This window comes from Muntiacus reevesi, chromosome 15, assembly GCF_963930625.1.
Source record: "Muntiacus reevesi chromosome 15, mMunRee1.1, whole genome shotgun sequence".
NCBI classification, from domain to species: domain Eukaryota; kingdom Metazoa; phylum Chordata; class Mammalia; order Artiodactyla; family Cervidae; genus Muntiacus; species Muntiacus reevesi.
Genome location: NC_089263.1, coordinates 47,231,108 through 47,303,196, shown reverse-complemented (window position 1 = coordinate 47,303,196; position 72,089 = coordinate 47,231,108).

Genomic DNA, 72,089 nt, shown 5'->3' with positions numbered 1-72,089 from the left:
CTTAGTTTTCTGAATGTTGAGTTTTAAGCCAACTATTCAATCTCCTCTCTTGCTTTCATCAAAAGGATCTTTAGTTCTTCTTCACTTTCTGCGTAAGAGCAGTGTCATCTGCATATATGAGGTTATTGATATTTCTCCTGGAAATCTTGGTTCCAGCTTGTGTTTCATCTATCCCAGAGTTTCTCATGATGTACTCTGCATATAAGTTAAATAGGCAAGGTGACAATATATAGCCTTGATGTACTCCTTTCCCAATTTGAAACCAGTCTGTTGTTCCATGTCCAGTTCTAACTGTTGCTTCCTGACCTGCATACAGATTTCTGAGTGAACATACAGCATGTTCTGAGTGAACATGCTGCACTCAATATGCCATCACATTTAGAAAACTCAGCAGTAGCCACAGGACTGGAAAAAGCCAGTTTTCATTCCAATCCCATAGAAAGGCAATGCCAAAGAATGCGCAAACTACCGCACAGTTGCACTCATCTCATATGCTAGTAAAGTAATGCTCAAAATTCTCCAAGCCAGGCTTCAGCAGTATGTGAACCGTGAACTTCCAGATGTTCAAGCTGGTTTTAGAAAAGGCAGAGGAACCAGAGATCAAATTGCCAACATCCACTGGATCATCAAAAAAGCAAGAGAGTTCCAGAAAAACATCTATTTCTGCTTTATTGACTATGCCAAAGCTTTTAACTGTGTGGATCACAACAAACTGTGGAAAATTCTTAGAGATGGGGATACCAGACTGACCACCTGACCTACCTCCTGTGAAAGACAGTAATGGCATTTAATAATTTCATGATTTTCTGGCTGTTGATCCACACAATTCTTCAATCCCCAATAACACATTTCTCCACTATACATCATAGCCAGCAAATGATTGTCACTAAATATCTCTTCACTCAGTTAATTAGCTGTGTCTAGGTCTTGGAAAGAAACACCTTTATTTAACTGGATGGGACACTGAAAACTCAACAATTGATTCCATCAACAAGGTACTTTTTAAGCAAGTTGGATTTTCTTCTGAGCCATTCTCTCCTTTTGTTCAGAGAATGACAGTACCTGTAGAGTAGAGCTCCGCATCTCCAAGGGATACATTCCAGGAGTTCATCCCCAAGGAAATCACAATGTTTCAGATGCACATTATTTTCTTTAACTAAAATTTCTGGTTCTGAAAGAAAATTGATCAACTTTTTTTGTGCAGTACCTTCGAGAAAATCTTCATCTACTTGCTTGTTCTCCACAAAATATGTCATGTCCAAATAGCCTGTCTGTAAGGTTGTTGAAGATTTGATGGATTTGAACATTTTTTGTCTTCTTAGCACAAAAGTTTCAATTTTTCTAGATGTGCAGAAGCCAGAATTAAAAAGTGATCATCTTTGCCAGAGGCTTTGCTAAGTTGTTGTATGTGGGCCTGAGCCAGGTCTCCACGCTCCTCCACTCGCCTTACCACACTCGAGCCTGCAGCTGCCTTGACCGCAACAGGCAGACACACACATTTTGTTCTTCTTGATGTGATGGTAAATGGGATTGTTTCTTTAATTTCTCTTCCTGGTGACTTAGTTGGTAAAGAGTCTACCTGCAATGCTGGAGACCTGGGTTCAATCCCTGAGTCGGGAAGATCCCCTGGAGGAGGAAATGGCAACCCACTCCAGTGTTCTTGCCTGGAGAATTCCATGTATAGAGGAGTCTGGTGGGCTACAATCCATGGGGTCACAAAGAGTCATACATGACTGAGTGACTAACACACACTATCTATTATTAGTGTATCTTTTTTTACCTTTTCTTGGCCCATATTATTTTGATTTTTAAAAATTTTTATTGAAGTATAGTTGTTTTACTTTGTGTTTACTCACAAAGAGTCATACATGATTGAGTGACTAATAGCACTATCTGTTGTTAGTGTATTTTTTTTTTTACCTTTTCTTGGCCCATATTATTTTGATTTTTAAAAATTTTTATTGAAGTATAGTTGTTTTACAATGTTGTTACTCTCAGATGTACAGCCAAGTGAATCAGTTATATACGTCCACTTTTTTGTTTTAGATTCTTTACCCATATAGGCCATTACAGAGTACTAAGTAGACGTTCCTGTTCTACACAGTAAGTCCTTATTAATTAACTATTTTATATATAGTAGTCTGTATGTGTCAATTCCAATCTCCCAGTTTATCCCTTCTACCTCTTATTTGCTGGTAATTATAAATTTGTTTTCTATATCTGTAACTCTCTTTCTGTTTAGATAAGCCCATTTTTACCATTTTTTAAGAGATACCATATGATATTTGTCTTTCTGTCTGACATATTTCACTCAGTATGACCATCTCTGGGTTCATTCATGTTGCTGCAAATAGTATTATTTCTTTCTCTTTTATGATTGAGTAATATTCTGTTGTATACATGTACCACACCTCTTTTTCCATTTTTCTATTGATGGACATTTAGGTTGCTTCCATGTCCTAACTAAATGTAAATAGTGCTGCAGCGAACATTGGAGTGCATGTGTCTTTCTGAATTATAGTTCCCTCTGGATATATGTGCAGGCGTGGGATTACTGGTTCATATGGTAGTTCTATATTTATTGTTTTAAGGAATCTCCAAGCTCTTTTCCATAGTGGCTTTACCAATTTATTTCCCACCAGCAGTATAGGATGGTTCCCTTTTCTTCACATCTTCTCCAGCATTTATCATTTGTAGATTTTTTTGATGATGGCCTTTCTGATGGATGTGAGGAGATACTTTGTTGTTTTGATTTGCATCTCTCTGATAATTAATGATGCTGAGCATCTTTTCATGTACTCTTTGGCCACCTGTAGGGCATCTTTGGAGAAATATCTCTTTGGACCTTTTGCTCATTTTTTGATATTTTTCTATAGTGGGCTGCATGAGCTGTTTGTATATTTTTATATTAATCCCTTGTCAGTTGCTTCATTTGAAAATATTTTCCCCTATTATAAGGGCCTAGTTGTTTATTTCTGTTTGTATTTTCATCACTTCAGGGGTTGGATTTAACAAGATCTTGCTTCATTTTATGTCAAAGTGTATTCTCTGCTTTCCTATAAGAGTTTTATTGTCTGACCTTGGATTAGATCTTCAATCCATTTTGAGTTTAGTTTCATGTATAGTGTTAAGGAGTATTCTAATTTAATTTTTTACATGTAGCTCTCCAGTTCCCCAGAAACACTTATTGAAGAGATGGTCTTTTCTCCATTGTATATTTTTACCTCCTTTGTCACACATTATGTGATCCTAGGTGCAGGAGTTTATCTCTGGACTTTCTATCTTGTTCCACTGATCCATAATTCTGTTTTTGTGTGAGCACCATACTCTCTTGATGAATGTAGCTTTGTAAGATAGTCTGAAGTCAAGAAGACCAGTTCCTCCAGCTCCAATTTTTTTCCCCAAGATTGCTTTACTTTTCAGGGTCTTTTGTGTTTCCACACAAATTGTAACGTCTTTTAATTCTACTTCTGTGAAAAATGCATTTAGTAATTTCATAGGGATTGCATTCATTCTGTAGATTTCTTTGAATAGTATAGTCATTTTAACAATATTTATTCTTCCAATCCAAGAATATGGTATATCTTTCCATTTGCTTGTGTCATTTTTTATTTCTTTTATCAGTATGTTATGGTTTTCTGACTATAGGTCTTTTGCTTCCTTAGGTAGGTTTACTCCTAGGTAATTTGTTCTTTTTGATGTGATGATAAATGGGATTGTTTCCTTAATTTCTCTTTATGATCTTTCATTGTTAGTGTGTAGGAATGCAAGAGATTTCTGTGTGTTAATGTTGTGTTATGCAACTCTACCTAATTAATTGATGAACTCTAGTAGTTTTCTGATAGCATCTTTAGGATTTTCTATGTGAAGTAACATGTTATCTGCAGACAGTGACAGTTTTACTTCTTCTTGTCCAATTTGGAGTTATTTTCTTTTTCTTCTATGACTTATGACTGGGGAATGGACATTTTGTTGTATCCCTTGAAAGAAATGTTTTCAGCTTTCTCCCATTGAGTATGATGTTAGTTGTAGTTTTGTCTTAATATGAGTTTTACTATGTTGAGGTAAAGGGCTTCCCTGATAGCTCAGTTGGTAAAGAATCTACATGCAATGCAGGAGACCCTGGTTTGATTCCTAGGTCAGGAAGATCTGCTGGAAAAAGGATAGGATACCCACTCCAGTATTCTTGGGCTTTTCTTATGGCTCTGGTAAAAAATCTACCTGCAATGTGGGAGACCTGGGTTCGTTCCCTGGGGTTGGGAAGATCACCTGGAGATGGGAAATGCTACCCACTCCAGTATTTCGTCCTGGAGAATTTGATGGACTATATAGTCCATGGGGTCACAAAGAGTTGGACATGACTGAGCAGTTTTCACTTTCACTTTCATGTTGAGGTGTGTTACCTTTCTGGAGAGTTTTTATCATAAATGGGTGCTGGATTTTGTCAAAAGATTTTTCTGCATCTATGGAGATGATCATATAGTTTTTATTCTTCAATTTGTTGTGCTGTATCACACTGATTGATTTGCAGATATTGAAAAATATCAGAGATATTGGGTTAAGTTTCACTTGGTCATGGTATATAATCCTTTAAGTGTATTGTTAAATTTGATTTGCTAGTATTTTGTTGAGGATTTTGTGTCTGTGTTCATCAGGGATATTATTAACCTGGTATTTCCTTTTTCTGTGGTATCTTTGTCTGGTTTTGGTGTTAAGGTGATGGTGGCCTCATAGAATGAGTATGTGAGTGTTCCTTCCTCTACAATTTTTGGAATAGTTTCAGAAGGATAGGTACTAACTCTTCTCTAAATATTTGATAGAATTTGCCTGTGAAGCCATCTGGTCCTGGATGTTGGCAATGTTATACCTGATTCCTCTGCTTTTTCTAAACCCAGCTTGAACATCTGGAAGTTCTTGGTTCACGTACTGCTTAAGCCTAGCTTAAAGGATTTTGAGAATTACTTCATTAGCATGTGAAACAAGCACAATTGTGAGGTCATTTGAACATTCTTTGGCATTGCCCTTCTTTAGGATTGGAATGAAAACTGATTTTTTCCAGTCCTATGGCCACTGCTGACTTTTCCAGATATGCTAGCATATTGAATGTAGCACTTTAACAGCATCATCCTTTAGGATTTGAAATAGCTCAACTGGAATTCCATCACCTCCACTAGCTTTGTTTGTAGTAATGCTTCCTAAGGTCCACTTGAATTCATACTCCAGGAATACTGACTCTAGGTGAGTGATCACACCATTGTGGTTATCTGCATCATGAAGACCTGTTTTGTACAGTTCTGTGTATTCTTGCCACCTCTTCTTAATATCTTCTAACTCTGTTAGGTCCATACCATTTCTGTCCTTTATTGTGCCTATCTTTGCATGAAATATTCCCTTGGTATCTCTAATTTTCCTGAGGAGATCTCTAGTCTTTCCCATTCTATTGGTTTCTTCGATTTCTTTGCATTGTTCACTTAAGGCTTTCTTATCTGTCCTTGCTATTGTTTGGAACTCTGTATTCAGATGGATATATCTTTCCTTCTCTCCTTTGCCTTTCACTTCTCACTTTTCTCAACTATTTGTAAGGCCTCCTCAGACAACCATTGTTCCTTGTTGAATTTCTTTTTCTTGGGGAAGGATTTGGTCACTGCCTTACGAACCTGCATCCACAGTTCTTCAGGCTCTCTGTCTACCAGATCTAACCCCTTGAATCTATTTGTCACTTCCACTGTATGATCATAATGGATTTGATTAGGTCATACCTGAATGACCTAGTGGTTTTTCCTACTTCCAGTTTGTGGCTAAAGGATTTGGTATATGAAGACTTGTCTTTGGGTATAGGATATTTTTTTTTTTATAGACTTAACATTTTTTGCCAATGGTTTTTTAGCAGTTAGTTGTGGTTTTGTGTCTTCATAAGAAGAGGTGAATTCATGACTTTCTACTCCACCATCTTCTCTCTGTCCCTCTAATCTTCTATCAGGGAAGCACATTTCACCTTTCCTGGCACAGAAATATCTCAGTCCCCCAAGTCTACCTGTGTAAGTCCTTGGGAAATACCTTAGGAATCAGCAGGCAGGCTGTCTGAGGTCACCAATAGGTGTATTCCCTGCTCTGGTTTGTCATCTGTTGAATCTCACCTTGTTCTAAGAAAATACTGGCTCTCATTTTATCTAGTAAGTCTCTTCCTTTTGAGGCGGGGGACAGTCATTCTGACATAAACAAAAATGAATGGGCAATAATTATAGGTAAAAGGAAATATTGATCACCTTAGCTTTGTCTGTCCATTAATTCTCATCACAGTACAGCCATAGTTGGAGACGTGGCCAGCCAGCCAAGTCAGAACAGAGCAGGCAGTTCCAGTGTCCGTAAGGAATTCCATTCTCCTTCCTGCCACATCAAGAGTGACCTGAGGCTCTGTTGGAGTGATGAGGCTGGATTGAGTAAGGTTAGGTAGGCACTTCAGGCCCATTCATTCATGTGTAGGAATCTGACAAATTTGGGAGGAATTGAAGCCAGTTAGGATTGTCCTTCTGGCATCTCACAGGAGGGCACTTGGGACATTCCCTCTTCCTAGTGCCTCTCCTTTTGACAGAAGTTACACTGATTTTGGCCCAGGAGGCTTCTCCACTGTTTTTTTGGTCTTCTTGGCCTCTAGGGTCCCCTCAAGGTGATGGGTGAATCAGAGCAACCAAAAGCTTCATTTTCTTTACAAATGTCCTATCCTGTTCTTATTGGCTTCCTCTGTTAAATCTCAGTTATTATAGACCTTGAGGATCTCTTCTACCAAGGTTTACATGAGGTTTGGGGCCCAGACTAATGCTTTTTAAATTTTCTCCTGATGTCAGGAGCAGACTGGGTGATAAAATGCATAGCCAGTGTCAGCCTCCCTTCTGCAGAATCAGGGTCTGTCCCAGTGTACTTCCTGAATGCCCCTGTCTCCTGGCTCATGAAGATTGCCTGGTTTTCATCTCTTTCCTGTGTAATTTACCAGACCTTATCATAGTTTACAGGGTTCACCATACAAGTTTCATTCTTTCTGATACACAAGTAATAAAATGTCTCATACTAGCCTTGCGCACATGGTCTTCATAGTCCTATTGTGGGTCATGATCTGGGATTGCGCCACCCCTGTTTGATAAATCTGGTGGTGCAGATTTGTTGCCATTAGGCTATCTGCATGTTCTCTGGCCTTGCTTGTATCCGTTCTTATCACCTGAGGTGCAACAGTGGGGCCAGAATAATTGTGATGTCCTGCCAGGTCAGAAAGAACCTTAATCCCAATCTGATAAACCCATCCCTAAATTTGTTGGGGTTCTCCCAAGAACCTGCCAAACCTATCCTTATAGATTACTTGTTCACCCGTTGAGAAGGGGACATGCACTCTAGTACTTGCCCCATTTCTGTCAGCTATTTCTGGATTAGATAAAGGGTCTGTGAAGCAAAAGTGGGAACTAATTTTAAACCTGATTGGAGACAGCACTGGGAGCTCTGATTTGGGAATTTCTGACTTGAAAGGGTAAGGAAGGGGTAGGTCTAGAGGCTGAAAGCCATGTTAAAGGGGAGTAAACAGGCTTCTGAGGAAGAGACTTACTGAGCTGATGGCTAGTTAGCCATTGGAAGCGGAGATCTGTGAGAAGTTCTGCCTCCCAGTCTTTTGGAAAAATGGAAAGAGAGGCTACACATTCACAGAGTAGGAGTTTCTTAGCCTGGAGGTCTTGTTATTGTTGTTTCATAGCTAAAAGTCGCATCTGACTCTTTTGCGACCCCATGATCTGTAGCCTGCCAGGCTCCTCTGTCCAAGGGATTTCTCAGGCAAGAATATTGGAGTGGGTTGCTTAGGCATTTCCCATGTTTACATAGAAATCTGAGGGCTGACAACTGGAGATCCTGGGGGTGGTTGAGGGAGCCCTCAAGACTAGGGTAACAAAGCCAAAGGGGAGATAGCAAAGGAGATCACAGAATTCCCTTCCTCAGAGTTGGTGACACAGAACAGAACAATGTTAGGGGTCATGAAGAGGGTGACCCAGGATGGAGTGTCCAAGATGCAAGGGGCAGGAGTGTAGGTTTGAAGACCAGGGGAGAGTTAGAGGGAGAGTCAGAGAGAGAGAGAGAATTAGATTACCATTTAAACCACCCCTCTGTGGGTACCTATGCCCTCACTTCCAATTTCCTGAAAGGCCAGGAACCAATCATTTCCCACAGAAAGTCTTAACTGCTTCAGCCTGTTCCTGATAGAACTTCTCTTGGTGACAGGGGGGCGGAAAAAGAGAATTTTGTGATGATTGGACTTCTAGCCATGACTTGATATGAGCGTCGAATCTCGATCACTCTTAAATCTCCCAGCAGGAGAGGCCACGAGGCCAAGATCTGCAAGGTATGAGGCGAGCCTCTCTCACCTCTGCTTGTCACCTGTCATTCTGAGCTGTTGTCAGTCACGGAAGCCTAGTGTCATAAGCTGATAGGAGTCAGGCTGTAGCTGCCCCACATCCACTTTCTCGGAAGGGGAGGACAGAAAAAGACGTAGAGATGAAGAGAGGGAAAAGGACCAAGGGGAAGGGATAAGTGGTACCTGAATGAGAGTTCTGGGGCCTGACGCAGGCTCACCAAATGCAGTGAAACTGAGGCAAAAGGTTTAGGTGGCCACTTGGTCAGCTGAGAAGAAGCTGCATTTGGCGGCCCTCAAATGCCTAGGTCCTCCCAGTGTGGTCAAGATAAACAGAAGCTCCATGGGTATCCCTTAGTGGTCACTAAACATGTTACTGACCTAGGTTCTTGAACTTTTTAATAAATAGACGTTGGTAAGAGGCCGACACGGATTTCAGGCAGGGTATTATTAGACCCATGATGCAGCATGGGAAAACAAAAACAAGAAGCTTTGTTCTTGCTCACTCCCCAAGAGGAGGCTAGCTAGTTCCTTAAAGAGAGTAATGCCAGGAGTGGATCAGTGGATTGGGCGGGAGGTATAGCTTGGGTGGTCTCTCCACCCCTTTGGTGGTTCTGTGTTCAGGGATCATGCACAGAAGCCTGCCTTTGCTCCACACATCAAAATAGGATGGTTAGCATGTGGCCTTTTTTTTTTTTTTTTTTTTTAAGTTCAGAATTGCCCCAGCTGCACTTGTGTGCAGTTATATTTAGTCCTTTATAGTTCATTTGTATTCCGTTGCTCGAGGAGAGGTTTATCCAGTTTGACCCTCCTGGAGAGAGTCCAGGTCCCAGACCATCTCACAGTCTTGATAATTTTGTATAGTTTCCTATATTTCTTGTAGATAAAATACTTTGTCATCATCCTGTACATTTTCTATTCCAGATTTGACTCAGACAATTCTCAAAGAAATAGTGGCCCTTTTTTTTTTCTTCATGTTTAAAGATCACAATCTGGGTTCAAGTGCCTACTTTTTCTTAGGTCTTTTACTGACAGAGCATTGCTTTATTTTTAAGAGATAATAGTGAGTTCATAAAAGCTTTAAATCTGTTAATACACACTAGTAAACAATTACAATATGAAAATTGAAGCTAACATCCCCCAGTGTGGACTCAGTCTTGATTTTCCATCATGATAACAAATTGAGAATTGACCCTTGATATTCTATAGGAAATTCTGACTTCATTTTTCTAACCCCTTCCAACTTCAACTAATTTGACTACAAAGAGTGAAATATGGGAGGAAAATAAAGATGTATTGAACACATACACAAAGTATGCAACTTCACTAAAATATCCTACCTTTTTCAAGCTCAGAAATATTTTTCTAATTCCAAAAAACCTCTGCCAGTAGGAAATAAATTTATTTAACATTCATTGACTCAAGAAAAAAATTATTTTCATACTAGAAGAGATCATCTTACTGTGTGAATTTTATAGATAAGGAAACTTGCAAAAATGGATTTATTGATTTTTCTCAGTGAAAACGATAGAGCTCACAGTTAAAGAGAGTGTCATATTACTTGCTCCTTTTGTTTCCACATACTACACAGACTCATATTATTTCTTTAACTTCTGTTCAAGTGTAGTTGACTTAACAATATTATGTTAGCTACACTTATAAAGCAAAGTGATTCAGCTATACATATATGTATATATATCTACACACACACACATACATATAATACACATATATACACAGTTTCTCAGATTCTTTTTTATTATAGGTTATTACAAGATCTTGAGTATATTTCAATGTGCCATGCAGTAAATTCCTTTTGTTTGCCTGTTTTATATATATATATAGTGGTCTGTATTTCCTAATCCCATGCTCCTAATTTATCCCAGCATTCCTTTCCTCTTTAGAAACTATGTTTGTTTTCTCTCTGAGTCTGTTTTGCTTTGATATAGATTCATTGTATTGCTTTTTAGATTCCACATATAACTGATATCATCTAATATTTGCATGGTAATCTCTGCATCCATCCATGTTGTTGCAAATGGCAGTATTTCGTACATTTTTAAGGCTGACTAAAACTCCATTGTACACATGTCACTTCTTTATGCGTTCATCTGTCAGTGGGCACTTGTGTTGCTTCCATGTCTTGGCTATTGTAAATAGTGCTGCAGTGAACATTGGGGTGTATGTATCTTTTCAAATTAGAATTTTCATCTTTTCCAGGTATATCCCAGGAGTGGGGATGCTGTATCATATATTAGCTTTATTTTTAGTGTTTTAAGGAACCTCCATACTGTTCTCCATAGTGGCTATATGAGTTTACATTCCCACCCACAGTTTAGGAGGGTTCCCTTTTCTCCACACCATCTCCAGCATTTATTATTTGTAGACTTTTGATGATAGCTATTATAACCAGTTTCAGGTGATACCTCCATCATAGTTTTAAATTTGCACATCTCTAATTAGTAGCAATGTTGAGCATCTTTTCATGTGTCTCTTGGCTATTTGTACATCTTCTTTGAAAAAGTGTCCAAGTCTTTGGCCCTTTTTTTTTTTTTTTTTGATTGGGTTGTTTGTTTGCTTGTTTAATATTGAGCTATATGAGCTGTTTGTATACTTTGGAAATTAACCCCTTGTAGTCATACTGTTTGCAAATATTTTCTTCCAGAGTGTAGATTGTCTTTTTGTTTATGGTTTCCTTTGCTGTGCAAAAGCTTATAAGTTTGATTAGATCCCATTTGTTTACTTTTGCTTTTATTTATTTTGCCTTGGGAAACTGATCAAAGAAAAAAATTACTATAATTTTGTCCAAGAATGTTTTGCCTCTGTTCTCTTTTAGGAGTTTGTGCCTTTTATTTAGACTTTTAAAATATTTTTAATTTATTTTTGTATATGGTGTGAAAGTAATGTGAAAGTGAAGGTCATTCAGTCATGTCTGAGTCTTTGCAACCCCATAGACTATACAGTCCATGGAATTCTCTAGGTCAGAATACTGGAGTGAGTAGCCTATCCCTTCTCCAGGGGATCTTCCCGACCTAGGAATTGAACCTGGGTCTCCTGCATTTCAGGCAGATTGTTTACCAACTGAGCTATGAGGGAATCCTGGTATATGGTGTGAGGGGTACTCTAATTTCATTGATTTTCATGAGACAGTCCAGTTTTCCCAACACCACTTGCTGAAAGACTGTCTTTTCTCCATTGTTTATTCTTGTGTTCTTTGTGAAGATTAATTGATCATAAGTGTGGGGTTTATTTCTGGTCTCTATTCTACTCCATTTGTATGTCTATTTTTGTGCCAATAAAACATTGTTTTGATTACTGCAGCTTTGTCCTATTGTCTGAAGTGTAAGAGGGTTATGTCTCCAGCTTTTTCTGAAGGAAACTGGAGGGTTATATCTACGGTTCTTTTTTCTTAAGATTACTTTGATATTTCTGGTCTTTTGTGGTTCTGTTTAAATTTTATGATTATTTGCTCAAATTCTGTGGAAAATGTTTTAGGTAATTTGAAGGAATCACATTAAATCTATAGACTACGTTGCGTAGTATAACCATTTTAACAGTATTATTCTAATCTAAGAGCATGGGATATCTTTCCATTTCTTTGCATCTTCTTCAATTTTCTTTACCAGTGTTTTATAGTCCTCAGTTTATAGGTCTTTTACATCCTTGGTTAGGCTATTCATAGGTATTTTTTTTATGCAGTTTTAAATGGAATTGTTTTTTACTTTCTGATATTTCATTGTTAGTGTAATGAAATGCAACAAATTTCTGTATATTAATATTGAATTAGTCTACCTTGCTGAATTCATTTCTCACTTCTAATAGTTTTAGGGTGGGGAATTTAGGATTTTCTATATAGAGTATCATGTCATCTACATATAATGACAATTTTACCTCTTCCATTCTAACTTGATTACCTTTTATTTCTTATCTGATTGCTTGGCTAGGACTTCCAACACTATGTTGAACAGATATGGTGAGAGTCAGCTTCCGTGTCTTGTTCCAGAATTTAGTGGAAAGGCTTTCAACTTTTCACCATTGAGTATTATATTGACTCTGGGTTTATCATAAATGGCTTTTATTATGTTGAGATGTGTTCACTCTATACCCAATTTGATGAGGGTTTTTTAGACACAGTCTTGCATTTTCTTTATCTATTGACAAAATTTTATGGGTTTTTTCCCTCCGCTTGATGTGGTGTATGACATTAATTTACATGTGAGGAACCATCCTTTCAACCTGGAATGAATTCGACTTGACTATAGTGCATTATGATCCTTTTTGTGTTGTCAGTTTCAGTTTGCTAATATTTTATTGAAGACTTGCATCTATATTCATCAGAGTTTGGTTTTGATATCAGGGTGATGGTAGCTTCATAGCATGACTTTGGGAGTGTTCCCTACTCTTCAGTCTTTTCGAAGAGTTTGAGAAGGATCAGTGTTAGGTCTTCTTTGTTTGTTTGGTAGAATTCCCCAGTGAAGCCATCTGGTCCTGAACTTTTGTATAAAAGGAGTTGAGGGGGTGGGTGGTTGGTTTGGTTGTTTTTTTAACAGATCAAGTTTTACTTCTAGTGATTGATCTATTCAAATTATCTGTTTATTGACTCAATTTGAAAGACTGTATGTTTTGAGAAACATGTCCACTTCTTCTAGGTTCTTCAATTCACTGGCCTATAATTCTTCACAGTATTTTCTAATTTATTTTTATTTCTGCAGTATTTACTATGTCTCATCATTCATTTCCTATGTGTTTGGATCCCATCTCTTTTCTTCTTTTCTCTGTTTTCTCTCTTAGCCTGGCTAAGTGTTTGTCAATTTGTCTTTTCAAAAACTAGCTCTTGGTTTTATTGATCTTTCCTATTGTTCTTTTAATCTTTGTTTTATTCATTTCCTCTCTGATCTTTATTTTCTTCCTTCTGCTGAATCTGGTTTTTGTTCATTTTCTAATTCTTATAGGTGGTAGGATATGGTTGTGTGTGTTGTGTGTTTTAATTTATTGGGAAAGGCCTGTATCACTATGAATGTTCTTCTTAGAACTGTTTTTTAATGCATAAATTTTTGTAAAGTTTTGTTTTCATTTTTTTTTTGTCTCTGGGTATTTTATGATTTCTTGATTTCATCAATGACCCATTGGCTTTTTAGTATCATGTTTTTTAGTCTCCATACAATCAGATTTCTTTCCTTATTTCTCTTTCTATGGTTGGTTTGTAATTTCATACGATTGTGATCAGAAAAGATGATTGAAATAATTTCTGTTCTCTTAAATTTGTTGAGGCTTGCTTTGTATACTAGTGTGTAGTCTATGCTAGAGAATATTCAATGAGCACTGGAGAAGCATGTGTATTCTGTTGTCTTTGGATATAGTGTCCAGTAGATATCAAGTAAGTCAAACTGTTCTATAGTTATTTATTATCCCCATTGCCTTATTGACATTCCATCTGGAACATCTGTTCACTGATGTCAGTGAGGTGATAAAGGCTCCATCATTACTGTGTTCCTGTCAGTTTCTTACTCTCTGTTGCTTAGGATTGTTTTATATCTTTAGGTGCTTCTAAATTATGTGCCTATGTTTTAACAAGCATAGTATCTTCTTCTTGTATTGATCTTTTTACCATTACAGAGCAGTCTCCTTTGTCTGTTTTTGGACTTTGATTTAAGTCAGTTTTGTCTATTTGACTATTGCTACTCACACTTTGGTGTCATTTCAATATGCAAGAAATAGCTTTTTCCATCATCTCACTTTCAATGTGTGTCTTTCACCAGAAATCAAGTCTACTGTAGGCAACATATTATAGGTACTTGTTTGCTATTCAGTCTTGCACTCTCTGTCTTTTGATGGGGCATTGTGTCCGTTATATGCTTAACTTCCTTTCTTTTTGATGTTTGTGATTCTATTTATGCTTTTGATTTGTGGTGGTGGTTGTTCAGTCACCCAGTCGTGTCAGCTCTTTTCAGCACCATGGACTGCAGCACTCCAGGCTTCCCTGTCCCTCACCATCTCCTGGAGCTTGCCTAAGTCTGTGTCCATTGTATTGGTGATGCCATCCAGCCATCTCACCTTCTGACGCCTTCTTCTCCTCCTGCCCTCAATCTTTCCCAGCATTAGGGACTTTTCTAATGAGTTTTCTCTTCACAGCAGGTGACCAAAATACTGGAGCTTCAGCTTTAGCATCAGTCCTTCCAATGAGTATTCAGGGTTGGTTTCCTTAAAGATTGACTATTTTGATCTCCTTGCTGTCCAAGGGGCTCTCACTAGTCTTCTCCAGCACCACAATTCAAAGGCATCAATTCTTGCACTCTGTCTTCTTAATGGTCCAGCTCTCAAAACCATATGTAACCACTGGGAAGACCACAGCCTTGATTATACACTCTTGTCGGCAGAGTGATGTCTCTGCTTTTCAACACCATGTCTTGATTTGCCATAGCTTTCCTGCCAAGAAGCAATCATCTTCTGATTTCATGGCTGCAGTCACCATCCACAGTGATTTTGGGGCCTCAAAAGAGAAAATCTGTCACTGCATCCATCTTTTCCCCTTCTAATTTGCCGTGAAGTAATGAGGCCTGATGCCATGATCTTAGTTTTTTTAATATTTAGTTTCAGGAGGAGGAGCCAAGATGGCGGAGGAGTAGGACGGGGAGACCACTTTCTCCCCTAGAAATTCATCAAAAGAATAACTGAACACAGAGCAAACTTCACAAAACAGCTTCTGATCGCTGGCTGAGATCACCAGGTGCTCAGAAAAGCAGCCCATTGTCTTCGAAAGGAGGTAGGACAAAATATAAAAGATAAAAAGTGAGACAAAAGAGCTAAGGACGGAGATCCGTCCCGGGAAGGGTCTTAATAGAGGACGTTCCCAGACACCGGGAAACCCTCGCTTGGGCGGGCCTGGGGGGAGTGTTTGAATTTCAGAGGGCAACCTGACTGGGAGGGAAGCAATAAATAAAACCCACAGATTACGAGCATAAAAGCAACTCCCAGCAGAAAAGTACCCCAGACACCCACATCTGCCACCAGCAAGTGGGGGCGGAACGGAGAGGAGCGGGCGGCATTATTTGGAGTAGGGTCTGGACCTGAGTGCCCTGAGGACAATCGGAGGGAGCTTTTGTGAGTTCCCAGCTTGAACTGTGGGAGAGCAAAAGAGAGAGAAAATTAACCGGCCCGAACACACTGCCGGCTGTTCGCAGAACAAAGGGACCGGGATTCTGGATGGTCGACATCCGCCGGGAGGGTCGCTGCGAGACACAGGGCGCAGGCACCCGACCGGCGCCGGCGGGGACTGGGGCTGGGGATGCGGAGGGCAGAAGGCACACGCACCGGACTGGCGCCGTCGGAATCTGAGGCTGGGACCACGGAAGGGAGTGGGCGCGCGCACCCGGGGAGAGTGCGCCCATCAAGCGTCAAGCCCCTGGCTGCCTGGACCGCTCTGATGGGGAAGGCACAAAGAGCAGGCGCAGCTTTCTGTTCCGACCTTTGGCGGAACACCAGAGGGCTGGAACCGCGCGCAGCACGCGGCGTGCTCCATATAGAGCAGCCAGGAGCCTGAGCAGCGCTGGCCCGCCCCACAGCGCCAGCCCCGCCCTGCAGCTCCAGCCCCTCCCTGTAGAGCGACGGAGCTGGCTACCTGAGTGGGAGTCCACCTCCGCCCGCCTATGTCAGGGCGGAGATGAGGCCCTGAGGAGACCGGCAAGCAGAAGCCAAATAAACCAAGGGAACCGCTTCAGAAGGAACTGGTGCAACAGATTAAAATCCCTGTAGGAAACACTGACCACACCGCAAGGGGCCTGTAGATATTGAGAAGTGTAAGCTGGAACGAGGAGCTATCTGAAATTGAGCCGAACCCACACTGACCGCAACAGCTCCAGAGAAATTCCTAAATATATTTTTACTTTTTTTTTTAAGTAAGAAAAAAAATTTTTTTTTACTGTATTTTTTTTTCTCTTTTATTTTCCTTTAAAATTCTGTATTACTCCCCCATTACTCCTTAACTTTCATTTTCATAAATTCATATGATTTTTTTTAGTTAGGGAAATTTTTTTTTCCCTCTTTTTTTTCTCTTCTTTTTTTTCTTTTTCTTTTTTCCCCCTTCTTCTCTTCTATTATCTATTTTTCTTTTTCTCTTATTTCTTTTAAAGACTTCTAGTACTCCTCTACTACTCCTTAATTATTCATTTTCAATACACTATAACCTTACAAAGAAGAAAGGAAAAAAAAGAAGAGAAGCCCTATTTTTAAACCGAACCTCATATATATTTCTAAAATTTTTTGGGGGGTGTTTTTGTTTTTGTTTTTAATATAGTACTTTTAAGAGTCTAACCTCTACTCTAGATTTTTAATTTTTGTTCTTCAGTATATGATATAAACTGTGAACATATAAGAATCCAATATTCAGTTTCCACTTTTATTCAGGAGTGTGTTGATTATTCTCTCCCAATCTTGACTCTCTGTTTTCTACCTCAGAACACCTCTATTTCCTCCTTTCCCCTTCTCTTCCCAATCCAATTCTGTGAATCTTTGTGGGTGTCTGGGCTACGGAGAACACTCTAGGAAAAGACGACTGCGTATATCTGTCTCTCTCCTCTTGAGTCCCCCTTTTTCTACTCCTGCTCATCTCTATTTCCCTCCTCCCTGTCCTCTTCTTCATGTAACTCTGTGAACCTCTCTGGGAGTCCCTAACGGGGGAGAATCTTTTCGCCATTAACCTAGAAGTTTTATTATCAGTGCTGTATAGTTGGAGAAGTCCTGAGACTACAGGAAGAATAAAACTGAAATCCAGAGGCAGGAGATGTAAGCCCAAAACCTGAGAACACCAGAAAACTCCTGACTACATGGAACTTTAAGTAATAAGAGACCGTCCAAAAGCCTCCATACCTACACTGAAACCAACCACCACCCAAGAGCCAACAAGTTTTAGAGCAAGACATACCAGGCAAATTCCCCAGCAACGCAGGAACATAGCCCTGAAAGTCAACATACAGACTGCCCAAAGTCACACCTAACACATAGACCCATCTCAAAACTCATTACTGGGCACTCCATTGTTCTTCAAAGAGAAGAAATCAAGTTCCACGCTCCAGAACACTGACACAAGCTTCCCTAACCAGGAAACCTTGACAAGCCAACCGTTCAACCCCACCCACCGGGTAAAAACTCCACAATAAAAAGGAACCACAGACCTCCAGAATACAGAAAGCCCATTCCAGACACAGCAATCTAAACAAGATGAAAAGGCAGAGAAATACCCAACAGGTAAAGGAACATGACAAATGCCCACCAAGTCAAACAAAAGAGGAGGAGATAGGGAATCTATCTGAAAAAGAATTTAGAATAATGATAATAAAAATGATCCAAAATCTTGAAAACAAAATGGAGTTACAGATAAATAGCCTGGAGACAAAGATTGACAAGATGCAAGAAATGTTTAATAAAGACCTAGAAGAAATAAAAGAGAGTCAATTAAAAATGAATAATGCAATGAATGAGATCAAAAACACTTTGGAGGGAACCAAGAGTAGAATAACGGAGACAGAAGATAGGATAAGTGAGGTAGAAGATAGAATGGTGGAAATAAATGAAGCAGAGAGGAAAAAAGTAAAAAGGATCAAAAGAAATGAGGACAACCTCAGGGACCTCTGGGACAATGTGAAACGCCCCAACATTCGAATCATAGGAGTCCCAGAAGAAGAAGACAAAAAGAAAGGCCATGAGAAAATACTTGAGGAGATAATAGCTGAAAACTTCCCTAAAATGGGGAAGGAAATAGCCACCCAAGTCCAAGAAACCCAGAGAGTCCCAAACAGGATAAACCCAAGGCGAAACACTCCAAGACACATATTAATCAAATTAACAAAGATCAAACACAAAGAACAAATACTAAAAGCAGCAAGGGAGAAACAACAAATAACACACAAAGGGATTCCCATAAGGATAACAGCTGGTCTATCAATAGAAACCCTCCAGGTCAGAAGGGAATGGCAGGACATAATGAAAGTAATGAAAGAGAATAATCTACAACCTAGATTACTGTACCCAGCAAGGATCTCATTCAGATATGAAGGAGAATTCAAAAGCTTTACAGACAAGCAAAAGCTGAGAGAATTCAGCACCACCAAACCAGCTCTTCAACAAATGCTAAAGGATCTTCTCTAGACAGGAAATGCAGAAAGGTTGTATAAATGTGAACCCAAAACAACAAAGTAAATGGCAACGGGACCACACCTATCAATAATTACCTTAAATGTAAATGGGTTGAATGCCCCAACCAAAAGACAAAGATTGGCTGAATGGATACAAAAACAAGACCCCTATATATGCTTTCTACAAGAGACCCACCTCAAAACCAGAGCCACATACAGACTAAAAGTGAAGGGCTGGAAAAAAAATATATCATGCAAATGGAGACCAAAAGAAAGCAGGAGTCGCAATACTCATATCAGATAAAATAGACTTCCAAATAAAGGATGTGAAAAGAGACAAAGAAGGACACTACATAATGATCAAAGGATCAATCCAAGAAGAAGATATAACAATTATAAATATATATGCACCCAACATAGGAGCACCACAATATGTATGGCAAACGCTAATGAGTATGAAAGAGGAAATTAATAGTAACACAATAATAGTGGGAGACTTTAATACCCCACTCACAACTATGGATAGATCAACTAAACAGAAAATCAACAAGGAAACACAAACCTTAAATGATACAATGTACTAGCTAGACCTAATTGATATCTATAGGACATTTCACCCCAAAACAATCAATTTCACCTTTTTCTCAAGTGCACACAGAACCTTCTCCAGAATAGATCACATCCTGGGCCGTAAATCTGGTCTTGGAAAATTCAGAAAAATTGAAATCATTCCAGTTATCTTTTCTGACCACAGTGCAGTAAGATTAGATTTCAATTACAGGAAAAAAAACTGTTAAAAATTCAAACATATGGAGGCTAAATAACACGCTTCTGAATAACCAACAAATCATAGAAGAAATCAAAAAAGAAATCAAAATATGTATAGAAATGAATGAAAATTAAAACACAACAACCCAAAACCTATGGGACACTGTAAAAGCAGTGCTAAGGGGAAGGTTCATAGCATTACAGGCTTACATCAAGAAACAAGAAAAAAGCCAAATAAATAACCTAACTCTACACCTAAAGCAATTAGAGAAGGAAGAAATGAAGAACCCCAGGGTTAGCAGAAGAAAAGAAATCTTAAAAATCAGGGCAGAAATAAATGCAAAAGAAACTAAAGAGACCATAGCAAAAATCAACAAAGCTAAAAGCTGGTTTTTTGAAAAATAAACAAAATTGACAAACCATTAGCAAGACTCATTAAGAAACAAAGAGAGAAGAACCAAATTAACAAAATAAGAAATGAAAAGGGTGAGATCACAACAGACAACACTGAAATCCAAAGGATCATAAGAGACTACTACCAGCAGCTCTATGCCAATAAAATGGACAACTTGGATGAAATGGACAAATTCTTAGAAAAGTATAACTTTCCAAAACTGAACCAGGAAGAAATAGAAGATCTTAACAGAACCATCACAAGCAAGGAAATCGAAACTGTAATCAAAAATCTTCCAGGAAACAAAAGCCCAGGACCAGATGGCTTCACAGCTGAATTCTACCAAAAATTTAGAGAAGAGCTAACATGTATCTTACTCAAACTCTTCCAGAAAATTGCAGAAGAAGGTAAACTCCCAAACTCATTCTATGAGGCCACCATCACCCTAATTCCAAAACCAGACAAAGATGCCACAAAAAAAGAAAACTACAGGCCAATATCACTGATGAACATAGATGCAAAAATCCTTAACAAAATTTTAGCAAACAGAATCCAACAACATATTAAAAAGATCATACACCATGACCAAGTGGGCTTTATCCCAGGAATGCAAGGATTCTTTAATATCCGCAAGTCAATCAATGTAATACACCACATTAACAAACTGGAAGATAAAAACCATATGATTATCTGAACAGATGCAGAGAAAGCCTTTGACAAAATTCAACACTCATTTATGATTAAAACTCTCCAGAAAGCAGGAATAGAAGGAACATACCTCAACATAATAAAAGCTATATATGACAAACCCACAGCAAGCATCACCCTCAATGGTGAAAAATTGAAAGCATTTCCCCTGAAATCAGGAACAAGACAAGGGTGCCCACTCTCACCACTACTATTCAACATAGTCTTGGAAGTTTTGGCCACAGCAATCAGAGCAGAAAAAGAAGTAAAAGGAATCCAGATAGGAAAAGAAGAAGTGAAACTCTCGCTGTTTGCAGATGACATGATCCTCTACATAGACCCTAAAGACTCTACCAGAAAATTACTAGAGCTAATCAATGAATATAGTAAAGTTGCAGGATATAAAATTAACACAAAGAAATCCCTTGCATTTCTATACACTAACAATGAGAAAACAGAAAGAGAAATTAAGGAAACAATACCATTCACCATTGCAACAAAAAGAATAAAATACTTAGGAGTATATCTACCTAAAGAAACAAAAGACCTGTACATAGAAAACTATAAAACACTGATGAAAGAAATCAAAGAGGACACAAACAGATGGAGAAAACATACCGTGTTCATGGATTGGAAGAATCAATATTGTCAAAATGGCTATTCTACCCAAAGCAATCTATAGATTCAATGCAATCCCTATCAAGCTACCAACGTTATTTTTCACAGAACTAGAACAAATAATTTCACAATTTGTATGGAAATACAGAAAACCACGAATAGCCAAAGTAATCTTGAGAAAGAAGAATGGAACTGGAGGAATCAACCTGCCTGACTTCAGACTCTACTACAAAGCCACAGTCATCAAGACAGTATGGTACTGGCACAAAGACAGAAATATAGATCAATGGAACAGAATAGAAAGCCCAGAGATAAATCCACGAACCAATGGACACCTTATCTTTGACAAAGGAGGCAAGGATATACAATGGAAAAAAGACAACCTTTTTAACAAGTGGTGCTGGGAAAACTGGTCAACCACTTGTAAAAGAATGAAACTAGAACACTTTCTAACACCATACACAAAAATAAACTCAAAATGGATTAAAGATCTAAATGTAAGACCAGAAACTATAAAACTCCTAGAGGAGAACATAGGCAAAACACTCTCCGACATAAATCTCAGCAGGGTCGTCTATGACCCACCTCCCAGAATATTGGAAATAAAAGCAAAACTAAACAAATGGGACCTAATGAAACTTAAAAGCTTCTGCACTACAAGGGAAACTATAAGTAAGGTGAAAAGACAGCCCTCAGATTGGGAGAAAATAATAGCAAATGAAGAAACAGGCAAAGGATTAATCTCAAAAATATATAAGCAACTCCTGAAGCTCAATTCCAGAAAAATAAATGACCCAATCAAAAAATGGGCCAAAGAACTGAACAGACATTTCTCCAAAGAAGACATACAGATGAAACACAAACACATGAAAAGATGCTCAACATCACTCATTATTAGAGAAATGCAAATCAAAACCACAATGAGGTACCATTACACGCCAGTCAGGATGGCTGCTATCCAAAAGTCTACAAGCAATAAATGCTGCAGAGGGTGTGGAGTAAAGGGAACCCTCTTACACTGTTGGTGGGAATGCAAACAATTACAGCTGCTATGGAAAACAGTGTGGAGATTTCTTAAAAAACTGGAAATAGAACTGCCATATGACCCAGCAATACCACTTCTGGGCATACACACCGAGGAAACCAGATCTGAAAGAGACACGTGCACCCCAATGTTCATCGCAGCACTGTTTATAATAGCCAGGACATGGAAGCAACCTAGATGCCCATCAGCAGATGAATGGATAAGGAAGCTGTGGTACATATACACCATGGAATATTACTCAGCTGTTAAAAAGAATTCATTTGAATCAGTTCTAATGAGATGGACGAAACTGGAGCCCATTATACAGAGTGAAGTAAGCCAGAAAGATAAAGAACATTACAGCATACTAACACATATATATGGAATTTAGAATGATGGTAATGATAACCCTAAATGCAAAACAGAAAAAGAGACACAGAAGTACAGAACAGACTTTTGAACTCTGTGGGAGAAGGTGAGGGTGGGATGTTTCAAAAGAACAGCATGTATATTATCTATGGTGAAACAAATCACTAGCCCAGGTGAGATGCATGAGACAAGTGCTCGGGCCTGGTGCACTGGGAGGACCCAGAGGAGTCGGGTGGAGAGGGAGGTGGGAGGGGGGATCGGGATGGGGAATACGTGTAACTCTATGGCTGATTCATGACAATGTATGACAAAACCCACTGAAATATTGTGAAGTAATTGGCCTCGAACTAATAAAATAAAATTAAAAAATATATATTTAGTTTCAAGCCAGCTCTTTCACTCTTCTCCTTCACTCTCATCAAGAGGTTCTTTAGTTCCTTTAGTTCCTTTCTGCCTTTAGAGTGGTATCATTTACATATCTGAGGTTGTTGCTGTTTCTCCCATCTATCTTGATTCCAGCTTGTAACTCATTCAGTCTGGCATTTCTCATGATTTGCTCAGCATAGGTTAAACTAACAGGGTGACAGCAGACCGCCCTGTCATACTCCTCAGTCTTAAGCCAGTCAGTTCTTCCATACAGAGTTCTAACTTTTGGATTTGTGGTTACCCATAGCTTTATCTACCAACTTTAGAATGACAGTCGTATAAGTTCAAATACATTCTATAATATCTACAGTTTTTACTTTTCTCTCCCAATTTTTTTTATTTTGATCTCCTGTTTAACATCCTTTTGCCATTAATTGTACTTGTCTCTTTTACACAATTCTGACTGTTTTATTAATCTGTGTACTGATTTAAGTGATCTTCAGTCCTTTTATATATTTGCCTTTCATATTATGTTTTACTTTTTCATATAGATTCTTCTCTATTTAGGGAAGATCTTTAGGTATTGTTTTTGAAATTGGATTAAGCATCATATTTTAGTTTTTTCTTGTCTGAGAAATTCTTAGTTTCTGCTTCTATTCTAAATGATAATCTTACTGAATAGAGTATCCTAGATTTCAGGTTTTCCACTTTCATGACTTTGAATATATCTTTCTTTTCTGTGAAGTTTCTACAGAGAAATCAACTGATAGTCTAATGGAAGTTTCCTTGTAACTGACTCTTTATTTCTCTTTCTGCCTTTATAATCCTCTAATTATCTTTAACTTTGCCATTTTAATTATGATATGTCTTGGTGTGAGTCTTCTTCATCTTTGGGACCCTCTGTGCTTCCTGTTCCTGGATATATGTTTCCTTCTTTAGGTTTGGGACGTTTTCAGTCATAAGTTCTTCAAATATATTTATGATCCCCTTTTCATTTTCTTTTCCTTTTAGAATACCTATTTGAGTACATTACCATGCATTATATTATTAAATATCTCATGGAATCTCATGTGTTGCTTTCATTTTTTATCTATCTAATTGGATGATTTCCATTATTCTGTTTTCCAGATGATTATTCATTCTTCTTCATTATTTAGTGTACTATTTGTTGCCTTTAGCTTGTTTTTTAGTTTGGCAATTGAGTTGTCTAATTTTAATTGGCTCCTCCTTATAGTTTCTAGTTCCTTGTTACAGTGATCTGCATTTCTTTTTATAATCATTCTTAATTACTTTAGCATCTTTATTACCTCCTGTTTGAATTCAGGGTCTGGTAGACCTGTGTGGTCTGTTTCATTGTTTGTTCCTTCATGGGATTTCTCTTGTTCTTTTAATTGGTAGTAGTTCCTCTGCTTTTTCACTTTATTTAAATTCTCTGACTCTGAATTTAGAGGAAACAGTTATCTACTGTGGTCTTTAAGGGCTGTTTTTATGTGAGAGCTTCTCTATGTAGACTTTGTGATAAGTCCAATATTTTTGGTGCAGATGCTCTTTTTGTTATAGATGCCTGCCATGTCTTTCATCAGAATGTCCTGGCCATTATCGCCTTGATAGAGGAGGTATTTGGTGTTGCAGTGATGAGAGCCTACCTTGGATGTTGGTGGTGCCTCCACTTTGCTCTCTGGCTGTTGACAGCCCTGCTGATGCAGGGTCTGTTTCCTGACTGTTGGAGTAGAGGCCCCTCGATCCAGTTCTAAACTGTGGTGTGAGGAGGTAGAACTGAATCAGTACTTTTGTAAAAATAGGCATTGCCTTTTCCTTCTCAGGAGCTGTCACCAGGATGCTGCCTGCCCCCCATTGTGTGCACCCATTCCATTGCTGCTGGCTCCACAGCTTTCCCTGTGGGCTGGGCCATCAGTCCTACTCCTGGCAAGTCTAGGCTCTCCATTTCTGCAGCCACTGGGGCTGTCCCTCATTGTGAGGCTGTTGACAAAAGGGCTCCTATGGCAGATGCATCCCCCACCCTCTGCGTGATAATAATGGGGCTCCTGTGGTAGGCCCTCACTCCATCCCATGCAAGTCAATGATAGCTGCCTGTACACGCTAGGCCCTCCAGGCTGTCTGCATGTAGCCATACCAAGTCCTCTCCCCAGTTCTGTGCACTGAAGCCTGAGTCTAAGCACTCAGGTACCACATGCACCAGCAGGCTGCAGGTGAAGGAGTTTCCCAGGGCAAGGGACCCTTCCCTTTCACGGCTCACTCCCAAGGGTACAGGGCCCATTTGATTCCATTTTTTCCCTTTTGTTCTACCCAGTTACATGGGGATCTTTCCTGTAGCTTTGGTTATATAAGAAATCTTTTGTAGCTTTCAGTTGGCTTTCTGTGAAAGTTGTTCCACATGTAGATATATTTTTGATAATGTTTCTCGGGGGCAGTGAGCTCCATATCCATCTATTCTACCCCTTTGATCTTCTCCACTATTTTTTTTTCCCTTGCTTTTAAATTTTGACTCTCATGATATCCTTTATGCTATATGACTGTAAAACAAAACAGGAAAACATATTTTTTCAGAGGGTATAATTAATAATAGAGGGAAACTGTATTTGGCAATTATTTGTGGATTAAGTATTTGAAATAAGTGTGTTTGAGTCAATTAATTTCCAAATGTTTAACCTTCAGATTGTTCAAATAAAACTTTAAATGATCCCTCAGACTTTAAAAACAACTCTAAAAGACATTTTTGTAACTATTAACCTTTGGAGATTATCCGGACAGAATTTCCTTCTCCAGTCATGTTAAAACCACTATAAAATTTTTCAGTATTATGACAACTCCTAAATGGAGAAGCTCAACACTTTCTATTTTTTGTTTCTGAAACTTTAATTATAGTTAGCCTCCTATCCGAACAGAAGGGATACTTTCTGTCCATTAGTTTTAACTTTTTCAATGGCAGAAAATTGCTTCAAGGCGTGTCAATTCATATTGATGTGCCTACTCATTTTCTCCTGTCACCAGAAGATACCACTTGATCACCTGTTAGCACTTTAACCTCCTTTCCATTCAACATATAATAAGCTAGGAGATGGGTCAGAACAATATAGATGCATGAAATTCTACAACACATGCATTTGAACTGATTTTTGAGAGAATATTTTTTTCTGCATAGTAAATCAGACCTATAAAGCAGTCTCTGTTCCATAATTAACATAATATGCTGATACCACTGTGTATCAGAAAATAAAAGGGCAAATACTTTCTGTCAATAATTAGACCTTTTACCAAGTTTACTTAAGTCCTTAACAACAGTACCCATGTAAGGGCAAGGTGCTGAGCCTCTGGGGAAGAGTACCATTATAGATAATGCGAAGTACTGAAAAGAATACATTAAAATAGAGGTAATTTATTACATTTTGAAATTCAGCCCTTTTTCTACATTTGCAGTTTTTTCCATTTTAAAAAGAGAGTCTTTTTACATATTTATAATACATATCTTTTCTCTAACTTCTAACATGTAAAGGATAACATGTAACAGGTTGTCATAAAAAATGCTATCAGTGTTTGAAATGGATTAATTAAATGCCACTGCCCTAATTGTATTTTTAAAATATTTTTATGTACAGCAATTGAAATTGTGAATGTTTGATTTATTCTGTACTACTTTTTATCATTTTTGAAATATATTGTTATATGGTATCAGAACATGTAATCTTTTTTATATTAAAGCATATTTTGTATTTTCCTATTTTTATTGCAGATGTGAATTAATAGAACTCACTAATAGGATAAAGTCAAACTGGTCAAAATCACAAAATATATTTTTTTTATATCCTGATTAATTTAACTTATATAGCTTTTGAACAGATTTTCACTGAAAGAACTTTTTTTTTTTTTTTCAAAATAGCTACACAAAAATTGATAATTATATCATGGACAATTTAAGTGTCTACATCATTCTGAAGTTGAATCTACAAGGCACTGAAATAATTAGCTCAAAGAGCAAGGCAACTTTAAATAAATAAATAATAGACTGGAAAACATTCCTGAAAAAATATACTATTTGTGAAAGTTAATTCACAAAAACAATCAGTCAACTTGCCCAATATGAGACAAAGCTTGAAGTGGATCTGTACTGACACATAAAAGTTTAAGAAAACAATGAGTTTGGTGGTCAATTTCCAAAGTCTGTTCTTCGTAGTCAGTAAAACTCATCTAGGGAAAATATCTTCTTTCAACTATTATTAATATATCAGCAATCTTGGACAAAACACTTTCAGCAAAGGTATTTGTATGTTCTTCCTTTGGAGAAATAATATTGTTCTGTTTTACTCAGAGTCTATTAATCTAAAGATCAGTTTTACTATATTAAACATTTTACTGGGGTCTTCATGGTAGCTGTGACAGTCCTTTTATTTTCCTTTGCTTTTCTGAAAGATATGTACTCTATCTGGTCTTTCAGTAAATTTTATAGAAATGCCTTCTAAATTTTATCAAACTCTAAATCAAAGTTAATGTTTATCCTTCTGCTGAGCAGTTTAGCTTCTATAATCCCCTTCCTGATTTAAATGCTGTTTTTTTGTGTATTTGAGTTCCATCATAACCCACAGAAAAATTATCACTGCTTTTTAGTAGATATTTGTGTAGATTTATAACTATATTTGACACTTTCTTTGCTCATCAGATCTCTTTATATATCTCAGGCCTTCCAGTAAGATCACTTTTCCTCTGGTTAAATAATGAGATTCCTCTGGCTAAACAGTGAGATTCTCTTGGTAGCAAATTCTGTTCTGTTGTTGTTTTGTTTGGAAAAATGACACTGGTTATTCAGTTCTAGGTGGATAGTTGTCTTTTCTTAGATTATTTTAGTTCTTGCTGCCAGCTTTCCATTGTCACTTTTGAAAAGTTCAGCTCAGTTTAGTCGCTCAGTCGTGTCCAACTCTTTGCGATCCCATGGACTACAGCACGCCAGGCCTCCCTATCCATCACCAACTCTCCCAGAGTTTATTCACACTCATGTTCATTGAGTCGGTGATGCCATCCAACCATCTCATCCTCTGTCGTCCCCTTCTCCTCCCACCTTCAATCTTTGTCAGCATCAGGGTCTTTTCAAATGAATCAGTTCTTTGCATCAGTGTCCAAAGTATTGGAGTTTCAGCTTCAACATCAGTCCTTCCAGTGAATATTCAGGACTAAATATTGAAAAGTTTGAAAAGTTAATTTGAAAAGTTAACTAACTGACTACTGCCTTTCTTTGGAAGTAAACTGTCTTTTAGGCTCCTTCTGAGATTCCTCTTTGCCTTTGGTGTTTTGCAGTTTAATTTTCATATATATATATATGTACACACACACACACTCACATGCATATGAGAATTTCATTAAATTCTTCCATCCTGAAAGTTAGTGGACTTTCTGAGAGGCATTGACTTTGTTGGTAAGCAGTTCTACATGGGTGTCCTACATTCCTGTACATCTCATGAAGAGATATTGGGAGCTTTGTTCCAACTTATCTTTTTAAGGGTGTCTGCATAGAAAACAGCCTTGGAATATACAGTTTTCCTCCAGATCAAAAGAAAAATTTGTTTCCTGATCAGAATAATAAAACAGTGTGTCCCTCTAGGTAAATTGGGCAGCATCGCTAAAATCACTTTTCTTTTTTTTTTGCGATATCACACCGCATGTGGGATCCTGGTTCTGCAACTAGGGATCAAACCTGTGCCCCCTGCATTGGATGCAGAGTCTTAGCCACTGGACCACCACTTTAAAATTTTGTGTTCCCTAAACTCAGAATTCCCCAGCTGTCACACAATCTACTATGAACATTATCCTCCTAGACCCTCCTCTACATCTCCCTTATCAGATTTGGAGATCAGGAACTACTTAAACATAAAGCATAGTATCCCTACTTGTCCATGAGTAATAGAGTCCTTTCTCTGAGCAAGGCATCTTTTGTCTTCTGCCAGCTTCTGTAAAACTGGCCAGTTAATTTGCAAGTAGTATAAAATCTACTTGAGTGATGTTTATTAGTTTTGCATAATTCTTGAAGCCATTATTTATTTGTATATTCCTCTTGTCACACTCTTTTTCTCCTCTCTTTCTGGTACTCTACTGCAGTATTGTTAGTACCTTTTACTCTATTCCTCTTCCATGATATTCCTCTCATGTATTTCATCCTTATTCTTTGCCACATTCCAATTAATGTCTTCAGATATACCTTCAGGTTCACTAAAAGTATAATCTACTGTATTGATCTGCTAGGGCTGCCATAATAGAATACCACAAGCTGTGTGGCTTAAACAATGGAAATTTATTATTCTCGCAGTTCTGAAAACTGGAAATTCAAGACCAAGCATCAGGTTTGGTTTTTGGTAAGACCTCTCTCCTTGGCTTACAGATTGTCACTTTCTCACATGTCTTCACGTGACCTTTTCTCTGCGCACATGCATCCCTGATGTCTGCCTCTTCTCACAAGGACAGCAGTCCTATTGGATTAGGACTCTATCTGGTAACCCCACTTAACCTTAATTACTATCTCCTTAAAGACGCTATCTCCGAATACAATTAGAATTTCAGTGTATGAATTTGGCGGTAGAAGTGACATAGTTTAGTTAGTAGCATCTACTAATGGCCATTTTTCATTTGGGGAGGATATAAGGCAAAATATTTTATTTTCCAGAAGAATGCAAAAGAAACCCTTACATATAGCAGACACTATTGGGGAGAACAAGAGATCAGGAGAGGAGGAGGGACGCTTTTGCTTTTCACTTTATTTTATGCATTTCGTGTTATATATTTCTGTATGGCTTTAATTTTTACCACGTGGCAGACTGACTCTCAGGTGAGGTAAACCCCTGATGCCTGAGTCCTGCTGCTTACACCCTGTGCTTGCGTCATCCCTTCCCCTTGAGTGCTAATGAGGTCTGTGAGCAGCTTCTAACCAGTCGAATAGGGCAAAGGCGATGATGTGTCCTAGACTCACTTAGAGTCTCTCTCTCTCTCGACCGGCTTGATAAAGTGACTATACCGGGAGGACATGTGCCATGGAGTTGAGGTCAGCCTATAGACAACAGCCAGCAAGAAGCCAAGGCCTTTAGTATTATACCTTCAAGGAAATCATTTCTGCAGCAACCTGAGTGAACTTGAAAGCAAGTTTATCCCACATCAAGCTACTCAATAAGAACTCAGTCCTAGCCACCACAGTGATTGCAGCCTTGCAGCGTCTGTGACCAGGCTCCTGACCCACAGAAACTTTCAGAAAAGAAATGTGGGGTTTTTTTACACTGATATGTTTGCAATAATTTGTTATGCAGCATGGAAAACTAATATATATCATGCATACATAACTTTAAACTATGAACTATGTTTGATTAAAAATTACATCTTCATGTTTTGACAGACTCACAATAAAACATCTTAAGGTTTTCTTTCTTAAATATGCTTTTCATTTCTGGAATTTGTATTTTATTTTATTTCATTTATTTCATAAGCATTTTGCTATGCTTAGTCATTTTTCTAATCTGTTTCTTTTTGCTCATATTTGTAATCCCTACTTTCATTACTTTAAGAAGTGCTTATTTTAAACTATGTCTGACATTGTTGTGTTTCTGAATCTGCTTTGCATTGCTTCTGCTAAATCTTACTCATGATACTTTTGTTTTTATAGGCATTTTCTGATTTCCTATGAGAAGCTCACATTTTCTGGAACATTAAATATGCGAATTATTCAAGGTCTGTGTGGAAATGGGTTTCTCCGGAGAGTCTCTGCTTTTGCTTCTCTACTATCAACTCAGCCACTTCAAACTAACCTCAGAGCTTAAGGGTTTTAAGATTGTCAGGTGGTGACATCTCATGTTATGGATGGCTTGTGGTTATTGTTTCCCTTTCATTTTTTACTTAAGTTTAAAGGCCACTCTGACCATCTAAATTTTCAGTTTTCTGAACTGTTTCCTTTGCTTCAGCTCACCTTTCCTCCCCAATTTATTGCAGTCAGTGTCTTTCTTTCCCCCAGATCCTTCTCAAACTACACACCAAGGATACCGGTACATTTCATACTGAAAACCGTTAGCTTCCTTTATTGCCTTTAGTTTACTGCTTATAACGCTGTACATCACTCTCCATGTTTTTTGTACTGTAATTTTTCTTGCTCCTTTTACAACCATCTCTTTCTCTCCACCCCAGTATCCTTCACATTCCTTTCCTGACAAAATTCTTTCAATGCCCAATGTTTGGTCCTAACACTCTCCTTAATTTTTCATGTTTTCCCTCAAATTTATCCTTCATTTCTTATCTTTAAATAGTAACTGCAATTTGATGTTACCCAAAACTATGAAATCCAATAATTCTGACATACTCAGAAATCCAGATCCATGGTCATAATAGCCCTTAGTACGTTAATATTTATTAGATTCTGGTAAAGCGTCTACCTACAATGTGGGAGGCCTGGTTTCGAACCCTGGGATGGGAAGATCCCCTGGAGAAGGAAATGGCAAACCACTCCAGAACTCTTGCCTAGAAAACCCCATGGACAGAGGAGCCTGTTAGGCTACAGTCCATGAGGTCACAAAGAGTCGGACAAGACTGAGCAACTTAACTTCAATAGTCAAAGTGACCAAATATAAATTCACTGTTTTTTCAGTCTGTCTCTTCTGCTTGTTTTCAATAATAATAAGAAAAGCGACAATACACTTAATATAGAGAATATGTGTGCCAGATCTCAGTGCTTTACAGAAATTAAACCAATATAAAAAGAATCCTGTAACATAAAGAGTGTCATTATTTCCTTTTTACAAATGATAGAACTGAGACACAGAGAGGTTAAATTATTTTCTAAGGTGATACAGCCGCGTAGTGATCTTAGTGATTGATCTAGCACCCCTAGGGCTCCAGGGTCCTTTCTTGGTAGATACTCTCATATACAGCTAGTTAATACAGTAAGTCTCCAATCGCTACTTCCAGACACTTACATACAATATGTGAATTCTGTGCCTAAACTCTCCGAGTAACCAAACTGTCGCATATTATAATAATCAATAGAAAAATTTTGTTGTAAATCCTAAGTCCTTCATTCTTACCAGTAGACTAATTAATGTGCTAGATGTAATTAAATCAGCATAAATATCATAGTTGAATTTCTTGAAAAAAAGATCAGAAAATGTTATGCCCATTAATAGCTTCTGTAGCTATTCAAGCAAATATAATGCAGCAAGGATAATTAAATCTTGTGCTTCGGGGAGCAAGTAGGTTTGCTTAAAGAACAGAAAGGAAAATATGCCTTTATTCTCTGCCCTAGGGAGAACAGTGGAATAACTGACGAGGTATATTAATGGAGTAGTAGAAAGGGTAACATCTGCTGTTCTCTGAAATATCAGAGCTTTGGCTGAGGTAGAATTAATTGACTCATATTTGGTATGGAATTATAATAACTTTAATTTACCACATGGTAGAAACAGGCTCTATTTTAATTTCATTTTAGTTTTAATTTACTAACTACAGAAAAGCTTGCTATCTCATAAATACAACAAATATTATATTTTAGAAGGGCCTGGCAGGATATGCCTTTAATGATTTTATATTTCTGCTTTCAAAGTTGATTTCAATGGTATTGAGTTCTCAGAGCAAGAGTTTACTTTTTCTTTCTGTGGTTCACACACTGGCCTGAAGCTGAATTATAATAGACTATTACAGGCAGCAGAAGTAAACAGGTAGGCATTAGCATGATGAGCCTGAAATGCCAAACCAGCTATAGAGCAAAAATCCTCAATTATAATTCATAGGATGCTGTCTTATTTTTAATACTTTAAATATGCTCTAGTATTGGTAGCAATTATTTGAGTAGACTGTATAGAAGATTCAAATTTAATGCCCTGAAAAATGATAATTTCTAATTTTAAATGTATACCTGCTTGCGCCATTACCAATCTACCTCCCTTATTGGCCTCATATACTAATAGCAGTGAGCTTTAATAGGCTGAGTAACTCTAATTCCAGTTCTCAATTTCAGATTGTGAGTGTACCTTTGTTTTAATACCTTTCTAAAATTTAATTTTATTTCTATCTGCCCTCATTTTTTTAATGCCTGGGCCTCTGGGCTGTGCCAATTAGCATATTTGAATTAATGCACCAAATAATGTTTGAAAGTCTAATCTTATTAAATGCCTTTAAATCCAACAGTTCCCCTGACTGGTTAGACCTTGTTAAATTAACCCATATGTTATCAAAACCTTACGCTGGCTGTCTACTTGGTTGTCTCTGAGGGTCAAATGGACCAAATGGTTTCCTTTAAAAAAAAAAAAAAAACAGTATTGAGGCTGGAAAATTTATGTGAGGTTAGATTTCGAAAGATTTTCCACTAACGCAAAATGCCATGAATTATAGAATTTATGGTTGACTAATTGCTTAAGAGTTGACAGTTGTTTAGCTAAGGTTTTTTCATCTCATTTTCCTACCCCTTAGTAAAGCTTTGTCACAAGTAATTTTAAAGAGGAGAGTGAAATGATTTATATGTTCCATATGCTATGACTGTACTAATGGTGAAAGAAATACTTCACTGGGTAACAATAGATCTAAGGAATGAAGTAAGAAAATAGCTGATAGTTAACTGTGATAACAAATCAAAATATGAACAACTCTCTGTTAAAGGTTACAAATAAATTCCAGTGGTTTTATACAAGAGAAAGTAAAAAATGCCAAAAGTGTAGATATACTACAAGCTATGTGGAATATACTTAAAGTGTATGTATCTGTGATTCATCCTGTCAGTTATATATAGGACATAATCAGTGATGACATTAAGCAACAAACTATTTAAATGATATCAATACAAGTCTCAGAAGATACTCTACTTCTCAGGATTAATTATGAGGAACTCAAGATAAGAGAAGATTTCCATAGTTACCTCAGGCTGAGAAATAGCATTTGAACCAACGGCTACAGTTGTCCTAGAGGAAAGGATTTCTTACTCTAGAAGAGAATTATAGATATGATCTTCTGAGTAAAAACAGCCAAGTTAAAGCATAACGCCACTCTCCCCAAGGGGCTACCAGATAACTGTGTTTATGGGATGTTATCCTTTACCATCCAATGCAAGTGTCCTTATGCATAAAACTGCAAGAGAGGATCTGAAACAAGTCCAGCTGCTCACCTATTCCTTTTCCATTTTTAGAAAAATTTAATTATAGATGATTTACAATATTATATTAATTTCAGGTATACATAAAACTGATTCAGTTATATGTGTGTGTGTATATATGTGTGTGTGTGTGTAAATATATATATATTGATTTTCATTATAAGTTATTACAAGATGTTGAATATAGTTCCTTGTGCTATACAGTAAATCCTCATTGCTTATCTATTTTATTTATTGTAGCTTGTATCTAGGGCTTCCCTTCCCTGATAGGTCAGTTGGTAAAGAATCCACCTGCAATGCAGGAGATCCCAGTTTAGTTCTTGGGTTGGGAAGATCCTCTGGAGAAGGGATAGGCTTCCCACTCCAGTATTCTTGGGCTTCCCTTGTGGCTCAGCTGGTAAAGAATCTGCCTGCAATGTGGGAGACCTAGGTTCCATCCCTGGGTTGGGAAGATCCTCTGGAGAAGGGAAAGGCTACCCACTCTAGTATTCTGGCCTGGAGAATTCCATGGATTGTATTGTTCATGGGGTCGCAAAGAGTAGGACACGACTGAGTGACTTTCACTTTCAGCTTGTATCTGCTAATCTCATACTCCTATTTTATTTGTCCCCTCCCTGTCATTCACCTTTCCTAACTATAAGTTTGCTTTCTATGTCTGTGGGTCTATTTCTGTTTTGTATGTAGGTTTATTTGTATTATTTTTTATATTACATTTACAGTGATATCATAGAATAATCATCTTTCTCCGACGTTACTTCACTTAGTATGGGTAGTATCTTGGTCCATCCATGTTGCTGCAGCTGGCAATATTTCACTCCTTTTATGGCTGAATGACATTCCGTTGTATGAAGATCACATCTTCTTAAACCAGTCATCTGTTGAAGGGCCCTTACATTGTTTCTGTGCTTGGATATTTTAAGCAGTGCTGCTGTGAACATTGGGTACATGTATCTTTTTGAATTAGTGTTTTCATTTTTTTCTGGATACATAATGTTGATAGGAACACTTGACTATAGGGGTTACAAAGCCACATCACTTCTAAACCTGTGAACAAGATCTTAAGAGACAGTCCAGTGCAAAGTTCTGTTTATCATAATTGTTTAGTAATATTCAGTTCAGTTCAGTCGCTCAGTTGTGTCCGACTCTTTGCGACCCCATGAATCACAGCACGCCAGGCCTCCCTGTCCATCACAAACTCCCAGAGTTTACTCAAACTCATGTCCATCGAGTCCGTGATGCCATCCAACCATCTCACCCTCTGTCAGCCCCTTCTCCTCCTGCCCTCAACCCCTTCCATCATCAGGGTCTTTTCCAATGAGTCTACTCTTCACATGAGGTGGCCAAAGTATTGGAGTTTCAGCTTCAGCATCAGTCCTTCCAATGAACACCCAGCACTGATCTCCTTTAGGATGGACTGGTTGGATCTCCTTGCAGTCCAAGGGACTCTCAAGAGTCTTCTCCAACACCACAGTTCAAAAGCATCAGTTCTTTGGCGCTCAGCTTTCTTTATAGTCCAACTCTCACATCCATACATGGCCACTGGAAAAACCATAGCCTTGACTAGACGGACCTTTGTTGGCAAAGTAATGTCTTTGCTTTTTAATATGCTGTCTAGGTTGGTCATAACTTCCCTTCCAAGGAGTAAGCGTCTTTTAATTTCATGGCTGTTAACCTACTAAAATTCAGTTTAGCTTCTTTTAGATGTAACCAACTTTTAAATTTACCTCTAAAAGTAATAGTTTGTTGTCATTTAGTCACTCTGTCAAGTCCAGTTCTTTGCAACCCCATGGACTGCAGCACGCCAGGCTTCCCTGTTATTATTATGAAATAATAATAGCAACTTCATTTTAGATACAATCAGGATTTATGACTTAGACTTGCTTCAGCAAAACTTGAGTGTGTTTGTGGCTGGCTCTTTGTGTGTATGGCAGAAATAAGGAGCAGGTCCCTTTTAAAACTTGTGATTTGTTTCTGAAAACAATGGTATAATGTTGGCTGAATAGCTCTGTCATAATTATAATAAAGTGACTCATAGCACTGCAAGTGCTGTTATAGCATTTTGTTGTACAAAAGAATGGTTGAATGATGATTCTCAAAATTAAAAAATAGGAAACTAAAATGTAAATTGCAAAACTACTGTATCTACTTGGCAAATGAAAATTCTTAACATAGGTATATTCAAAAAACATTTCTAAGAGAATCTGACCTAAAATTATTGTATTAAATATACCTTTTCTTAGCTATTAATATATTATTTTCATATAAATTAGTAATACAAAAGTTTAATAACCAGAATTTTAGCTGAAATTAATATATATCATTAGCATAGTTATACAAGATCACTGTCATTAAAAATAGGACATTTGAATAGACTAAGTATCTTTGTTAATGGTAGAATTATATGTAAGAACAAATTACAGTTAAACTATTTCATTAGCCTTCAAAGCCTTTGTGTGTCATCATGACTATTGCCTTATTGAAAATGTAGTCTTTTAGTATGCCAAAAATGGATATAAAACGAATTAAAACTGGTAATTCAGCTGAGAACAGCATGGATCACAATATACAGAGTCATCATGGTATGTCAGATTTGCATATGGTGCATTAAATACTCATTACAATAAGATTAGGTATATATTATTAGTACCATATTGAATATAAAGTACAAGTAAGAGTATTTAAAATTCTAGTTTAGCTACTCAATATACTCCTAACCACTAGGCTATGATTTCATTTTTAAGTGTACAGTTAAGATCATGTCTTGCTAAAAGCATCTGATTCTCCCTTTCATCATCACAGGACTTGTAAAAGTTTCACCCAGTCGTGATATCAGGTACAAAGTCCAACATCTCTGGATCAGGTCGAGGTCTAGTTGCAGAGTCTCTTGATCTGAAGACTTATGAACTAAAGTCAAATTATCTGTCATATGATGATACAAGAGTCATGGGATAACAACAAACTCTCCCATTTAATTTTGGAAGGTGGGAAGGATTTAGTAATCATGGGTTCATAACAATTTTGAAATTCCACTTGACATTAACTAGGGCTTGAAAATATTCCTTGACTTATATCCTTTTCATAGGTCCATAAACTACTATTCTCAGCCCTGCCTTCTCGGAATTAATTTCTTTTTTTTTAATCACCTCCTTAGTCAATTATGAAGAGAAGATTGAAAGACATCTTTTTGGCAGTCTATTTAACTACGTGCAGAATTTTGGAGACCAAGAAGCAATTAATCTCTCAAGAACTCTTAATCTCTTCTAGTCTAAGGTGGTGGTGCTTCTTTTGCTAACACAACTATACTTTACCCATAAATATATGTGGGTTTTTTAAAATGTATTTTTCAGTCCACTCTGCCAAAATTGGGCTTCCTTTGTGGTTTTTCAGCTGGTAAAGAATCTGCCTGCAGTGCAGGAGACCTGGGTTTGATCTTCCCAACCTGGGTTGGGAAGATCCCCTGGGGAAGGGAAAGGCTGTCCCCTTCAGTATTCCATCCTGGAGAATTCCATGGACTGTATAGTACATAGGGTCACAAAGAGTCGGATGCAACTGAGAGACTTTCACTTTCTGCCAAAATCTATTAGTATGTCCATAATTCTTTCCTCAAACCTTTTACTCCAGATTCAATTATATGTATTTTGGATGTATCATGTTTTAGTAAAAATACTACTTTATTCATCCAGCATCACTTTTATCTTGCTGAATGGCATTTTGTTCATATTAGAGGCATAATTTTAAGGGACATTAATTAATTTAGAAGTTTAATAAAAGATTAGATAACAGGCTTCACTAAATATCCTGAGATTATTTTTAGTGATAACTTCTGAGTTAGGCATTTTCCTTGTCTTATTAGCCACACCTTTAATTTGTCGAAAAATAATTTCATTTAGCAACTCTGCAATCTTGTATTATCATACTACTACTAAACACTGCTCAAAAACTGGCTGTTTCTTTTCAGATTTCATCATTTATTGGTACCTCTGTATGCTTATCAGGCATATAGTCCTCCAAATACAGGCAATACCTTTATTTATTTATTTATTATTATTTTTTTTTTCCAGGCAATAACTTTAGTTAAAGTTTCAGTACTAAAATCCACAGGTCAGATTTTTCTACTACTTCATTAGAGTTTCCTCACTTTTTCTGGCCATTTATAGCGGTTTTCTTGCAGCCGATAGTCCTGATCAAAATCACATTTTGTTGAAATGGCACCTCATTTCCCAGTATCAACTTCTGGCCATCTATTGCCATAGTAAGGCTGCAGACTATATCATCCCAAAACTCAGTGGCTTAAAATAACATTTATTCTTATTTCTGTGTCTGCAAGCCATGTGGGGGCATCTCTGTTGTTACCAGCAAGTCTTAAATAGGTTCAGTCCCAGCTACATGTTTGGTTTAGTCTGTTCTGTATCTCTCTCATCCCTCCAAGACAGTTTTGAGTGTGGAAAAGAGGATGCCTACTCTTTCCCAGCTGGGCATTCCAGGTGCCTCAGTGGTGAAGAACCTGCCGGCCAGTGCAGGAGACACAGAAGATGTGGGTTTGATCGCTGGGTCAGGAAGATCCTCTGAAGGAGGACATGGCAACCTACTCCAGTATTCTCGCCTGGAGAATCCCATGGACAGAGGAACCTGGCAGGCTACAGTCCACAAGGTCACAAAGAATCGGACACGACTGAAGCAACTTAGCATGCATGCTCTTTCCCAGTAGCTAATCCAAATTGTGTATGTATATGTTTAGATATTGTTCAGATCAATGTATTAGAGGTACATGGATACCACAACTTGTTGGTTTTGAAGTGCTGAGCCTTGTGTAAAATCTACTGCAAAAGATGGTTCCGGTCAGCATATTGTTGACATAAAATCCTTCTACTCTAGTTGGTATCAAGCAAAGGTAAGAAGTATAGCAGATCTGCTAATGTCATTCATCATACGTATCATTATGCCTGATCAAAAAGATACTTTGAAGGAATCACTTAGTGCCAAAGCCTGGAATTGTGGAGTAGAATAGGGTTTTTTTCCACTTAATCTGACAGTGACAGCTGTCAAAATTGCAGTGTCATTTATCTAGTGATCATATATTTAGCTTTTTTATTTTCAGGCAGAAAGCAAAATAAAGAGACTTCTCACTTTTCCCTCCTCTGTATCTGCTCTTACAGATGTAGCTCATTTTGCAAGCACAGCTGTGGGAGTCATTGCTGCCTTGGCAGTGATCTCCGAATCTCATACAGTCTGGAGGCACGAAATCATTGTCAAGGGACGGGGAAAGTAGCGGTGAATAGCACTGGACTAAGACAGTAATGGTGGTAATAGAGAGACATGAAACCTTAAACACTTTGTTGGATCTTTGGACATATATCTGTACATATTGCTAATGTAACTCTAAGTTCTCAGTTTTAGAATTGGGCAGAATGTCAAGTAAGTAACTATAATTGTTATACATGGCCAAGAGTGATTAAGGGACTTCCCAGGTGACTCAGTGGTAAAGAATCTGCCTGTCCATTGCAAGAGACATGGGTTCAATCCCTGGGTGGGAAAGATACCCTGGAGTAGGAAATGGCAACCCACTCCAATATTCTTGCCTGGAAAATTCCATGGACAAGAAGAGCCTGGCAGGCTATAGTCCAGAGACTTGCAAAAGTCAGACACAACTGAGCACATACACAAGAGTGATTAAAAACTGAGTTATCTTCATTGGAAAATCTAAGAATCTCTTCTAACTATGGAGCACACATTCTGAAGGAGCATCAGATTCCCTAAAGGGCTGTACCATATGCAAAATTTGTGACCTGACACTTCAGGAATACAAATTATTCACAGACTGGTTAAAGAGTTAATGCATCCTTCAGTCATGAAGGAACTGAATTAGATGCTTCTAGGCCCATTTCCATGTGGCACTAGTGGTAAAAAAAACAAAAAACAAAAAAAAAAACCCTCCTGCCATTGCAGGAGACATGAGAGATGCAGGTTTGATACCTGGGTTGGGAAGATTCCTCTGGAGGAAGGCATGGTAACCTACTCCAGTATTCTTGCCTGGAGAATTCCATGGACAGAAGAGCCTGATGGGCTATAGTCCATGGGGTCGCAAAGAGTCAGACACAGTGCATGCAGGCCTATTTCAAATAGGAAATGTCTTAGAATGTTTTTGTTTTTTTCTTTTTTTTACTTAATTTTAGTATTCTTTGGGGAAAAAAATCCCAGTGAAACTTCAGACTTAAGATAGAAATTCCCGGGCAGTAGTACATTAAATCCTATAAAATCAGCAGTAGAAGATCTGTGGGAGAAGAAAATCATTGCCTTGTTTCACCCTCTGCCACATTTCGGCCTTAGGTGATAAAGATAAAGAAAGGTCTGAGAAAATACAGTTTATGTGTTACTAAAGTGCACTGGTTTCTGAGACAGGCACAGTGAATTGAGCCCCTTTTCTATTACTGCTTGTCTGAACTTGGGGAAAATCTCATAAAACACTAAATCTTGATTTTCTTACTTTAAAATGGTTATGATAGTACCTATTGCATAATGTTGTTGAAAGATGAAATGACTTTATATATATGACGTTACTCTAGTATATGGTAAAAAGAAAATACAGAAATAAATAGTACCACTCTGCTCCCTCTCTTTCCTCTTGTTTATGTTTTTTTCTTCTTCCCACTCCAGTCTTCCTCCTCTCTGTATTTCCCCTACCCCCTTTTGTCCCCAAGAATCTAGATGTTTTCATAGACATTATATAGAATAATTATTTGATGAGTGCACAAAATTGAATCCTAGAGAAAAAATAATGAAAGCAAAATTCATCTGAGATTTAGACCTAAATACTTAGGGATTTAAATATAAGGCTGTCCAAGTTTTAACCACAGTACAAAACAATTGTTTCCTATGAGCATATAAACAGCATAAGAGTCAAACATTAGCAAATAGAGTTGTACAATATTATGGTATTAATAGCTTAGCACTGAATAGATGTTCTCTTATATATTTGTATATTTAGAATACAGGTTGCAAAGAAATGCATGACTAATTTCTCATCTTTGACTTATTGACCACCCTTATTCTAAATCTATTATTAAAGCAACTGAAGACACGTCTTATAAGAAATATTGTACTATGTATCTAATTCCCAAAATAAGAATCATAGTCAGTCTGTTTCAAGCCATTTTACTAGAGAAACAAACATATATGTTTTGTAGACAGCTCCATAAAATGCAGATTTGAGGGTCTTTTGAGGAAAAGAGCATATTGTGTGGTGCTTAGTATTCACAATAATGCAGATTTGAAACTGTGAGATTTACCTATAGGGAAAAGGATCATTGTATAGTACTTCAGAAAACTCAGAGCTTTATTTTTCATGTTATAAAATGTCAGAAAGGAGGCAGGTGCCGGCGTTTTTATCAACTGCTCTTGATTGTCAGGGCCCAGGACTGAGATTGCCTTGGCTTTACCTTCATAATGTGAAGATAGTGAAGTTAGAAGTTTTTGGTACTTTCAACAAATCAGAGTTTGATTACTACATAGGGCTATTTATTATGTAAGCAACAAAGAGTCTATCCTGAAATTCACATCTTGGCCCCCTAACATTCATACACAACATTCATATACACATCTTCCCAACTCCTTAAAACAAATACTGCAAAGTCCCATCTTTCTGGGCATCCAGGCCAAAATAAAAGATCTCTAGGTAATGTTTACTCCTTCTCATCAGATCTGACTATAACTCCTTGTGGTTTGATGATATATAAACTGAATTATAAGTTACCTCCTCATGATATATTTGGACAGTGATCCAGGAGAACAAGGAAAATTTTTTAAAAACTACCATAAAAAGTGGAAAATAATGAGAAATGCACAGCCCTCACTGGCCTCTAGCAATTGTGAAATCCTACTGGGAAGAGAATAAGCAATACCTGCCTTGTGAATGAAGTTTTCTTCATCAACCTGTCAATTCCATGTTCTATGTATTAGGAATATCTGCTTTAAATATTTGTACTCAAAGGCTACAGTTGAAGAGGACACTGGTATTATAGGGGCTAATTAGAAGTCTATCATCTGTTAGTGCCATTACAGAGACCCAGAATATATTCTGGATTTAAAAATCACTGGTTCTGTGGTCTCAACAAAGAAATTTGTATCAGACTAATACTCCCAATGAATGCAAGTCTAAAACATGGATTTAAAAGAAGAAGCTTTAGGATTACCACCAAAGATGGAAAGACAGTGTTTACTTCAATCAGATATCTGCAAATTTCCTTTGCTATGAAGAAAGGGCAAGTATGTGGGTGGATAGGTGCTTGGGAGAGTTTCAGTGGACTGTGGAGGCAAAGACTGGAGTTCAGAAATGCCAGAGGGCAGGGAATTGAGAGGTCATAATACTAGCAAGAGAATCATAGATATGAGCCTGAAATTCTCCATTAACTTCTCCCTAAGTATTTGCTACCTACTAAGCCTCTAATGCAGTGAACAAAATGCTGGAAAATACAAGCAAGCAGAAAAGAACCCTTGTAGACTAAAAATCTAAGCAGGGATACTGACATTCTTATGGAGCTCGTGCAGACTAATCTGCATGTAATCTGTATTAGAAAGAAATCCAATTCTTTCGCTGTGCAGAAGTAGACATCATTCAAGGCTTCTACAGTTCTCCCATACAGTATTAGGAATTCTATGAAGAAATATCAGATATGCCAGTAAAAATTAGTTTCAAGGAGTTCCATGAACTTTACGTGAATCTGGTATTAGTCTGTGTTTTGAATCTTAATTTTCAGTTATTTGATTTTAAAAGCACAGATTCACGTGAGGGTTATTAGATCTCTTGAATGTTCCTCTTTTCTGTTTTACTAGTTTTATAAATGTCCTAACCAATATACTACTTTTGTCCTAATTTCATGTATGCTAAATGCTAGTTCTTTTTTGATCATATCTAATACATCACATAATCTTTCTGCATTTCCATTTATTTTTTCTATTCTTTAATCTTCTTCAATAATACTCTCTCCTCTCATACAACCTTATGAATTAGGTACTGTTATTATTCCAATCTTGTGCACAATCTGAGACTCAAAGATTAACTAACCACTAACCAGCCTGATATCACAATACAGTGAATCAAACCTAGGCAATGTGGATTAAGAATCCATTTCCCTTACATTTATTCTATACTGTATCACACAAAATAATGTGATTGGATTCTCATTATATAGAACAGAAATAGGAGGGAAATCTTTCAAAGTATTGACACTGATTATGTGTAGGTTTTGTGTATGTGTGTAAAATTATTGATGTTTTATCCTCACTTCTGTTTTCATTAAAGTTTTAAAAAAATTGTATAAGTACTATTTTTATATTTGAATATACTTTCAAGAAAAATCTTGAAGATGAAAAGTGGTATAAAATTATTCTGTCCTACTAGCAATAACTATAAACAAGTGTTTTCTAGTTACAATGACTGTAAATATCAATAGTTACTTTAGGGCCAAGCAAGTACTTCCTTTGTGGTTCATTCTATCAAATGCAAAAATAATTTTATATCCTACAAATTTTAGGTAAATATGAATTGGTTTTTGAAAAATTTGTAAGTATATACTGTAGCTGTCTATTCAGCAGGAAACAGTTCTTTTTAAGTTTTATCAACCATTTCAAGACACTACATTGTCATAAATTTTACTGGAATTAGCAATTTTCTCACTGCACTTTAATTCCCTTATCGAATAGTTCTAGTGCGTAAACAATGTACTTCTGTCACACTGTTAGAACTGAATTAAATATGAGTGTAGAATACTTCCTCCCAAATTCAATTTCAACAAGTCTTAACTGCAACATATGTAGTATATCATTGTAGTATATAGCAGCAATAGTACTAAACATTTGGTAAGATAAACAATGCTTGGTGACTTAAACCACAGCTAAACTGAAAGTAGATAAAAACTAAACTTTTTTTAAAAAGCAAAATCTATCAGCTTGTATAGCAGAAAAAGAAATTGCCTGAGCATGAAATCACACAATGGTATGAACAGTAACTGTACCATAGGAGAGAAGTCATTGGAGATAAAAAGCTGTGCGCAGATAGATCACTTAAGCGGTTCCTGTCTCTGTGACTGCCTGACTTTCTACATGGTTTCTGCCATAACTCAGTCACACTGATGAGATACACCTCTTCTACCTGAGCCTGAACTGTGCAGAAACTCACAAGTCATTCTGGTAGTGACAGAAAAAGAAAAGATCTTGTCCAAAGAACTCCTGATTAATAGCCCTAGTAGCCACTGATTTTTAGATAAATTTTTCATAAATGCTACAAATACTAATTCAGCCCACCTGTACATATGTTGCAATTTGTAATTATCAACCCAACCGAAAACAAATCAAAATAATAAGTAATCTAGTAAGTTACAGTGTGAAGTATATAACTGGGTAACTGGTACAATATTTATTTATTTATTTTTAATATTTTTTCCAGTTTTCACAGATCTAATCAAGGGACTAGGGCTAGAGAGGTATGCATGCACCTGGACACGGAACAAGGTTCTCTTCTCACTTCTTCGGAAACACACCATTTCTTCCATTCCCTTCAGCATTTTTGAATGATGTTTGAATGTAGTTTTGAGACTCCTTCCCAAACATCATACAAGAATACTGTATTTTAAAGAGGTCAGATTATTCTATAGTATAATTTGAATTTTGGAATACTTTTTCCAGGGGGATTATGAAGTGCTTTAACAAATGTGTCTCTTAAAGATAAAAAGTAAGATTACGATGCAGAGCAAATTATATATTATTTCTTTGACTCATTAGTATATTCTATATATGTACTTTTAAGTATCAAATGTTTGTATATATGTTGAATATGTGTGTGTATATTTTATTTTTATAGCTAGGCTGCAGCTCAGGCTTTGGAGTTAGATGACTTATTTCCTTCATTGAGTTATTCTATTCAAACATCTTTACACAATGGATATATATAATTAGAAAAATATTTGAAATCATACTGCAACATGTCATTTTCCTAGCAAATATTAGATTTTTTAATTTAGATTTTATAAATATAGATTGGTATTACTCCTTATTTTATTTTCTAATTTTATTGGGAGATAATTGACATAACATTGTGTAAGTTTAAGATGTATAGCCCGATGATTTTGGCATATATATGTTGCAAAATTATTACCAAAAAAGGGTAGTTAACACATACATAGCCTCACTTGATTACCATTTCCTGTTGTTATTGTTGTGGGGAGAACATTTAAGATTTACTCTCTTTAGCAACTTTGAAGGATACAATATTGTGTTGTTAACTTTGGTCACTATGCTTTACATTGGAGCTCCAGAACTTACTCATTTTATAACTAGATGCTTGTACCCTTTGGCCAAAATCTCCTTATTTCCCCCATCCCCAGCCCCTGGCAATCACCATTAAACACTCTGTTTCTATAAGTTCATCTATTTTAGGTTCCACACAAAGGTGATTTTTTGTCTTTCTGTCTGATTTATCCCTTAGCATAATACCCTCACATTCCATTATTAATGTTTCAAGTTTCCTTTTTTAAAATGACTGAATAATATTAGACCATATGTGTGTGTGTGTGGCTATCACATTTTCATTATTGGTTTGTAACCAATTGATGGTTATTGATGTAACCTTAGGTTGTTTCCATATCTTAGCTATTGTAAATTATACTATTAATACAATGGAAATGGCAGTGCAAGTATCTCTTTGAGTTCTTGGTTTCATTTCCTTCAGATACATACTCAGACATGAGATTGCTGCATTGTATGATAACTCTGTTTTAAATATTCAGAGGAATCTCTGTACTATTTTTTATATTGATTATAACATTCTACATTCTCAATAACAGTGTAAAAGTTTTCCCTTTTTTCCACATCCTCACCAACGCTTATCTCTTGTCTTTGTGATAATAGCTTTTCTAACAGGAATGTTGTGATATCTCCTCGTAATTTTGATTTGCATTTCCCTGACGATTAGATGCTCAACAGTGATGTTGAGCATCTTCCCATGTGTCTTTTGGCCATATGTATGTTTTCTTTGGAAAGATGTTCACATTCTTTGCCCATTTTTTAACCAGATTTTTTTTTTTTTTTTTGGCTATTGAGTTTTATGAGTTCCTTATGTAGCTATCAATCCATTATTAGATGTATGATCTGAAAATATTTTCTCTCATTCTTTTGGCTGCCTTTTAATTTTGTTGATTATTTCTTTTGCTGTGTAGATGCTTTTTAGTTGGATACAGTTCTGCTTGTTTATTTTTACTTCTATTGCTTATACTTTTGGTGCCACATCCAAAAATCATTGTCAAGACTAATGTCAAGGAGCTTTCTGTGTCATCTTCTAGGACTTTTATGATTTCATCTCTTACATTTAAGTCCTTAGTAAATTTAGGGTTAATTTTTGATCAACGTAAGATAGGGATCCAATTTCACTTTTTTTCAAGTAAATATTCAAAACCACTTATTGAGTATCCTTGGCTCCGTTGTCAAAATTAGTTGACCTTCTACATGGGGGTTTATTTCCGGGTTTTTTATTATTTTCCATTGGTCTATATGTCTGTTTTTATGCCAGTACCATAATACTGTTTTGTTTACTCTAGCTTTGTAATATAGTTTGAAGTCAAAAAGTATGATTTAGCAAGATTTGTTCTTTCTCAAGATTGCTTTGGCTACTTGGGGTCTTTAAGGGTTTCATATGAATTTTATAAGTTTTTTTTTTTATATATATGTGAAAAATAAAATTGGAATTTTGAAAAAAATTGCATTGATTCTGTAGCACATATGCACTATGACTGCAGGGGCTTGCCATCATTGTGTTCTCAATAGTGGGTGTCAGTGATGAAAGCTGAGGCCAGCACTAGCAAGTGTGCTGCTATAGAAGCTCAGTGTCAGCCCAGGCAGCAGTGCAGACCATTGACAGAAGTCAGGGCAGATCTGGGCACTTGAAAAGCTGCAAGGGCCAGGGTTTCAGCCTGAAGTCATGTGGCATCAGGGGCTAGCAATGGACATGTGTGTGGCAGTGAAGGCTAGAGATAAAAGTTGGGGCTAGTGGTGTACACGGGCTAGCCATGGACACATATGCAGTAGTAGGAGAGAGTGACAGGCGTTGGGGCTGGGAGTATTCAGGAGCTAAATGTGAGCATAGACTGCACTGCATCCCAGTGACATGAGTTGAGGCCAGGTCCTGGCCTAAGAGTAGCTGTGCAGGCCTTGACTGTCATTGTGCACTCCTTTGGCTGTAGGGGCCACATGGGCACACACATTGCAGTGGAGATGGGCGACAGGAGCTGAGGGTGGCTGTATGCAAGCATGCAGCTGCAGGAGCTATCTGGACACACACCTAGATGTGTAGGCCAGTGACAGGAGACAGAGCCGGATAAGGCCCACAAGCGTATAGCTGCTTCTTAAACATGGATGAGTCTCCTTCTCTATATAAGGTCAAATTGGCTTGGAAAGTTGTTAAAATAATATTTTACAAAACTTTAATGAGGAAGAAAAATACAGTATTCACAACAATCAGTTTTAACTGGAGGATGGCACCACAAAAAAATGATGCAGTTTTATAGAAGTGAAAAAATGTATAACTAGAAGAAATATTATTTTTAAGAATAAATAGTCCACATTGTCTAAATTTTACTCTGCCTCATGATGTTATAGTACTTTTGGCTTTCCATTTAGGACATAAGGCACTATGCTGAAATAGGCTGGATATCTAGAAAAGTTTGTTTTTTAACAGGTAAAGCCATCTGGTCATTAATTTGCCTTGAAATTTCTGTGAGACGCTGAGGGCAAAGCTGCAGATGTCATCATGAACTGTGTAGAGACAATAATCAAATCCTCTCCTCCTGCCTTAACGTATGAAACAAGAAAGAAAAGGGCATAAACACAGGGAAGAGGAATTTAAATGTTCTCATAATTTTAACCCAAAAGGAAAAAATATTATTTAGTTAAGCTTCAGATATGCATTTATTTCTATAAAATGCACTAAAGTTTGGAAATGTCTACTGAATGGGAACAACTGTATTATGTTGATTTCTATTAGGATATAGAATCTTATATGTATTCACATCCACAGTTATCCAAGTGTGGGCATTATTTTTCATAATGTCATGTATTAATGATGACAAATAATGAAATACTTTCTTTTAAGGCATTGGTTTTCAACTGAGGATGGTTTTTCTGCCCAGGGGACATTTACCAAAGTGGAGACATTTTCAGTTGTCACAACTGAGGGATGTAACTTATCTAGTGGGTGGAGAACAGAGATGCTGCTAAATATCTGACCATGCACGGGACATCCCCTACAGTAAAGAATTTCCTGGCCCAAAATGTTAATGGTGCCAAGATTGAGAAATCCTGTTTCAGCAAAAATATTGCATTTTAATTATTTTTAATCTAATGTGGCTATTAAAAAATCCAGAATTTTTAAGTTATAAGAATTAGAAAATTTGATCATTTTAAAAAATAATTTTTTTGTAGAATTCCTTCTATAGAAATCAATAGGTTACAACAATGGGGAAAGATCCTATACACAGTGATACTTTAGACGCATGACATTTTAATGCTTTCAAGCCTTTAAAAATATTTTTCCAAAAATTCATATATATGTGTATATATATACATAGACATACACATATTTGTACATATACATGTATGTATGTATATATGATTTAGTGGTGAAAAGAAACCTTTGTACACATACATGTATGTATGTATATGGGATTTATTGGTGAAGAGGAAGAGAAATTAAACACTCAGAGAGCCTAAAAGGCAAAAGATTTTTTTAGGTCTTATAAAACCCACTGATGGGAAGGACTGAGGCTGAAGCTCCAGTACTTTAGCCACTTGATGTGGAGAGCTGACTCATTGGAAAAGACTCTAATGCTGGGAAAGACAGAAGGCAGAAGGAGAAGGGGAGGCAGAGGATGAGACAGTAAGAAAGCATCACTCACTCAATGGACATGAATTTGACCATACTCTGGGAGATAGTGGAGGACAGAGGAGCCTGGCATGCTGCAGCCCATGGGGTAGCGGAGTTGAACATGAATTAGCAACTAAATAACAGCAAATAATGTCCACAGCTACAGATATATAAATGTCCAAGAAATGAGGATAAGGCATCTGTACACCTTAGAGAGAGTTGAAGGTTAACCTTCAAAAGTTAACAACATGGAAAATTCTGGGGAAGGGGATTTAGGCTATGAGTTAACAGATTTCAATCTGTCAATAACCTATGTATATTGAATCATAAATATTCATTGAAAACTAAAATAATTACAAAAATGTTTTTATCTTCTACATGATTATTAATTTCTGTATTTTTGGAATCATAAGGACCAAAAGATTGATTTTAGAGTTGGCTGGTTCCATACTTCTACTACTCTTGCTCTCTTGACTTTTACTATACTTCTCTGATTGCCTATCAGTCCTCTTTTGTGAAGAATCAGAGAACATCCTGAATAATTAGTTATTATTTCCTTACAAAATCACTTCCTTGTGACAGAGAAACTATGTTTGAAAGTGCTGTAAGTTTGTCAGCAGGGGCAATATATGTATTGACTACAGTATATCAGTCATCTGAAATGCTATTATGAAATATTTTGCTAATCTATAAATTTTCAGAAGTTTTTCAAAAAAAAAATCACCTTCTTAAAAGCCTGATTGCCTTAATTATACAGATGCCAATAAAACACCATATGAGCCAGTTGTCTTTTATTATGTATAATGCTAAGACAGAAATATTCAGTGCTGTTCACACTTGATTGATTAGAATAATTTTCAATTAAAACCATATTGTTTTAAAACAGTAAGAAGCTTTTGTGGTATCAGTTTTTAAAATGTTAAGAACATTTGTCACAAGAGAGCAGTTTCTGAACACAGTCTGGATCCAACAAGAGCAAATGTAGGAGTTTGCTTTTGGTTATTGGGGAATAAAAGCCAGTAGAATTGCCATATGATAGTCTTTTATAGGTCCCTTTTATTACTTTGCACCTTTAGATGTTTTTCTGTGTTTTTGTCTTTAAATGCCCTAAATATTTTTGAGAACCTTTTATATTTTCAAGGAGTGAGTTTGATTGTGGAATCTGAAAATTACAGCAAGTTGTCGTATTGGAAAAGAACAGAGAATTTGAGTTGAAATGTAGAATATTGTAATGGAAATGTTTCCAGTTTAAATGTATGTGCATTTTTGCCTGTGAATCAATAAATCACTCAAAAGTGCTAATAAGACTTTGTGTACCCTTAGCTTTCAAACAGGCTATAGTATTTCTTGAACACTGGAAAGTAATAGAGTGCTGGAAGGCAGAGTAATGTTTAAGCCCACAAATTAAAACATTTCTGGGGGTGAAAGGAAGTTTCCCTGTGCTCAAGTTTTCCCCAGAGTAAGCAGCTTCCTTTTCCCATCTGTGGCAACTGGGAGCCACTCATCCCATCTATCCTATCCAGCCTTTCTGTGTCCATAGAATTCACTGACATTGAAGGGATTCCAGCTCCTCTCAAAGTGCTCACGTGTTATCCTGTACAACAAAGAAATCAATGCATGTAACACGAGTGTAGATAACAGACACCTGAGAATGTGGATCAGGAAATATATACTGAAAGGCAGGAGATAAGGAAGGTGAGTGCTTTGGTAAGGAAATCCGAATAAGAGGTAGAGTGAGATGATCTGAGAGAGCTGTAAGGCAGCCGGATACTTGGAGAGGGAAGGCAAGAGGACTCGCAGCTCATGCTGTGAGCTATAAATTAGCCTTAAGTGGACTTGCGGAGATGAAACTACATATTTTATTTCTAGATTGTATACACTATTTCTCTGAATTCAATACTGCAATAAGATTAAAACATAAGGAGCTCCAGAATTAATTCAAGTACATTTACATCTATTTAATTATTTAAATTCTAAAAAGCAAATAGGTCCTTGCATTCAAATTGCCATTTTAACCAGAAGTCTATTGCTTCTATATTTTAAAGTAGCATAGAAAGTCTGTATTTTCCAAATTTATTAGAAAAAATATTTGGGGCTCTAAATCATCTAAGTAGTTGCCTGATTATCTCATTTTATTGCATGTATAGCAATACCCTATTTTGTGCTGATAAATAAAGCACTTGGTTCTTATTTACTGTTAAAATCCAAATAAATATAATGACATGATATTAAATTCCCAGGAAATATGGATGGTTGTGGTAAAAATATGTTATTGATTTCATTTTTTTCTCCTCTGAATTTAGATTATACGTTTTTCTTTGTTTCATCTGTAGACTTAGCTATCAATCAGGAGGTTCCTGTAAGCTAGGTTTGAGTTTCATGAAGAAGAGTTGTCCCGAAGAAATCTGTAACATGATGTGCAAAAAACGCGGTTTACAGTTTATTCCCAAAGACACTCATACTTCTATGCTGAATCAGAATATTAATGTCCTCCTTTGAGCAACACCCAGAATTTCTGGGGGTGTGGTTTCGGTGTGTTCTTTTTCCAATCCAAGAGCTGCTATTTACAAAATGCAAATAAGTGTTATTGACAAACAAAATTAGCAACTGGAAAGCACTGTGGACTGAAATGTGTTCCCACAGAATTCATATTTTGAAGCCCATTGTGGCTGTATTTGGAGATAGGGGGCATTTTTTGGTGGTAATTAAGGTTAAATGAGGTCATAAGAGTAGATCCCTGATTCAATAGGATTAATACTTTTATAAGAAGACAGATCTCTCTCCACATGCTCACACTGAGAAAAAATAATGTGAGAACACAGAAATTGGGCACATGCAAGGCAAGATAAGAGCTCTCAACAGAAACCAAATTGGCTGGCACCTTGATATTGGATTTTTCAGCCTCCAGAACAATAAGAAAATAAATATCTGTTGTTTAAGCTACCTGTATGTGGTATATGCAAAGTACATCATGAGAAATGCTGGGCTGGACGAAGCACAAGCTGGAATCAAGATTGCCAGGAGAAATATCAATAACCTCAGATATGCAGATGACACCACCCTTAGGGCAGAAAGTGAAGAACTAAAGAGCCTCTTGATGAAAGTGAAGGAGGAGAGTAAAAAGGTTGGCTTAAAGCTCAACATTCAGAAAACTAATATCATGGCAACTGGTCCCATCACTTCATGGCAAATAGATGGGGAAACAGTGGCTGACTCTATTTTTTGGGATTCCAGAATCACTGTGGATGGTGATTGCAGCCATGAAATTAAAAGACGCTTCCTCCTTGGAAGGGAAGTTATGACCAACCTAGACAGCATATTAAAAAGCAGAGACATTACTTTGCCCACACAGGCCGTCCAGTCAAGGCTATGGTTTTTCCAGTGGTCATGTATGGATGTGAGATTTGGAATATAAAGAAAGCTGAGCACTGAAGAATTGATGCTTTTAAACTGTGGTGTTAGAGAAGATTCTTGAGTCCCTTGGACTGCAAGGAGATCCAACCAGTCCTTCCTAAAGGAGATCAGTCCTGGGTGTTCATTGGAAGAACTGATGTTGAAGCTGAAACTCCAATATTTTGACCACCTAATGCGAAGAGCTGATTCATTGGAAAAGACCCTGATGCTGGGAAAGATTGAGGGCAGGAGGAGAAGGGGCCAACAGAGGATGAGATGGTTGGATGGACATGGGTTTGGGTGGACTCTGGGAGTTGGTGATGGACAGGGAGGCCTGGTGTGCTGCAATTCATGGGGTCACAAAGAGTCGGACACGACTGAGCAACTGAACTGAACTGATGTGGTATTTTGTTAAAGCAGCATGAGCAGACAAAATACAAATTTTAGTATGAAGAAATGGTTGTTACTGTAACAAATATCTAAAAGTGTTGAAACAGTTTTAAAACTAGGTGATGGGCAGAAGCTGGAAGAGTCTTGAAGTGAATGTCAGAAATGTGAATGTTAAAGACAACTCTGGTGAGAGAAAAAAAGGACAGCTGGAGAGAAAGCTTTCATCTTCATAGAGAATACGTGAATAATTATGACCAGAATGTTGGTAGAAATGTGGATGTTAAGGGCCATTCTGTTGAAATCTCAGACACAAATACATATATTTAGAAACTAGAGGAAAGGTGAACCTTGTTATAAAGTGACAGGGGATTTGCCTGAATTGTGCTGTAGTATTTATGTGGAAATCAGTCCTGAATATTCATTGGAAGGGCTGATGCTGAAGCTGAAGCTCCAATACTTTGGTCACCTGATGCGAAGAACTGACTCACTGGAAAAGACCCTGATGCTGGGAAAGATTGAAGGCAGGAGGAGAAAGGGATGATAGAAGATGAGATGGCTGGATGGCATCACTGACTCAATGGACATGTGTTTGAGCAAGCTCCAGGAGTTGGTGAAGGACAGGGAAGCCTGGCTTGCTGCAGTCCAAGGGCTTACAAAGATTTGGACATGACTGAGCAACTGAATTGAACTGATTAAAGTAGAAGGTAGAATTTGCAAGCAATGATATTGTGTAATTAGCTGAGGAGATTTCCAAGTAAAGTGTTAAAGGCACAGCTTGTTTCCTTCTAACTACTAACAGTAAAATGTGAGAAAAGAGAAATGAATTGAGAAAAAAAAAATCATTAATCAAGAAACACAGCTTGCAAATTTGGAAAATTCTCAGCCAATCCCCAGGTGGTCCTAGTGGTAAAGAACCTGCCTGCCCTTGCAGGAAAAGTAAGAGACTTAGAGTTGATCCCTGGGTTGAGAAAATCCCTTGGAGGAGGGCATGACAAACCACTCTGGTATTCTTGCCTAGAGCATCCCATGGACAGAGGAGATGTGAGGACTATACAGTCCATAGAGTTGCAGAGAGTGGGACATGACTGAAGCAACTTAGCACACATGCATCCTAAAGTGAGAATGCTTGTTCTAAAGGGAATACTAAGGGTGTAGCTATATAATCACTTGATAAAGAGACAGTAGGTGTGACTCAGGGACTGAATCAGCTATCTCAGCAGAAGTCAGGAATAGAGATGGAATTATACCAGAATATAAACGGATATTTTGAACAAAATGGCAGGTGGGCGGGGCAGTTGTAAATGAAAGAAGACTGTTCAACTTCTTAAGATACTACAGGAATAGACCATAAAGCAATTCAGGGGCAAATATGCACTATAAATGGAAAGATTAACTCTGAAGGTGACTCAGAGCCCATCTGAGCTGCTTCATTGGTTTTAAAGTGTGGAGCCATTTCATTTGTTTGAATGGGTCAGAAGATCTCTGGATGGATGTCAGGGTCATCCTGTGGAGCCTCAGGAATGGGGACTCGCTTGGCAAAGCTTGGGGGGCAGGGCACAGTTCCCCACACTGTGGAACCATGGAGTTGGGACTGCCAATAGCTCTAGTAAGTGAAACCACCACCCCCATGGGTCTGGAAGATGGGACATAGAGCCAAACAGGATTATTCTGGAATCTTAAAATCTTGTGTTATTTATCTTGCTTGATTTTGGGCACTAGCAGCCCTTTTTTCTTTCCAATTTCTCCCTTTTGGAATGGAAATATCCATCCTATGCCTTTCCCATCATCGTATCTTGGAAGCACATCACTTGTCTCGTTTCACAGATTCACAACTAGAGAATTTTCCTACAGATGAATCATATCTTGAGCCTCATATCTGATTTAAATATCTTGATGAAACTTTGGACCTAAGATATGATACTGGAATGAATCAAGAGTTTGGGGCTATTGGGATGAAATGAACATGTTTTGCATGTGAGAAGAACATGAATTAGGGGGAGGGGCAAAATGCCATGGCTTATATTGTGCTCCACCAAAATTCATATATTGAAGCTCTACATTTCAATGTGATAGTATTTAGAGATAGGGCTTTTAGGAGACATTTAAGGTAGATGAGATCATAAGGGTAAAATCCTGATCCAATAGGATTCAGTTCAGTTGCTCAATCATGTCGAACTCTTTATGACCCCATGGACCCCATGCCAGGTTTCCCTGTCGATTACCTACTTCCAGAGCTTACTCAAACTCATGTCCATCAAGTCGGTGATGCCATCCAACTATCTCATCCTCTGTCGTCCCCTTCTCCTCCTGCCTTCAGTCTTTCCCAGCATCAGGGTCTTTTCCGATGAGTCAGTTCTATGCATCAGGTGACCAAAGTATTGGAACTTCAGCTTCAACATCAGTCCTTCCAATGAGTATTCAGGATTGATTTCCTTTAGGATTGACTGGTTGGATCTCCTTGCAGTCCAAGGGACTCTCAAGAGTCCTCCCCAACATCACTGTTTGAAAGCATCAATTCTTTGATGCTCAGCTTTCTTTATAGTCCAACTTTCAAGTCAGTATATGACTACTGGAAAAACCATAGCTTTGACTAGACAGATATTTGTCGGCAAAGTAATGTCTCTGCTTTTTAATATGATTTCTAGATTGGTGACAGCTTTTCTTCCAAGAAGCAAGCATCTTTTAATTTCATGGTTGCAGTCACCATCGGCAGTGATTTTGGAGCCCAAGAATGAAAGTCTGGCACTGTTTCCATTGTTTCCCCATCTATTTGCCATTAAGTGATGGGACCAGATGCCATGATCTTCATTTTTTAAATGCTGAGTTTTAGGTCAAATTTTTCACTCTCTTCTTTCACTTTCATCAAGAGTCTCTTTAGTTCTTCTTCACTTTCTGCCTTAAGAATGGTGTCATCTGCATATCTGAGGTTATTGATATTTTTCCCAGCAATCTTGATTCCAGCTTGTGCTTCATCCAGCCCAGCATTTCTCATGATGTGCTCTGCAATAAGTTAAATAAGCAGGGTTAAATAAGCAGGGTGACAGTGTGCAGCCTTGACGTACTCCTTTCCCAATTTGTAACCAGTCTGTTGTTCCATATCTGGTTCTAACTTTTGCTTCTTGACCTGCATACAGATTTTTCAGAAGGCAGCTAAGGTGGTCTGGTATTCCCATATCTTTCAGAATTTTCCACAGTTTGTTGTGAAACACACAGTCAAAAGACTGTGGAGTAGTCAATAAAGTAGAAATAGATGTTTTTTCTGAAACTCCTTTGCTGAAAAAGTTCTTGGCAATTTGATCTCTGGTTCCTCTGCCTTTTCCAAATCCAGCTTGTACATCTGGAAGTTCTCGGTTCATATACTGTTGAAGCCTGGCTTGGAGAATTTGGAGCCTTACTTTACTAGCGTGTGAGATGAGTGCAATTTTGTGGTAGATCAAACATTCTTTGGCATTGCCTTTCTTTGGGTTTTGAATGAAAACTGACCTTTTTCAGTCCTGTGGCCACTGTTGAGTTTTCCAAATTTGCTGGTGTATTGAGTGCAGCACTTTCATGGCATCATCTTTTAGGATTTTAAATAGTTCAACTGAAATTCCATCACCTCCACTAGCTTTGTCATAGTGATGCTTCCTAAGGCTCACTTGACTTTGCATCCAAGGATGTCTGGCTCTAGGTGAGTGACCACACCATTATGGTTATCTAGGTCATAAAGATCTTTTCTGTATAGTTCCTCTGTGTATTCTTGCCACCTTTCTTAATATCTTCTGCTTCTGTTAGGTCCATCTTAGATTAGAAACCTTAAAGAAGAAGAAAAGACACCAGAGCTCTCTCCCTGTGCCATTTGAGAGCTCAGCTAGAGGGCTGCAGTCTGTAGAAATCAGGTTAGCTGTCACCGTGATCTTGGACTTCCCAGTTTCCAGAGCTGTGAGAAAATAAACCTTTGTTGTCTAAGTCACCCTGCCTATGGTATTTCATTATGGTAGTCTAAGGGGACTAATAGAGAAATGCACAAAAGAACCACTGTCACTTTCAGGACTGAAAATTGAAGGGATTTATATATATGTATATGTACTGCTATCCACTAAAATGGTACTGATTAGGAAATTAGAAGATCTGGTTAGAAAGAGAAAAGGATATTTTTCAGGAAATGTTAAGTTTAAGGTAACTATTAGTCAACTTGAGGAAAAACCAAGGAAGGCAATGATTGAGTCTATGTTTTGAGGCTTCTAGGACGAATTCATAAAAAAACATGAGTATATCAGAGCCATGCTACAAAGAAGGGGAGCGGTATGCACACTTAATACCAAGAAACCAAATGATCATAAAAAATCAGATTATGAAAGTAGAAAAGAAGAGGCCAAAGTTGTGGGAATTTCAATATTTAGGGAACAAACCAGTACTGAACAGAGTCCTACTCAGAGAGGATGCTGAATAGGAGAAAACAGCAGAGAAAGAAGTATCATGGTAATCAAAAAAGAAAAAATGTAAAGGATATTTCTAACTGTAACTAATGTTGCTCAGAAGTCAAGTCAGATAAAAAGAGAACCTTGTCAATTGCATATTATAGGTCACCTTGACTGTAGCATATTCAGGGGAGTTGTGGGACAGTAACCCAACTGGAGTTAGTTGAAGGAGAACTTGAAGTGTGGCGGTGTGAACAGTGATTACAACCTAAACATTCTTTAAAGTGCAGTTATGCAACTGTTGCTTGAATAGAAGTTAAAGAAGTTGTCTTGTTTTTATAAATAGAAAAAAATGGCTACATTAATATTATTTTTTGAAAATGAACCCATGGTGAGAAACAGGTATGACAGTAGAGAAAGATAACACCTTGCAAATCCTTGCCAGTGAGTTAATTTTGGAAATGCATGCTAGAATGTAGTGGTATACTTAGAATAACATACTGGCCACATATTAAAATATTGGTTGCGTGATCAAATATTTCATAAATAGGGAGATGCCAGCCTGCTTGAGGGCTTCCCTTGTGGCTCAGCTGGTAAAGAATCTGCCTGCAATGCAGGAGACTTGGGTGAAAAATATATTCAATCATTTGACTTGAAGCAGAAGGTTAGAAATATACACAAGGCCACTGTTACCACGGTTACTAGGGAGTGCAAAAAGAGATTAAGATTAAAATCATAAAGAGATTAAGAATTACAGTGTGGTTAAGCAGAAAACAGTGATGGGTCCAGCATAGATTCCATTGGGTGGATGAGAAGCTCAGCTACTAAAGCACTGATTTTTCCCTGCTTTATTCCATGGGGTTAGTGCTATAGCAGGTAAAGACATGCACATCAAAGGAATGCTTTCAATTCTAAAAATGTTTTAAGACTTCTAATATCTCTATGAAGCTCTAGTTACCATCATTGTTAGGTATAAACATAAATCCATAGAAAGGATTTCTACAAAGGTTTGGGGATAATTGACTAGTCGTATAGAAAAATATTGCTATAGAATTTAATTCCAATAAAAATTGAAATGCAAAAAACAAAACATAAGTACAAAGTAAACAAAAATATACATATGTCCTCTTACAGTGATGAAGGAATTTCTAAGACTAATATAGGAAAAAATCTTTAAGGAAATATATAAGACACAGAGCCAAATTTTTCATTTTAAAAAAAATTGAGGTATAGTTGATTTACAATCTTGTGTTAATTTCTGGTGTACACCAAAGTGATTTATTTATTTATTTATTTTTGGATTTCTGTAATTTTTTTTTTTTTTTTTTTATTAGTTGGAGGCTAATTACTTCACAACATTTCAGTGGGTTTTGTCATACCATGATATGAATCAGCCATAGAGTTACACGTATTCCCCATCCCGATCCCCCCTCCCACCTCCCTCTCCACCCGATTTCTCTGGGTCTTCCCAGTGCACCAGGCCCGAGCACTTATCTCATGCATCCCACCTGGGCTGGTGATCTGTTTCACCATAGATAATATACATGCTGTTCTTTCGAAACATCCCACCCTCACCTTGTCCCACAGAGTTCAAAACTCTGTTCTGTACTTCTGTGTCTCTTTTTCTGTTTTGCATATAGGGTTATCGTTACCATCTTTCTAAATTCCATATATATGTGTTAGTATGCTGTAATGTTCTTTATCTTTCTGGCTTACTTCATTCTGTATAATGGGCTCCAGTTTCATCCATCTCATTAGAACTGATTCTAATGAATTGTTTTTAACGGCTGAGTAATATTCCATGGTGTATATGTACCACAGCTTCCTTATCCATTCATCTGCTGATGGGCATCTAGGTTGCTTCCATGTCAGGTGAAAAGACAGCCCTCAGATTGGGAGAAAATAATAGCAAATGAAGAAACAGACAAAGGATTAATCTCAAAAATATACAAGCAACTCCTAAAGCTCAATTCCAGAAAAATAAATGACCCAATCAAAAAATGGGCCAAAGAACTAAACAGACATTTCTCCAAAGAAGACATACAGATGGCTAACAAACACATGAAAAGATGCTTAACATCACTCATTTTTAGAGAAATGCAAATCAAAACCACAATGAGGTACCATTACACGCCAGTCAGGATGGCTGCTATCCAAAAGTCTACAAGCAATAAATGCTGGAGAGGGTGTGGAGAAAAGGGAACCCTCTTACACTCTTGGTGGGAATGCAAACTAGTACAGCCACTATGGAAAACAGTGTGGAGATTTCTTAAAAAACTGGAAATAGAACTGCCATATGACCCAGCAATCCCACTTCTGGGCATACTTGACTCATGCTTCCCACCTGGGCTGGTGGTCTGTTTCACCACAGATAATATACATGCTGTTCTTTTGAAACATCCCACCCTCTCCTTCTCCCACAGAGTTCAAAAGTCTGTTCTGTACTTCTGTGTCTCTTCTGCCCTGCATATAGGGCCATCGCTACCATCTTTCTAAATTCCGTATATATGTGTTAGTACACTGTAATGTTCTTTATTTTTCTGGCTTACTTCACTCTGTATAACGGGCTCCAGTTTCATCCATCTCATTAGAACTGATTCAAATGAATTCTTTTTAATGGCTGAGTAATATTCCATGGTGTATATATACCACAGCTTCCTTATCCATTCATCTGCTGATGGGCATCTAGGTTGCTTCCATGTCCTGGCTATTATAAACAGTGCTGCAATGAACATTGGGGTGCACGTGTCTCTTTCAGATCTGGATTCCTCAGTGTGTATGCCCAGAAGTGGGATTGCTGGGTCATATGGCAGTTCTATTTCCAGTTTTTTAAGAAATCTCCACACTGTTTTCCATAGTGGCTGTACTAGTTTGCATTCCCACCAACAGTGTAAGAGGGTTCCCTATTCTCCACACCCTCTCCAGCATTTATTGCTTGTAGACGTTTGGATAGCAGCCATCCTGACTGGCGTGTAATGGTACCTCATTGTGGTTTTGATTTGCATTTCTCTAAAAATGAGTGATGTTGAGCATCTTTTCATGTGTTTGTTAGCCATCTGTATGTCTTCTTTGGAGAAATGTCTGTTTAGTTCTTTGGCCCATTTTTTGATTGGGTCATTTATTTTTCTGGAATTGAGCTTTAGGAGTTGCTTGTATATTTTTGAGATTAATCCTTTGTCTGTTTCCTCATTTGCTATTATTTTCTCCCAATCTGAGGGCTGTCTTTTCACCTTACTTATAGTTTCCTTTGTTGTGCAAAAGCTTTTAATTTTCATTAGGTCCCATTTGTTTATTTTTGCTTTTATTTCCAATATTTTGGGAGGTGGGTCATAGAAGATCTTGCTGTGATTTATGTCGGAGAGTGTTTTGCCTATGTTCTCTTCTAGGTGTTTTATAGTTTCTGGTCTTACATTTAGACCTTTAATCCATTTTTATTTTATTTTTGTGTATGGTGTGATACCACATATATGTGATATAATATTTGTATTTCATTGTCTGACTTTCTCCATTAAGTATGATAATCTCTGAGCCCATACATGTTGTTGCAAATGGCAATATTTAATTTTTGTAAATAGCTGAGTAATAACCCATTGTATCCATATACCACTTCTGTTTCCATTCACCTGCTGATGAACACTTCAGTTCAGTTCAGTCGCTCAGTCGTGTCTGACTCTTTGCGACCCATGAATCGCAGCACACCAGACCCCCCTTGTCCATCACCAACTCCCGGGTCTACCCAAACACATGTTCATCGAGTCGGTGATGCCACCCAGCCATCTCATCCTCTTTCATCCCCTTCTCCTCCTGCCCTCAATCCGTCCTAGCATTAGGGTGTTTTCCAATGAGTTAACTCTTCACATGAGGTGGTCAAAGTATTGGAGTTTCACCTTCAACATCAGTCCCTCCAATAAACACCTAGGACTGATCTCCTTTAGGATGGACTGGTTGGATCTCCTTGCAGTCCAAGAGACTCAAGAGTCTTCTCCAACACCACAATTCAAAAGCACCAATTCTCCAGCGCTCAGCTTTCTTCACCATCCAACCCACCCATCCATACATGACCACTGGAAAAAAACATAGCCTTGACTAGACAGACCTTTGTTGGCAAAGTAATGTTTCTGCTTTTTAATATGCTGTCTAGGTTGTTCATAACTTTCCTTCCAAGGAGTAAGCATCTTTTAATTTCATGGCTACAATCACCATCTGTGGTGATTTTGGAGCCCCCAAAAATAAAGTCAGCCACTGTTTCCACTGTTTCCCCATCTATTTCCCATGAGGTGATGGGACCAGATGCCATGATCTTAGTTTGCTGAATGTTGAGCTTTAAGCCAACTTTTTCACTCTCCTCTTTCACTTTCATCAAGAGGCTTTTTAGTTTCTCTTCACTTTCTGCCATAAGGGTGCTGTCATCTGCATATCTGAGGTTATTGATATTTCTCCCGGCAATCTTGATTCCAGCTTGTACTTCTTCCAGCCCAGCGTTTCTCATGATGTACTCTGCATATAAGTTAAATAAGCAGGGTGACAATATACAGCCTTGACGTACTCCTTTTCCTATTTGGAACCAGCCTGTTGTTAAATATAGGTTTCTCAAGAGACAGGTCAGGTGGTCTGGTATTCCCATATCTTTCAGAATTTTCCACAGCTATTGTGATCCACACAAAGGCTTTGGCGTAGTCAATAAAGCAGAAATAGATGTTTTTCTGGAACTCTCTTCCTTTTTAGATGATCCAGAGGATATTGGCAATTTGATCTCTGGTTCCTCTGCCTTTTCTAAACCCAGCTTGAACATCTGGAAGTTCTTGATTCATGTATTGCTGAAGCCTGGCTTGGAGAATTTTGAGCATTACTTTACTAGCATGTGAGATGAGTGCAATTGTGCAGTAGTTTTTGTTCTAGTTCTGTGAAAAATTACATTGGTAATTGAATAGTGGTAGCATTGAATCTGTAGATTGCTTTAGGTAGTATAGTCACTTTGATAGTATTGATACTTCCAGTCCAAGAACATGTTATATCTTTCCATCTGTTTGTGTCACCTTTGAATACTTCATCACTATCTTACAGTTATTAGAGTACATGTTTTTGTCTCCTTAGATTTATTCCTAAGTATTTTATTCTTTTTGATGTAGTGGTAAATGACATTGTTTCTTTATTTTATCTTTCTGATCTTTTATTGTTAGTGTATAGGAATGCAAGAGATTTTTGTGTACTAATTTTGTTATCCCAAAACTTTACCAAATTCATTGATGAACCCTAGTATTTTTCTGTTATAGTAATGCCTTTAGGATTTTCTATGCATCGTATCATATCATCTGCAAACAGTGACGCTTTTACTTCTTGTCCAGTTTGGGTTTTTTTTACTTCTTTATTTTTTATTTCTTTATCTTTTATTTCTTTAATTCTTTGATTGTCTCAGATAGGACTTCCAAAACTATGTTGAATAATGGTGATGAGGATGGACATCCTTATAATGTTTCTGATCATGGAGGAAATGCTTTCAGCTTTTCACCATTGATTATGATGTTAGCTGTGCGTTTGTCTTATATGGCCTTTATTATATTGAAGTAGGTTCCCTCCATGCCCACTTTCTGGAGAGTCTATTTATCATAAATAGATTTTAAATTTTATTAAAGGCTTTATCTGCATCTGTTGAGATGATCCTGTTTTTTATTCTACAGTTTGTTAATGTGTATCGTACGGATTGATTTTTGGATATTGAGAAAGCCTTGCTTTGCTGGAATAAATACTATTTGCTCATGATGCATGAACCTTTTAATGTGTTGTTGGATTCAGATTGCTAGTATTTCTTGAGAATTTTGCCTCAATGTTCATCTTACACTGCCCTGCAATTTTTCTTTTTTGTGGTATTTTTGTGTGATTTTGATACCAGGGTGATGCTTACCTCACATAATAAGCTTGAAAGTGTCCCTTCCTCTGCAGTTTTTTGGAATAGTTTCAATAGGATAGATGTTCATTCTTCTCTAAATATTTGTAGAAATTTGCGTGTGAAGCCATCTGGTCCTGAACTTTGGTTATTTAATTTTTTAATCACAACATCAGTGTCCTTCTGTTCATATTTTCTGTTTTTCCCTAGTTCAGCTTTGAGAGATTGTATCTTCTTAATAATTTGTCCTCTTTTTCCTTTTGTCCTTTTGTCCTCTTGGTTGCCCAGTTTATTGACATACAGTTGTGTTTAGTTGTCTGTAGTAGTTTCTTGTGGTCTTTTTATTTCTGTGATGTTGGTTGTAACTTCTTCTTTTTCATTTCTAATTTTATTGATCTCGGGCCCTTTCCCTTTTTTTCTTGATGAGTCTTACTAAATGACTATCAAATTTATCTGTTCAAAGAACCAACTTTTAAGTTTAATTGGTCTTTTCTATTGATTTTTATTAGTTATTCTGCTCAGATCTATATTGTTTATTTCCTTCTATTAACTTTCAGTTTTGTTTGTTCTTTTTTCTCTGTTGCTTTAGGTGTAAGGTTATGTTGTTTATTTGAGATTTTTCTTTTTTCCTGAGGTAAGATTTTATTACTATAAACTTCCCACTTAGAATTTCTTTTGCTGCATCACATTGGATTTGGTTCATCATGTTTTCATTTTCATTTGTCTCTAGATTATCTTTTTTAATTTTGATTTGTTCACTGATCCATTCATTGTCTTGTAGCATATTATTTAGCCTCCACTTTGTGTTTTTTATAGTTTTTTCTTTATTTAATATCTAATCTCATAATGTCGTGATCAGAAAAGATACTTGATATGATTTCAGTTTTCTTAAATTTACCATGGCTTGCCTTGTGACCCAGTATGTTGTCTATTCAGAAGAATGGTTCATTAGGTCCCATTTGTTTATTTTTGCTTTTATTTCCAATATTATGGGAGGTGGGTCATAGAAGATCTTGCTGTGATTTATGTCAGAGAGTGTTTTGCCTATGTTCTCCTCTAGGAGTTTTATAGTTTCTGGTCTTACATTTAGATCTTTAATCCATTTGAGTTTATTTTTGTGTATGGTGTTAGAAAGTGTTCTAGTTTCATTCTTTTACAAGTGGTTGACCAGTTTTCCCAGCACCACTTGTTAAAGAGATTGTCTTTTTTCCATTGTATATCCTTGCCTCCTTTGTCAAAGATAAGGTGTCCATAGGTTCGTGGATTTATCTCTGGGCTTTCTATTCTGTTCCATTGATCTATATTTCTGTCTTTGTGCCAGTACCATACTGTCTTGATGACTGTGGCTTTGTAGTAGAGTCTGAAGTCAGGCAGGTTGATTCCTCCAGTTCCATTCTTCTTTCTCAAGATTACTTTGGCTATTCGAGGTTTTTTGTATTTCCATACAAATTGTGAAATTATTTGTTCTAGTTCTGTGAAAAATACCGTTGGTAGCTTGATAGGGATTGCATTGAATCTATAGATTGCTTTGGGTAGAATAGCCATTTTGACAATATTGATTCTTCCAATCCATGAACACGGTATGTTTCTCCATCTGTTTGTGTCTGCTTTGATTTCTTTCATCAATGTTTTATAGTTTTCTGTGTATAGGTCTTTTGTTTCTTTAGGTAGATATACTCCTAAGTATTTTATTCTTTTTGTTGCAATGGTGAATGGTATTGTTTCCTTAATTTCTCTTTCTGTTTTTTCATTGTTAGTATATAGGAATGCAAGGGATTTCTGTGTGTTAATTTTATATCCTGCAACTTTACTATATTCATTGATTAGCTCTAGTAATTTTCTGGAAGAGTCTTTAGGATTAAGGAAACTATAAGTAAGGTGAAAAGACAGCCCTCAGATTGGGAGAAAATAATAGCAAATGAGGAAACAGACAAAGGATTAATCTCAAAAATATACAAGCAACTCCTAAAGCTCAATTCCAGAAAAATAAATGACCCAATCAAAAAATGGGCCAAAGAACTAAACAGACATTTCTCCAAAGAAGACATACAGATGGCTAACAAACACATGAAAAGATGCTCAACATCACTCATTATCAGAGAAATGCAAATCAAAACCACAATGAGGTACCATTACACGCCAGTCAGGATGGCTGCTATCCAAAAGTCTACAAGCAATAAATGCTGGAGAGGGTGTGGAGAAAAGGGAACCCTCTTGCACTGTTGGTGGGAATGCAAACTAGTACAGCCACTATGGAAAACAGTGTGGAGATTTCTTAAAAAACTGGAAATAGAACTACCATATGACCCAGCAATCCCACTTCTGGGCATACACACTGAGGAATCCAGATCTGAAAGAGACACGTGCACCCCAATGTTCATCGCAGCACTGTTTATAATAGCCAGGACATGGAAGCAACCTAGATGCCCATCAGCAGATGAATGGATAAGGAAGCTGTGGTACATATACACCATGGAATATTACTCAGCCATTAAAAAGAATTCATTTGAATCAGTTATAATGAGATGGATGAAACTGGAGCCCATTGTACAGAGTGAGGTGAGCCAGAAAGACAAAGAACACTACAGTATACTAACACATATATAGGGAATTTAGAAAGATGGTAACAATGGCCCTATATGCAGGGCAGAAGAAGAGACGCAGAAGTACAGAACAGACTTTTGATCTCTGTGGGAGAAGGGGAGGGTGGGATGTTTCGAAAGAACAGCATGTATATTATCTGTGGTGAAACAGACCACCAGCCCAGGTGGGAGGCATGAGTCAAGTGCTCGGGCCTGTTGGGCTGGGAAGATCCAGAGGAATCGGGTGGAGAGGGAGGTGGGATGGGAGACCGGGATGGGGAATTTGTGTAACTCTATGGCTGATTCACATCAATGTATGACAAAACCCACTGAAAAATAAAAAAATAAAAAAATTTTAAAAAAAAGAAGAATGGTTCCTATGTATTTGAAAAGGATGTGCATTCTGCAGCTTTTGGATGGAATGCTTTATAAATATCAGTTAAGTACATCAGGTCTAATGTTTCATTTAAGGCCTTATTGTTTTTCTGTTTGGATGATCTGTCCATTGATGAAAGTGGGTGTTATCCCCCACTATTATTATGTTACTCTCAATTTCTCCTTTTATGACTGTTAACATTTGCCTTATGTATTGATTTGTTCCTATGCTGAGTGCAAATATAATTACAATTGTTTTATCTTCTTCTTGGGTTGATCCCTTGATCATTATGTGGTTTCCCTCTTTTTCTAACAATCTTTATTTTAAAATCTATTTTATCTGGTATGAGTATTGCTACTCCAGCTTTCTTTTGATTTCCATTTGCATAGAATACTCTTTTCTATCCCTTCACTTTCAGTTTGTATGTGTCCCTTGATCTGAAGTGAGTCTCTTTTAGAGAGTGTATTTGTGAGTCTTTTATCAATTCAACCAGTCTGTTTTGGAGCACTTAATCTGTTGTCATCTAAGGTAATTATTGATATGTGTGTTCTTATTGCCACTCTGTTTGATGTTTTGAATTTTTGGTGGGTCTTTCTTCTTTCTCTTTTTTTCTCTTGTGATTTGATGACTAACTTTAGTGTTGTGTTTCAATTCCTATTTCTTTTCTGTGTATGTATTTAATGTAGATTTTCAGTTTTCTGATTTTATGGGAAAAAATCTACAATTCTAGTGTAAAATTTCAGATTTCAGTAGTTACCATGAAGCTTTGATGTAGCAGTCTATGTAAATACATGATTGATCTGTACTGATTAACACTGATTTCTTAGTTTCAAAAATCTGATCTGAAAATTACTGATTTTTATATCTTATATATCTGTGGATGATTTCTTCCCTTTACTGTTTGTCTTTACCACTGACTTTCCCCATTTTGTAATTTTCTCCTAGTTGTGGCCTTTTCTTTTCCACCTAGAGAAGTTCCTTTAGCATATGTTATAAAACTGGCTTGGTGGTTCTGAATTCTTTTAGCTTTTACTTGTCTGTAAAGATTTTTATTTCTCCATCAAATCTTAATGAGAGCCTTCACTGAGTGTAGTTTTGTTGGTTGTATGTTCTTCTTCCTTTAATCAGTTTAAACATACCATGCCACTGCCTCTGGCCTTCAGAGTTTCTGCTGAAAAATCAGCAGAAAATCATATGGGGATTCTTTTGTATGCTATTTATTGCTTTTCTCTTGCTGCTTTTAATATTTTTTCTTTGAAATTATTTTTGTTTCCATTTGATTAATATTTGTCTTGGTGTGTTCCTCCTTTTTTAATCCTGTATGGAACTCTCTGCACTTCCTGGACTTGGGTGACTGTCTCCTTTTTCATGAATTTTTCAGCTGTTAGCTCTTCAAATATTTTCTCAGGCCCTTCATCTCTCTCTCCTTCTGGGACCCCTATGTTGCAAATGTTGATGCATTTACTGGTGTCCCAGAGGTCTCTCAGACTGCCTTCATTTCTTTTCATTCTTTTTTCTTTTATTCTGTTCCATGGCAGTCATTTCCCCCATTCTATCTTCCAGCTCAATTACCCATTCTTCTGCTTCATTTATTTTATTAATTCCTTCTAGTGTATCTTTCATTTCAGTTATTGTATTCTTCAACTCTGTTTGCTTATTAGTTATATTTTCTAACTTTATGTTTTCTAATTCTTTGAAAATTTCTTATAATTTCTCACACACTACACCCATTTTTTTTTGAAATATTGGGTAATATTCATGATCATTTCTGTGAAGTCTTTCTCTGGTAGATTGCCTGTCTCCACTTCAATTATTTGTTCTCCTGAGCTTTTATCTTGTTCCTTCCACTGGAGCACATTCCTCTGCTGTTTCATTTTGTCTCAATTTCTGTATCTGCAGATTTAATTCCAGAGGCTACTAGATTGTATTAATAGTATTCTTGCTTCTGGTGTCTGCCCTCTGATGTGTGAGGCTGGTCTAGAGGCTTGTGCAGGCTTCCTGGGGGGAAGAATGGTGCCTGTCCACTAGTGGGTGGAATTGGGTCTCAGCCCTCTCTGGGCAGGACTCTGTCAAGGGGTATGTCTGGAGGTGCCTTTGGGCTAAGGATGTCAATATGCAGCCTGTCTACTGATGGGTGGGACTGTGTTCCTGCCTTCTTTGTGTTTGACCTGAGATATTCCAGTACTGGGGCCTACAGGCTATTGGGTCTAGCCAGGTCTTGGTGCTGCTGGCCCATGCAATATCTATGCTTCATGGAGAGGTCATATAGGTGAACACTCCCCCTAAACTCCACCACTAACATCCATGTTCCCTGAGAGAACAACAACCACACCACACTTCTCCATGAGACCCTCCAAGACCCACAGGTAGGTTCAGCCCAGGTTTTTATGCAGTCATTGCTTTTACCCTGGGCCCTGGTACATGTGAGACCTTCTGTGTGCCCTCCAAGAGTGGAGTCTTTGCTTCCTCCAGGCCTGTAGAACTCCTGCAGTCAAGTCCTACTGGCCATTGAAGCCAAATGCTTTGGAGGGATTCTCCCAGGGTCAGACCGTGAGGCTGGGAACCTGACATGGGGCTCAGAACTCTCACTTCTGTGGGAGATCTTCTGAGATATAATTATTCTCCACTTTGTAGATTTCTCACTTAGGGGATATGGGATTCGATTATATTACGAGTGCACCTTTCCTGTCATCTTGATGATGTTTCTTTATATCCTTATATGTATACTATCACTTTTGACAGATTCTACTCTTTTTTTAATCAATAGCCAGTCAAGAGTTAGTTGTGTTTTTTTGTGTGTGCTTATGAAAGGAGATAAGCCTGAGGATCTTCTACTTCATCATCTTTTTCACCCACTAAATGATTATTGTGCTAAATGATATATCTTGATGTTCATCAGCCAGGGAAATTCCATTTCTGCTTTTTGCCTCATCTGCTTAATCATCACACTGATTTTGCAGATGCTGAGCCCCCTTGTGACCCTAGAATCAAATGCTCAAAATTTTCTTGTAGTCAGGGATATAGACAATAAAATATTATTAGCTATGAGCAGCCATATACACACACCAAAATAATGAGAGTTATATGAAAAGGATAATGACCCTGTTGTTGGCTTGGATATAATAGACTTCACATAATGAGTGATAATATACATTATTTTCCAAATCAGGAAAGGACTGTATGAAGGCTGTATATTGTCACCCTGCTTATTTAACTTATATGCAGAGTACATAATGAAAAATGCTGGACTGGATGAAGCAAAAACTGGAATCAAAATTGCCAGGAGAAATATCGATATCCTAAATATGCAGATGACACCACCCTTATGGCAGAAAGTGAAGAAGAACTGAAGAGCCTCTTGATGAAAGTGAAAGAGGAGAGTGAAAATGTTGGTTTAAAACTCAGCATTCAGGAAACTAAGATCATGGCATCTGGTCCTCATCACTTCATGGCAAATAGATGGGGAAACAAAGGAAATAGTGTCAGACTTTATTTTTTGGGGCTCCAAAGTCACTGCAGATGGTGATTGCAGCCATGAAATTAAAAGACACTTACTCCTTGGGAGAAAAGTTATGACCAACCTAGACAGCATATTAAAAAGCAGAGATGTTACTTTGCCAACAAAGGTCCATCTAGTCAGAGCTATGGTTTTTCCAGTGGTCATGTATGGATGTGAGAGTTGGACTGTAAAGAGAGCTGAGCGCCAAAGAATAAATGCTTTTGAAATGTGGTGTTGGAGAAGACACTTGAGAGTCCCTTGGACTGCAAGGTGATCCAACCAGTCCATCCTAAAGGAGATCAGTCCTGTATTTTCATTGGAAGGACTGATGTTGAAGCTGAAACTCCAATACTTTAGTAACCTGATGCGAAGAGCTGACTCATTTGAAAAGACCCTGATTCTGGGAAAGATTGAAGGTGGGAGGAAAAGAGGATGACAGAGAATGAGATGGTTGGATGGTATCATCAATTCAATGGGCATGAATTTGAGTAAACTCTGGGAGTTGGTGATGGACAACTGGCATGCTACAGTCCATGGGGTCTAGCATGCTGCAGTCTATGGGGTCACAAAGAGTCAGACATGACTGAACCTTTGAACTGAACTGATACATTATTACTGCTGAAAAATAAATCTAGCAACATCTATTTAAATTACTTCATAGATAATTAGCAGTCACTATTTTAGTATTCTCTATCATAGAAATGCATCAGTGTCTAAAAATAAACACACAAGAATATTTATCACAGAATTGTTTGTAGTTGTAAATACATAGAAGCAAAGTGATTGCACTTCACTGAAGAGAATGATTAAATGAATTAGGATAGATTCACACTGTCTAATATGAGTCTATTAAAAATATATGCTTGCAAGACTACTTTCCACAGGAGTACTTTCTACAAAGTATTGTTGAGTAAGATGTGTCTAGAAGAATATTTATTCCTTTATATTGAGGATCTGGAGACTCTACAAAGGTCACAGCTGAAAAACCATCAGGATAACCCAGTTGTACATTATTCCATAGTTCTGCTTCTAAATATAAAGGAACGAAGAAATTTATCTCTGTGGTAACACCAAGAAAAAAAATCTAGAAAACACAAAACCCATATTCATCTGTAGGAATATCAAAGAGTAGTAGTGGATGCAAGAAAACTTTGATAAACTAATCTCCATAGAGAGCTCCTTGAGCAATCAGGAGCTTCCTTCAGCAACTTCTGGGGAGACACTAGGTCTAGATTTAGAAATACCTGCTAATGATCCAGACACTCTATCCGTGGGGGAATGTTTGGCAAGATATTGGCAACTGTTGAGCAGGGAGAAATGACTAGAATCGAAGAAATCTCAAATGCTGCAAAAATTTTTTGGTATAACAATCTTCCTGATCCCATTCCTTCCCAATTTCACTGAGTTAAAGGCAGTGAATTTGAGAGTGAAAGAGAAATAATTTACATTTATAGAAATAACTTATTACTTATTTGAAAATTTCTAACAACCATTTTCCCCTTAAGGGGTCACAGCCTTGTCATGGCAAACCAGTCCAGTATACTTGCCATGAGAACCTGATGAACAGTATGAAAAGATAAGAAGTTATGACACTGGATGATGAACCAGGTCAGAAGATGTCCAATATGCTGCATGGAAGAGTGGAGGGCAATTACTAGAGCTCCAGAGAGAAGCAACTGGGCCAAAGTGAAAATAATGCTCAGCTGTGGATGTGTCTGGTGGTGAAAGTAACATCTGATACTGTAAAGAATAATATTGCATTAAAAACCTGGAATGTTAGGTCCATGAATTAAGGTAAACTGGATGTGGTCAAGCAGGAGATGGCAAGATTGAACATAGACTTCCTAGGAATCAATGAACTAAAATAGATGGGAATGGGTAAATTTAATTCCAATGACTAATATATCTACTATTGTGGGCAAGAATCTCTTAGAGAAATGGAGTAGCCCTCATTTTCAACACAAGAGTCCAAAATGCTATACTTGGGTACAACCTCAAAAATGATAGAATGATCTGAGTTTGTTTCCAAGGCAAACCATTTAGCATCACTGTAATTCAAATCTATGCCCCAACCATTGATATTGAAGAAGCTGAGGTTGATCAGTTATATGGAGACATACAAGACCTTCTAGAACTAACACCAAAAATAAAAAAGATGTCCTTTTCATTATAGGGGATCAGAATGCAAATGTAGGAAGTCAAGAGATACCCAGAATAACACACGAGTTTTTCCTTGAAGTTCAAAATGAAAAAGTCAAAGGCTAACAGTTTTATCAAGAGAACACACTGGTCATAGCAAATACTCTTCTCCAATAACCCAAGAGATGACTCTACATTTGGACATCACCACATGTCAATACCTAAATCAGATGATTATGTTCCTTGCAGCCAAAGATAGAGAAGCTGTCTGTACAGTTAGCAAAAACAAGACCTGGGGCTGAATTTGGTTCAGATCATCAACTTCGTATTATAAAATTCAGACTTAAATTGAAGAAAGTAAGGAAAACCACTAGACAATTCAGATATGATCTAAATCAAATCCCTTATGATTACACAATGTAGGTGACAAATAGATTCAAGGGATTAAATCTGGTAGACAGAGAACCTGAAGAACTGTGGACAGAGGTTCATAATATCATACAGAAGGTGGCAACCAAGACCATCCCAAGGAAAAATAAATGCAACAAGGCAAAGTGATTGTCTGAGGAGACTTTACAAAGGAGGAAAGAAGAGAAGTGAAAGGCAAAGGGTAAAGGGAAAGATATACCTAACTAGATGCAGAGTTCCAGAGAATAGCAC